Source organism: Diadema setosum, chromosome 4 (assembly GCF_964275005.1).
Source record: "Diadema setosum chromosome 4, eeDiaSeto1, whole genome shotgun sequence".
Lineage (NCBI taxonomy): Eukaryota > Metazoa > Echinodermata > Echinoidea > Diadematoida > Diadematidae > Diadema > Diadema setosum.
This window is the reverse complement of record NC_092688.1, coordinates 45490925-45563013: the sequence shown is the minus strand read 5'-3', so window position 1 is coordinate 45563013 and position 72089 is coordinate 45490925. Positions and strand designations below refer to the sequence as shown.

The window sequence follows — 72089 nt, the reverse complement described above, 5'->3', positions numbered from 1 at the left end:
ACAAATTTAGTCTTGCAGTGTTGACGTGAATAGGCTGATTTTTCATTTCTGCATAATTGTTTTGGATTAATATTGTAGATAAACATGATTTGTCAATGACAATGTCAGTACATTTAAAGTGGAATGTTGATCAAGTAATAAAGTAAAACAATACATCATGCTTCAAAATTAGGTAGCTGAATTTTAGTGTTATTCATAAAATGTTATTACGATTTCTTCCTTTTTATAATAAGTAGATTAACAAAAAGTATTCTAGGAGACACACTGTATAATCGCATTCATACCAAAAAAAAAAGAAGGTCTCAATGCGAGAGAACGAGCAAAATGTAGAATATGATTGTCTATAAGAGCGCTTGTGTCTGGTGTGTGTGTGTGTGTGTGTGTGTGTGTGTGTGCGTGTGTGTGTGTGTGTGGGTCCGTCTGCCTGTCTGTGTCTGTGTATGTGCATGTATATTTGTGTTTACGTTAAAAAAAATCCAGTATGCGAGATGAAATAGAATGGGACTGTATTCGCGGCCCCTTTTGCGTAAATCAAACATGATGTGTTTAGAATGCAATTCCGTAGAGTGAGTTTCTTCCAAAGGACCATGCCGCTATCTGCACCCCAGGATGACCAGGTACCCCCTTATTTTGACCATCATGTCCAGAGGGGCAGAGCAGGGGTCATCATGAGCAGGGGTCGTAGTGATGGAATTTATGCATTCAATTTCTCTAAAATATTAATATGTTGCTGTTTGAAATGGAAAAAATAAATGAATGAGTGAATGAATGAAAGATACCTTGTCCGCGGATATTAAGCCTTGGGGGCAATTCTAAGTAAGCTTATGTTGGATTCCAGAGTGTTATTCACATACAACAGTTCTATCCTTTGCTAACCCCGACATTCAGATTTGTTTTTTCTTCAAAGGAACACTTTAGAGACAAATTAGTCAATTTCGAAGAATGAGGCGCCACATGAAACATGAAAATATTGATAAATGGTTTTCTTTCCGCAGAAATCAGTTCTTCGGTTTTATCAGAATAAAATTCGTCTTTCCCTGATACCGAGACCAGTCATTAGATGAATCTTGGTATAAAAATTGAGAGAGGCCGGTAAAAAGCCCCTAAAATCAAGTGCAGCAAGCTTGCGAGCATCAAAAATTGTCTGTTGACATGGATGACATAAGGGTTAGACACATTGGCGTCACCCCTAGGGCGCCCCCGACGTTCCTATCGTCTGAAGTTTGTGGCGTTTATTGGCCATCTAAACAAAACCGTATGAACGGATATTGTACTTAAAACTTAATGACGCTAGATGCCCCTGGAACCGCCACATACGTCCGTCATTATTTACGATCTGCAAAACGTCTGTCTGTAATATATGCCACGTTTGAATGGGAACGAATTTGTCCGGTTACAACAGGGTGTTGCAAAAAACGCAAATGGAAAGAGGATTATAGTTTTCATTCTGCTCTGTTTCATGCTTTTTCATTGTGCAACCAATAATGATATAAAGTCTGTGTAATGATAGTAGGCCTACTATTATATTGTGTCTGTCACGTCTGATACGATGCAAATAGTTACTGTGACTGTGCTTGATTAAAATTTACTAACACAACTTTTTTCCCTTTTTTTAGCATGCTCGGCGGCCTTGTACATCACAGCGCATGCACGGGGCGCCGATACACACAGACACAAAAACTCACTCATAATTTTACCCATGAATGCATACAACACTGCTGTAGCCACTGAAAACTCTACATAATATCGAGCCAGGACACGCTGTTCTGATACAGCCGTCCACATGGAATTGATAAGAGCAGAAAATAACGATAGAATGACAAACCACACGATACCTGGTCCGGAAATAAAACAAAACAAAGCAACAAACGGCAGACTGAAAAAGGCAAGCTGGAATCATGTTATAATGCATGAATAAAATGTGAGAAACACTACCTTCAAAATGTATGTGTTTCTTAAGAGTGTATTCGTTTGAAGAAGAAGTGCGAAGCTCGTGGTTTGTACCAACGACGAGAGTATTGGTGTGAAAAGAAAAAAGGGTTTCGATATGATTCCCAAGTCCCTTGTGGTTACAAACGACTCCCCGAGCGTCGCCATCAAATTTTACAACTCGTCATCTAAAAACATTTCATAGCCTATCCGCAGGCAATATTAGCATTCATTTGGCGTTTACCGTCCTTCACCAACACTTGTACACAACGTATGGTGGCTTATGAGTATCATTCAATTCTCCACTAATATCTCAATTCACTTTGTAGAGGTACTAATGACTCGTGTATCAGCAGTCACGTGTGGCGGTGGTGAGTGCCATAGGTTTGCGCTTTAGAAAAGACGGTGTGTTGTGTTTACGATCGGATAACCCTGGTAGAATCGAAGACAATTCACTTGAACTCTTAGAATGGCCAAACGATTTCCATATTTCATGGAATGTGGTTTCACCTAACAGCACGATTTATGCTGGTTTAATCGAAGGGGGGGGGGGGGGTGGTGAGCATGATATTTCTTAGACGTTTAGACACTGCAAAATATAACAAAGTTATTTATAAGTGCAACACCCCTGCGACAAACCATTATTTCGAATATTTGTCGTTTTGCTTTAATCATTGTTACCTATAGCAAGATGAAACAAAAGTCATCATTACTACATTCGAGCTTGTCCGTCAATTGTTATTAAAGATGATAATTTTCAATGGATTCAATGTCATGTGAATCTGTGCAAAATGCAAGTCACTTTTTCTCATTCAACATTGTTTGGTGGCATAAAAATACGTGGAATTTATTGAATGATTGATGGCAGAAGTGCATCTAGTATTTCAAATCTGCCGAGTCATAAGAAAATATTAATGTGAGAACAGTTTTGGAAACCACCAGTAAACACACAAACTAAAAGCTGTCCGAATACCTGTTTTCACGTATAGCGAAGTCCTGTGTACTCCGTACGCTTTGGTAAAATGGCCTTCAGCGGCGAATTCTCAACATTTTGCGAACAGCTTTGCTGTCCCAACAATCAAACTATTGATGGATATGACCAAAATCTTACCCATCTACCTGTCTAAACGCCGCTTGTTACCATACCAAAGAATACGTCAATAGATCTGCAGTCAAAATAATTGACAGGCATGGCATCAAGATTCATGAGCCATCTTGCATACCTTTGCTTTTGACTCACTCTGTGATTGGTTCAGAGATTATCTTGACGCCACGAAAACGTGTATGCCCTTTGCATGCATTTCCCCGTCATACACACAACCAGCTCGACTGAAACACACGCACACACACAGGCACAAAGGGTAATTTATAACAACGCACTTTGCGAAGTTACCGAAAATCCATTCATATTTCAGTACGGTACTTGTGCATGTTTCGAGAAAAAGAAAAAAATTCAGACATTTCGTGGCAAATTAAGCCATTCAGACCCCCTGTCACCAGTAATAAACGGACACACTTTACATACAGGAAAAATGCGGGTGAGGAACGCAAAAGCGAGGTTAGAGTGATCGTATGGGGGCGCCATGCACTCTTCGTGTCCCACTGATACTCGAACTTTCGACAACACATACTAGTATTTCTTTTTCTCCCTTTTCATGCCACTTCACAGTAATGGAAAATGGATTGATTTATTGCTTAATCATTCATAATCAAGGAGTGCACGGTTAATTGGCAAGGAATAAAAAAAATAAGGGGGTTGCAAAACGATCCAACGAACGCCTTGCCTATGGTTACCACAGCGTTTGTGGCAAACTGTCGTGTCACGGGGCATTCTGCGTACATGTATTTCCTTCCCGGGACAGTATTTTGCGCTCGGTGGTCAAAAAGACGTCAACCTACCTTCAGTACGAAACGACTACAAATCATATTACGTCGTCCTGCCCTTTTGAGGAGCAGGGAGTAGATTTGACGGATTACAGATAAGGACGATTGGGACTTCCCATGAAGATTAGAATTACTTTAATGTCAAAATGAACAAACATGAACGGTAGGTCGATGACTTCGTACATGGCTTTACCGATCCTATGTTGAAAAAGAAATTGCATAAGTAGTGCATCGTCCCTCTCTCTTAAATCATGTCGTAAAGAAATTGGCATGTGCATGTATCTTTCATCTGAATTATTAAAAGATCGAGAGACGGAAAAAAAAGTTCCTCAAAATTTTCTGTCAAGAGTAATTGGATTTATAATTTGAAAAAAAAAAATACCAAGAAGGCCGGAATGCTTGAAACATGAAACTATAAGTAAAAAGAGTCTGTTTGTGGGTGTGTATTTACTTTTCCATTGAGGGTTTTACATTGACTTTGTCAAATAGCAAACAACCGAAAAATCACCAATGTATGCATTGGTCTGATAGCTTAGACACATAAGTTTTGTTTTGTTTTGTTTTGTTTTTAAACAAAAATGAAGAAAATCGATGGTGTTACAGAACAGAAAAGATATGAAAAACCTCTCCTTGTGCCTAGCATAAATAATCAGATTCACGTTTTCCTTTCAAAACACATCTCTCCTTTTATCACTTAAGTTTCCAGCAGATGCCCTTAAAACGACTTTAATCAGATAACTCTGGAACATTCTTACGATTATCAAATTCATTCTACAGATTAAAATTCTCCGTCGCAACGATCACCATAACCCAGTCTTGGGTGGACATCATGGAAAGACGACTACATCAATGTAAAATCAAATAAATAGATTTCATATTAGATGGAAAATCGAAAGATGTGCACGAACAAGCAAGCAAACAAGTCATACACGAAGATGCACCTAAAGTTTATACATATATCAACACGCGCAATAAGAAAGTGCACAGCCATGTGAATAATAGAGATAATAAAGATTATGTGTGTGTGTGTGTGTGTGCGCGCGCAAGAAATATCGTCTGTACATATTTTATTTTCACATATGAATTTTGTATGCGTATATTTTAGAGACATACAATCGTAAATAATTATATATTAATAAAAAAGATAAAGTACGCAACACAATACAGGAGATGAGGATAAAACAATGAACAAATACTGCATGGTGAGAATAATCAACACCAGAATAGAAAGATTGACAGAAATGAATAGAGATCGACACAATCCGTCCTAAACCAATTGACTGCAAATGTACATGAGAAGAAAACATCTGTAAAGGACAGAACTCCTTCATAAGTTGCTTGGGGAGTGTGAGGGAAGAGAGGAAGCGGGAGAGGGGTGGTTGGATGGGTGGGGAGGGAACACGGACAGAAGGAACTAGTGAGTGTCGAGATGTGAGCGACGGGTTTGAAGCACGACAAAATTAATTGAATTGTGACTGATGTTCTAGAGAGATTTTCCTTCTCCAATTTGTCACTTCAAACAACCACACACTTCTCTTTCTCTTTCCGAGAACTTTCTCTCCCCCTCTCTCCTCTTCCGATATGTTTCCCAATGGATTGCCTAAGAGATGTCATCTTTTGCTCTCCATTTTTTCCCCCTCTGCATCTTTTCGCATATCGTCATTGAAGATGACGATGATGAGACTAAGGGATGATTGATGTTTGGAGGCGGGAGCCCTTCCCGTGAGGAGGAGAGCATAGCCGGCCAGGAAAGAGCGAGTAAGTCACGAACGAACCGGGCCCAAGAGTTCGCCCCGGTGTTTAAAGCTAACCAAATCTCGCCAAGTCTCTACAAACGTAATCATACTAATGGCTTTCCATTGGGTTTTCCACCCCATCTATTTCCCTCTACCCAACTCCCAAGTCTTTATAACCCTCTGTACGCTGTATATGCTGTCTTGCTCAATCCCCCCTCACGCGCGCTATGAGTGAGTGCGTATCTGCGTGTGTGAGGAACGGGCGATGTGTGTGTACACAATGGTGCTTTTAGAGATTTGGTTTTCCCTTTGCTTACACAACTAAATCAATAAGACAAATCTTGACTAAACTCGTTCCGCGCGAGCAGGAATTTTGGGGATGAAGACTCGACTCACAGTCTACATCAGTCGATGGTAGACAGAAGGGGAAGGGGGGATAAAGGGAGGATTTCTCAGAGGGGAAGTCGACAAGAATCTTCATCACCATAACAACCCCTCCCCACCCTCATCCTACCCTTCCATATAGGCACATGCCAAACATGATGTCGCCATTTTGATAGATCGACAAGGAGCCCGTCATACTCGTTACGTCACTCTCCAGGGTGTGTGTGTGTGTGTGTGTTTTAAAGTTAGATTAGACCTCTTGTATTCTTTGTGTAAAGCCAAGATAATCAAGGAAGTACCACGAATCTGCTAACATACCAACTACTCTTCAATAGAAGAATCCTTTGAGACATTATGTCCACAGCATCCAGGCATACAGGAAGAAATACACAGAGCTACAGGTATACACACACGCATACACAAAGAACATGCACACACAGGCACACACATTGAACATGCGCGATACGACCCCTCTCACCTTTCCTCGTATGAAATACATTACAAAAGTTTCCCCACACACTTGTAATCATAATGATCTACTGCAATATCTGACACCCAATCACCTCAATTCACATCTTCAGATGATTCCTACCTTTGCAAACCGTCTTGTCACGACTAAACGGACATTCATTAACTCCGCCACTGTCACTGGCAAATTTACTACACAAATTGTAAATTGGATTCTACCATGAAGATACGCAGAGAGTTAAAAGGGGAGCAAAATCTCTCCCCTCCCTCTACGATTAGTACAAACAAAGTTGGAAATGGCAGTGCTAGTACATTTACTTCTATATTTAAGGCGTAATCCAATATTTTCGACACGAAGCGATTGACTGCAAACGTACATTCTCTAACATTCCACAGAGATTTAATTATAGCGTAGACATACACTAGAAACAAAGCCGCCTAATCATTTAAAGGTCTAAATCAAAGAGTACTGATTCTGTTTCATATACCAGTGGAACCGATGAGTTTATCGTTTGAATCCAATGTGAACTGTAAGGTTTATTGCATTGTCTTATGTGCCTCAGGGGCAGAGAACGCACGCACAAAGATAATCTATCGTCATAGCGTTTGAAGTAAATGTTCCAAATTTCTACCCAATTCTGTCTTCGAAATTATGGAGTTAGAAAATGGTGCTTCAACAGATCACAACTTCAACAAAACTCGCTAAAAGAAAACTACGCTCCGTCGATCTTCACACACGCATCCTGAACCTAAGGCGGAAACAGCTCTACCAGTGAGTTTCATCACTTCTTTGAAATGCAATTGATATTCTATAATGCAGTAAAGTGGTACAACGAGTCAGTTAACATTACATTAAGGTATGTAATATATCAAAGTATATATCATATTAAGGTAACATTAAGGTATAAAGACTGCGTTAACATTACAACTCTGCTGAACATTATCGCACAATTGCACGTGATGCATCTGAGACTAGTGAGTTTCGAGAACACTTCTACTTCCAAAGACTGACTTCGTTTCCGTCAATAATCTGAATCACATACTTGAAGAACGTCATCAAACCTCAGCTACAAATCCTCTTTCGTCAGCTTTGTGACAACAACCCTCGGTTCCTCGTGCTTCCATCACAAATTATATCATTTTTTCCACCTCTCTCTTTCTCCCCATCCCCCTTCTATCTTTATTCGTCATTGCAACTTTCGAGCATCGAGTATGTGAGTGCAGCTGAACTTTTTTTTTGGCGGGATATTAATTGAGGTCAAGCCCTCCACGCATCTTCAGGAACTTTGATTGACAAGAGCCACGTGAAGGGTCCGACAACGAGCTTCGAAGAGTCATATCTCATGGAAGGAAAAAAAAATCAATGCGACGAAACACGAAAACCTGTTTGCCGTGTCAATTTGCACTCAGCCACTAATTCGTGTACACGTCCGATCGGGGCCCCTTCCTCTGGCCGTCGCTTCTTCCCCGGCGCTTGGCCGTTTGTCCTCCCTCGATGTTGTGTGAAGTTTATACACACTGTCTGTTTTCTTATCCATCTCCTGTCGTGTGGACACTCTACTACTTTGATGCCATCGGAGATAAAAAGAAAAAAAAAACACCTCTGAAAACACATTGCGTCGTCATACGTCACAAATCCTTTAACTCCCCCCCCCCCCCCCGACGACTGATAATCAAGAAGATCTGATTGACTCCATGCCTTTGACGAGAAATGATATCAAACAAAGAAGATGAGCAAAATGTAATGTTTTCATCCCACTACGGATGTTATGAGAGCACTATAGTAATATTATATATAATATCGTAATATTTGTGAATCCAAAAGTACTACTGCAATACCTACTTCCGTGATGCGCCCTTCAATGAATATTACTATTTTGGAGCCACCTCTGCCTTTGTAGTTTTAACCAGAAACTCTCAAGGCAAAGTAGTATCTTTATATTCGGAGTGTCATAATCTGATACAAGAGACGTAATACTATACTTTATGGCTCCAAGAGTAGCCATTGACCATGCAATTATGTTTTTATGCAGCGACTCGTTAGACAGCATATCTATTCGCCACGGCCGATTAGCCACAAATCTGGCGTGCATCGCTCTATCAATCTATCACCGGCGTTTGATGTGTGCGTCGGACAAGATAGGGCAACGATTGAAAATTCAATTTGTAATTCATTTTTGTTTTCTCAACTTGAATTCACGACGACTGGATTAAATGATGCATAACCCTATTTCATACAAATTTGAAGAAGACTATGGATAGATAGAGGGTACTGCGTCATAATCAAAACAGCGCTTTGTAACGCATAGCGTCCAAGTATGCCTAATACAGGATTAAACGCTTAACAATCAGCGCAATAAAAGCTATCTGACTGGTAATCTCGATTTTCTTAACGTCGAATGGAAAAAACAACCACAGAGTGTAATACATATACTCTAATCACACTGTCATAAATTCATAACCAATTCTTCTTTGTTCTAATGTTTTACTTCTGCGACTGCCGATAATGAACAAAGATGAATGACTCCCCAGATCTGCGCGGATTTAGATGAATTTGTGAAATAGCATGATGCAAAATGCTTTTCTGGCGGTTTACAGCAGGTTGCACTGAGCTGGTACCTCACGGAAACCCAGGCCACGAATTAAGCGCGGAGGGGGAGGATGGCGCTTAGATGGGGAAAACATGTTGGGATGTATATTGGTATCATTTTTCTAGATGAAGGTTCCCGATCCAGTAACCCAATTTTGAGGGTACTGACTTCTTGTGGTTGAGTCATCGCTCGCGTGTATTTATAGGACAGAAAAAACATTTCATATCTGTGTGTGTGTGTGTGTGTGTGTGTGTGTGTGTGTGTGTGTGTGTGTGTGTGTGTGTGTGTGCCAACCTGAAGCTCCGCGTGTGTTGTGCCTCAGCTTTTCTTCGATGTTATCGAACACGATCCGGCAGGCAACTCAAGAATCACGGAAATGCTGTCGTTTTGTTGTCAGATAGTTACGAGAGATAGAGATATTGTTATGGCGTGATATTATTTTCGGAGCGTGCGTGCGTCCGAGTGTTTTGGTTTCCTATTTGGTCTATTCGAACGTGTATCCGATGTGTTTGTGTGTTTGCTTGTCTGTGTGCGTGTATATTACGTGAGTGAGTGTACACGTGTGTGGGAAGTATATTATGTGGATTTGCATTTACAGTTTATCTAGGAGCTAGTGCCAATAGAGATACACTCTAATTGGGGTAGGAGGAAATTTGGTACAGGATAAAAAATCCAAACATACAATAAGAAAGGCAAGGCATACAGAAAAAAGAATATATATAGGCCCTATATATATTATATATATATATATATATATATATATATATATATATAGAGAGAGAGAGAGAGAGAGAGAGAGAGAGAGAGAGGGAGGGAGAGAGAGAGAGAGAGATACAGATACATATATAAGTTATATGCGTCATTGACGCGATGGTGTCGGAGTTTAAAATGTCTAACCACCTTGCTATCATTGATCTGTGAAGACGGCGCCATCTCGATCCACGCTGTGCCAAAGAGCGCCACGATCGAGAAGGTACACCAACACCGCCATACTCTCTCCTCCTCCTCCGTCTTCTTCTTCTTTTCCTCCTCCTCCTCCTCCTCCTCCTCCTCCAATGCTGGGGAATAAGGTTTACACCATGTTATCCTCAAGTCTCATCGAGAAGATAAACAAGGTCCACCTCAATGGTCTCACATTCGTCGTTTGCCAGAGACGCAAATGTTTTGAGTGAAAAAAAAAAGTACGAAAATAATATGTGGAATACAAGAAAAATGCAATGTGTTTTGAGGAGACACAAACTCAAATGCATGTGTGGTGAATATTAGTAAATCACATCAGTGAGAGTTTGGCGATAATCTGACAATCCGTTCAGAAGATATGCATTTTTAAAAATTTCTGTGCTGCCATTGCCGGATGAGAAGACCACAACAGTTCGTGACGTCACGAATGGAAAACGATGTAAAGAAAATAGAAAGAGAATTCTACAAAATTTATTCCCTCGACTTGTTAATGACATATATTAAGGGTAATATTATTCCCTCTGCTTTCTAAAAGAGGTTAAGTCAAGTGCTCTTTCATTATGCTAGAAAACTGAAAATATGTTGAATTTTCTTTACATATTTGTCTATATTTTTATCGTTTTCCATATACAGGACGTCGAAAAGAGTTGCAGTCTCTTCATGCAGCGATGACTGCATCATCACTTTAAGAGTCGTAATTTTTCCTCAGAAAATTTCAAGGGACTTCCTTTCATCATTGCATGTAATATCATCTTTAGAACGGATGTGGATGGAAGTGTGTGTGTGGACCCAAAAGGAACCATAACCATGAGCTGGTGGAAGACCTGGACTGTGGTCTGGATCTTTAGGAAGCCAAGTTGGTACCACGGAGCAAACTTTGGTATATTGGAGAAGGCTCTGTATGGGCGTGGCTTTGGATACTTAGATTCTGGGTTCGAGTCCAGCTGGGAGCGTACATCCACGGGCAAGAGGTTTCACCACTGTGCCTCTCTTCATCCAGGTGTATGAAATAAAATCTGGTAATGCAGCTGGGGTACTGAATCATGGCTGGGTCCTCCGAACAATCAGTGGTAACAGTGACGAGACTGGTTAGACTGAATTATAATCAATATGAACAATATTGATGATTTATCGATATCATCATCATGTCATTGTCACTATTATCATCATCGTCATTCTTCTCCTTTCTATCGATAGAAACGTATTATTGTCATTAAATATTATCATTATTAATACAATTGTCAATTTGGCTATTCTCGCTATATCTGACGTTATTTTCACCATTGTTAAATCATCTCTATTTTCATCCCACACTCTTATTGCTAGATGAAACATTGACTGAAGGTCGCCTTCCGAAAACGCCTCGTGCGTCTTTTTCGCATAGTACAGTTAAGTTAAGTTTGCAACTCGACTCGTTCAGTCATGTCCCTCTCCCCCCCCCCCCCCCCATCAATTAATCGACGCTCCTTAATACCATACAAGAGACCTCGTCCGTGTAACAGACAGACCAATCTCTCTCCAATATTTGGAGCCATCGATACTGCTGGAGACACAGTATGGGGGTGGGGTTGGTGATGGTATCTGTCCTGAAACACAAAGAAAGCAAGAAAATAGAGGGAGAAAGTTTTGGGGGAAGGGAGGGGGTCGTGAAAGCACGTCACTAATCAGACTAATCGCGAAATGTCAATTTGTCACAGAGAATAACGAAAAGAAATAGGGAGAGGAAAAAAAAAAAGCAAAAATAAACCATAAAGAAGAAAACTAGAGGCAGACATGATTACTCGGGGAGGGCACAGAGAGCGCGCATGTCTGGGATGAGCACGCATGTTTGGCTTAGCGCGTATGTTCGGTAACACACGCAGATCAAGCCGGGTGGCGTCAGTCGGGCGACTGTCGATTTGAGCTCACAGAGATACGGAGAAAGTATGACGGGTACTCGCATTAAAACTCGGCCGCCAAACACTCACCCACTCCGTGTTCTATTCTGGCCACCTAAGAGTGCAGCAAAAAATCGGTCGAGGAAAAAAGAGCGCATTTGAAGGCCGCAATTGTCTTTTCGAGAAAATTTCTAAACCTCCTTCGGTCTTTATTTTATCTCTTATAACATCCAGAAAGAAATCCTGACTCTCTGTCCCCTACAATGCTTGTCGACTTTCAGAGTTCCGTTTTACTCAGCATTTAGAATAAAACACAAATTGCTTTCACCTCTATGAATTAATCATAAAGCTTATTTGCTTATATTGTGTAACCATAACTAGGCTCTGGGAGGGGGGGGGGATAGTAGGCCCCCTCCTCGACATTCCGCGTACGATACCTCGTCATAAAAAACAAAAAACAAAAAACAAAACCACAACAAAATCAAAACTATCATCGCGATGTTTCACGACTTCTTTTCTTTCGAGTCTCCCGCATCTTTTGACACCAAATTTGCGACGCCCGGGCGCGCGGTTTTAATGTTAATCGTGAATATGTATATGCATGTCAGACCAAAAATTGCTAACCCCCCCCCCCCCAAAAAAAAAAACAAACAAAAACAAAAACAAAACAAAACAAAAACAAAACAAAACAAAACAACAACAACAAACACGTGAATTCATGCACAATTTAGATGCAAATTGTGCTTTCAGTCAAATTTCATAAAAGCATGACTATTTTTGTTTTCTCTTGATTAAAATCAATTACCAATATATTACCATACTCAGAAAAGTGTCGCCGACAGATTTCACAAAAAAGTGGAAAAACAAAGATATAAGTAAGAAAAAAAAAATACTTGAGAAATTCTCTTTGATGGCACAATATTTTTTTCACTTACAAATAAGAACACTAGTAGGAATATGTTGGCTAAAACAAAAATATGCCTTTTTTGAGCTCCATTTACTTATTCATAGCAAAAGGTTTGATTTCCCACATACATGACGCAAACTTACCATAAAATTAGCATACGTAACTATTTTTCAAAAGATCAACTCCACTGTTTTATAGATTAGTCAACGTGTGTGATGATATTCGTAATCGTGCGGTCGACGGCCGAGATCTTGGGGGGGGGGGGGGGTGAGGGGGGCTATGAGGCCCCCCTCACCCCCCCCCCCCCCCCCCGCTCTATCATCTACCTACATAGCCCGGCCTAGTGAGGGTCAACACGCTAGAAGCAGCCTTTCTTATTACCCTGTGGATAAAAATTACTATCTATATAAGCCCTGCGCTTTCAGATATTGATGGCTTAAACGTTTGGTGGTATGTAATATTCTGTTTAAATTAGAGAAGGAAAATAGAAGTCGACGTAGGGATGTGTTTAATGTGTCCAAGATGTGTCAAAAGGTCGAAATATGGGAAGTTTTCAAGAGGCAAAACAAACACAATGGAGACAGAATTTGGCAGTGTCAGCTATTTTCCGAAACACATGGGACGAGTGAGGGGCTTACGCAGTGTTATTTTCCTCAATGCCATTTAATTCATTGTTTAAGAGATCGATAATCTCGAAAGAAATTTTCGGCAAACTCCCCCTGTCGCCTTCAGGTCATGTGACCCATCAAGACCCCGCCCTCCTGGCCTCTTCTTGTCCTCCGACATGAAACGAAATAAGTCAAGCATTTCTTTCTTTCTTTTTTCCTGCGCTTGAAAGGTTTAACCTACTTCTCGGCTCTATTTCCTACAGATAAGCAACTCAGAAGCATTAGCCTGCTTCGGAGAGAGAGAGATTGTCTACAAAAATCCGGCAATAAGTAGATTTGTGAATATCTCGAAGTGCATTTTATCATATTTTCTATTTCTTGCTCATTTCTCTCCCCCCCCCCCCCCATCTTTCACTGTCTCTCATTTAACTCCTAAAGTACCACTGTGGGGTGGGGATCATTTCCATGTCAATGATTTTTTTTTTTTAAGAATCATTTGCTCAACACCTTCTGCCCTTGGTGTAAATCTTGCAGGGGTAGTTTTTTTTTTTTCCTTTTGTCACGCAGAATTGGGTCCTTCCATAGATAATACATGTATACCATTCTCATCATACATTCAATGTATTTATATGTCACTTTCTGTATAAATAAACAAATGAATAGATGAATAGATGAATGAATGAATGAATGAATATATGAATATATGGATGGATAAATAAATACATGAATAAACATTTAAATACATATATACTGTGATGTATTGCTGCTGCACACGTGTGTTGTGATATCATATGAGCTTGATGAAATCCAAGTGACTGTGTCAACATGTGCTCTTTCTTCTCTCAACTATTTCTTGTAATTCTCATATTTTTGGTGATACAGTCAAAGTCAAGACATATCATATACGCAAAATATATTCATGTATATTCATACACATAATACGCACACATTACCTCATTATGTATTTACTTATACTTTATGAACAAAGAGAGGCAGACAGATTATGGAGTTGATCTATGAACACGGAAAATCTGTGGAAGAGGAACTCCAAACATGTAAATGAAAACCAAAAACTAAGAAAATGAAGACTTTGTGTATACCATGCTCTGAAGCAGACAACAACAACCCCTTCATAATATCGTCATGATTTTGATAACAATAACATTGTCACAGCATTCATGGTTTAAGGAGGTGTGTGGTGTCATATTGCATTATGTTAAGGCTGCACTGATCCAGCCTATCCGTCGGACCAGAAGGTATCCAGATTTTCCATTCTTTACTGGTCCATTTCTTAAAAAGTTACTGGTCCAACAGTGATATTTACTGGTCCTGGACCGTCGTCGGACCAGTGCCAGTGTGCAGCATTGATTATGTGCAATATTAGTGGGTTTTTGTGCAGTCAAATCACAGCTGGACTAAAAAAGAATTCTTGTTGTTGAATGAATGTGGATGGCTTGGCAACAACAAAGTCATGAAACCATAAAAAAAAAGTGATTCAAGAGTTACAGGTAAATGCCAACAAATTGCTTACTCTCACATAAACAGTGCAATAATCATCACAATTAAACAGGAAGTAGATATTGACATAATCATGTGGGAGTAGCCATTAGGGCAAGGACACGCCCCCGGACACGCCCCCGGACACTCCATTTATTCATTCATTCCATTCATCCACATATTTTGCTGACCCCATTCTCAGTTTCAGCTCATTGACTTCACTGTGTCCACAGTACACTTCAGTGCATCACCCAAAAATATGGTTTGTAATCTGCCAACCACAGGAATACAATCCCCTTTTCAGGCTTTATGCACACCATAATTGGATTGATCTATTTTTTCAGCTCTTATTAGCTCTACCACTTAATTTTCTCCAACTCCACAAAAAAGTGAAAACACCATAAAAATGTGAATAAAACACACTCACAATCACCAACAAATGAGAACAAAATAATGACATCTTAGGTCAAGTTCTAATTACAGTTAAACAACTCTAAGTGTCAGATGAACTGACAAAGTTTTATTCTTGAGATGCCATTGTACAAACTTCAAAATCTAATTGTATTTCAGAAAAAAAGTATATATATACATGTATACATTTTGTTGACAAGGATGCACAAAAATGTGCTTACGATGGGATATACACATTTCAGACTGATATGTAATAACATTTGTACCTGAAAGCTTTTGTGCCAATGCTCTGATTGCTGCATGTGTTCATCAAGAAGATGGTATCATAGAATGTAAAAAGAATTCCACAAAATTGCAATTTCTATGAAAAGTATACATTCCCTCGACTTGTTACTGACACATGTTAGGGGTGATATTGCTTCCCCTGCTTTCTAAATATGAAAATATGTTGAATTCAATCTATATTTTCTTTATATCACTGACCTGCAGTGATGGCACAAACTGTGGTAGTCTTCTCATCCAGCGATGGTGGCACTGAAACTCTACAACTTCTTAACTTTTAGCACTGAAATTCATAACTTTTAAATGGATTGTCCCAATTTTCCTCAAACTTTCACTGATGTGTTCTACCAACATTGCTGCATTCACTCAATCCACACATATATTTGGGAAAACTTATCCTTTAAGAATTGTCATCAAAACCATATAAGAACATTCAATCCTGCGGTAGGCACTTAGTACTCTTTGACATAAATGACTTCCTATGTAACTGCTACCCTTGTTGTTTTCTTTTCCCCCTGCCATTACGGTTTGACAGGGTTCCTGAATGACCCACATTCACCCAGGGTAAACCAAGGCCTAACTCATCTTCTGGTGTTTTGGTGTAGCAAGCAATCAAAGCAAATTAGGGATTATACCAAGTGAAATGACGTCGCTGTCACGTAATCAAGAACTCGTCGAGGCCCTCCAGGGTGCCATGTTTGATGACTCATCTCCCATTCATGTCATCGGAACATGTTTTTTTGAAGAAATTTTCCGCAGAGATGGGGAGCTGCGTTGAATGAACGCAGCATATCAGAGAGGGAGAGAAGCAGGTTGCCGATGATGATGCGCATGAACTCGGACAAATGTCAGGAGAAAGTAATGGCAACAGCCTGTAATTGATCCTCCTAATGTGGTGTGCCTTGGGAACCACCACACCACATACTTTATACAACATTTTGATCTTGTGACTGTGGCTCACAACTCCTTGGTATCTATCTAGAAAAACTGAAATACTTTATAGGCCTACATAAAATTTCACATTTCATTTTCTTTTTTTTGGGGGGGGGGCACAAGATATTTCTTTAGTATACTAATCCTCAAACACTTGAGAGATTAAATACTTTATAAAATGGTCAAGACAAATTATATTTGCTAAAGCACCTCTTTTATGAACTTATCAAATTGGCAATATTGAGATGAACAGACTTCAGTGCAAATGGATTATGTGAACTTCTAGTAATTTGACTTTTTTGCTCAGATGCACAATTTCTGCAAAGGAAGACATTTCACTGATATCATGATCACAGAAAGTTGTAATCTAATGTGACATAGATCTAAATCATCAATTCATAATATAAACTTACTCATTTCCAGATTTTTCTCACACTGGAAAGTCCCACATATGTATATATGTGTGTGTCTGCTCACTACATGGCACTGTTCCAGACGACAGTATTCTGAATTAAAGGACAAGTTCACCTTCATAGACATGTGGGTTGAGTGAATGCAGCAATATTACTAGAACACATCAGTGAGAGTGTGAGGAAAATCAGACAATCCGTTCAAAAGTTATGAATTTTTGAAGTTTCTGCTCAGTCAAGGTTGGATGAAAAGACTACTATAACTTGTGATGTCACATGTGTACAACGATATAAAGAAAAAATAAAGAAAATTCAACATATTTCCATTTTTCTTGCATAACAAAAGAACACTCGACTTCTCTCTTTCAGAAGGCAGGGGGAATAATATTACCCTTAACATACGTCAGTAACAAGTCAAAGAAATGTGGACTTTATTCAAAAAGTAAAGTTTTGTGAAATTCTCTTTTTATTTTCCTTATATTATCGTTGTACGCATGTGACATCATACACTGTAGTAGTCTTTTCATTCAGCAGTGACTGCGCAGATAATTGAAAAATTCATAACTTTTGCATTGATTGTCCGATTTTCCTCAAACTTTCACTGATGTGTTCTACTAATATCGCTGCATTCTCTCAATCCTTATGTATATGAAGGTGGACTTGTCCTTTAAGGAATGAACTATTTTGCATAACATGGTGCATCACCTTCATTTCAATGTATTCTGCATCATTCTGGGAAAGAAAGGAGGAGCATTATTACCAACAAAATCCATCACCTTTTCTCAAGAAAATTGACATGCTCTCTCTACACTGGCCCCTGTAATAATGTTTTCACAATTATAACATGCAACATTACACAATGTACCACTTTGGTATATGAACTGCTGTGAGGCATATACATTAAACTTGCTATTGAATTTGGCTCTAACAAGCAAGCCTATTTGCCGAGGGTTTTTCATACATTTTGTAAGGAAGCCTGCCCTGTATGTAACATTGCTCTTACATTGGAAATGCCACTGAATAAACACAAGCATACTTGTCAACCGCGAACTGTCAAAACAAAGTCCGTTAATGTAGAAGCCCTCTCTTCGCAAATCGTCGCAGAGAGCTGTAATGGAGAGGTTCGTCGGTGGGCTCACTGTGGCTGGGAGGTTAGACTGATTTTATGCTGCACTAAGTGTTACCGGATGTTCTTATGGCCATTTTTGTGACATTTAAAAAGATCACTTAGGACACTTTCACTTTCGGTGCAAGGATACCCTATTGAGCAGGTGCCATTAATCATATCATATCTGTGTAAAACATCCTCTCTTCCAAACTATCAAACAATAGAAAGATCTAGCTCGACTGTGACGCATATTTTTTTTTTTAGTGTCCACTACCTTCTCTAAACTGAAGTTGCTTGGGGACAAGTTGAAAGGCATATCATTACAGTGCTTCCGACTTGAACAAAAGACTCTACTTCATTGAAATGTGTATTAGGCTATACCGTCTGTCAAAAAAAAAAAATACAACAGGAACCTTCGCAATGATTACTTTAAAAATCACCTTACAGAAAACCCCATCCTATTTGCTTCAGTGGTCAAAGAGAAATGAGGAGTTTTGTAGAGGATGTCAGGAATCCCTTCCTTCCAAGTTCTGTCTAATGTGTTCATACACTAATATGCAGCTCCAAGAGCATTCAAGTGCTAAACTTGGAAGAATCAGACTCATGACATGCTTAAAAACGATCCACATTTCTCTGTGACCACCTAACCAAATTGAATGGGGTTTTCTGCAAAATATAGCTAAGATGTTTAATATATTCTAAGACCCTAAGGTAGCATTTAGACAGTTTAATCATAATATTGGAAGTTATCAATGCCAAAATCTGATTGTAATTTTTTGGACATACTGTACAGTAAATGAAACAAGGACATTGAACTAGAAGGTTCAAGAGGTAGTGTAACAGTCTCATTCCCTTTCATCTCATGTTTGCATGATGCCATCACTCAAAAATATTTGAAGTTGCGTGTCAAACTGGATCTGCTGCAGAGACAGGAAGACAACTGATTCATGTATCATTGCGTAATGATGAGCCATGCTCTAAGGGAGATATATCTTTACAATGGTAATTACTTTTCACCTTCCGTACATATAGAATATGTGGATATATCTTCTATTTAGAATATAGAAGATGGGCAGTACATTATGGCAAGGATGCGATGATGTGTGGATAGATATTGTGTAAAGATTGATCAAATAAAAAAAAATCAAAATTACTCAACTGGACATGTCTAGACACTAATCTGACATATCCAATTTATAAATTATAAATTTATACAATTTATACATTTTTAAATCAATCTGACATATACAATTCATAAAAAGAACTAAACTTTAAGATTACACCAAATTATTTTGTTTTAATAGTCAAAAGTAAGTGGAAAAGAAATAAAATCAGCTTTCGAGGAGGGTACAGTTTCCAATACTTTCCCAACATACAGCTCTGATCGACACTTTGCACATAATATTTATTGCTGGATTGACTTTTGTCTTATATGTTTCATCATTAGGTGACATTTCATTTTATTTAATGGATAAACAAGCCAAATATAGCCATTATTATCTTAACCCATTGACGATGGGCTGACTTTGCTACAACATGCATTTTCCATAGACCCTTGCCCGGGTATACTCGGGACTCGTCATCACAGGGTTAAAGTTCAAAATGAATACTTAAATTACTCAGAAATATGGCAGCATCAAACCCAATCTTCAAAGGCACAAATGCACCCGTGGAATTTATTCTATGCACCTTGAGAAAACTAGACAGCTGTTTGAATGATTATTAGAGCCAGTCGGGATGCTAGCAAAACCTCCTTGCTTGAACACTATGCTCAAACTGTTTCAACATCTGAAATGAGCTTCTACCTCCTCAATGCATTGCCTGTGGTGTGAATTAACAAATATCGGAAGACGCGATTCGTTCCTGTGACACAATTGTGTACTCTAAATGATGATGTAAATCTAAATAAACCACTGAATTGCAAGCCAAACTGCTTGAGTGCTAGACAAATTGGGGACAGTCCAGCTGTTTTCATGGGTTATTCATTCTCTTCTTCACACATTTCGCAGCCTTGACAAGATCTCTTGTCAATAAATTTCCCAACCCAGTTCATTGCAAGCCACAAATGAATATCATGCCTCATTTGGATGCATACTTATTAAATCTTTGGTTGGCAGTCGGAGCCTTTACCCCGAAGAAGTAAAACAAATGCTGACCAAAACTCAACTGACCAAGCTAACTACATGGTGAGTCAAGAACTGAATCACACAACTGATATCAGAAATTTTAATATTGTGTATGTATCTTTATTTTTGTGTCCTTAGGGTAAACATATCATGAGTTTAAAGTCTCCAAATGTAGTCTTCAGTCAGCTTTCACACTGAACACTAGCATCATTGTAAAATGATGACCCATTAATAGTAATAAGGGGCTGCAACCATTGTCTTTTTTTGGCCACATGAGAAATTGGGTAAGTGGATAGCATAAGATGGTGGCTCATATTAGTTTTGACGTTACTAGCCCGAACAACACAACAAATACAGTACATCTCATACAAATTCAAATTCATGTCCTTTTGGTTTAATATTGATCTGAAGAATATCATTTAGTTTTGTTTGTTTGTTTGTTTTTTACTTTCTTTCGTACACAGTGAATCAAAAATCAAGTAATGGTTGCCTGCATGGCTGATAGTAAACTTTGGTTGCACCTTGGGAAGTGGGACCACAGGTATGCAGCACTCTGGGTTATGTGCACCATCTCCATCCATCATACAGCTTTCTACACCACATCTCATTCTCATTCAAAGTATTCATCCTCACCAAGCATCACATACACCAACATCTCTGCCTATTAAATACACCTGCTCCAGCATATAGCTCTTACGAGACACACACAGCATATACATCACCAAGGAAATCATATACTCTACATGCATTACTGTCTGGTGGTGCTTGCAAACCTCAAGTGACCTTCTCCCATTCTGCACAATACTTACTCCATTTGTATTAAACACTGAATATGTATCATCATGGAGAATACTGCAGCTGCAAGAATTCATAAAGCAATTCAGATCTTGCCTTTAAACATCTTTTCCCTTATAGAAATGCATGATTTTTCTCGAGTCATTTTGGTTGGTATCTTTATAATCTCTCTTTCTGCCAAGAAATACCCCAACCTTGATGTGGGAAGTTGAGCTCTGTTTTTGGATGCAATGCAAGATAATAAATCTCCATCACATTACCATGGAAACCACAATTATGGAAGATGAATGCATGAATATGACCACCAGAGCCTCCTTTTCCCTTTTGTCACTTTTTTTTCTTTCTTACATTTTCCGCAAGACCAATCTCGCAGTGGGACACGATGATCCACGTCTGTGAGGTGCTTACACCACACCTTAAAGGTAAAATTGCAGTTAGTAACCAAGAGCCATTAACTCTGACTTAATGGCATTAATGAATGTATCATCCATCATAACCGTCTACCAAGATTTAGCAAGATGGATTATATCAAGGATTTTCGATATTTTTGCAGGTAGGGTCAATGAACTTGGGAGTTCAAGCTGTGCATTTTTTTTTTTAAAGTTTTCATATGCGAGGGTGTTCTGCAAAGGTTCTGCTAGGGTGAGGCGTGCCAGGCAGCTGGAAGTTGATGATGTAACAAAAGGCTTCTATATTGGGAAATAGGGCGACTTTCAGCATGCATACGTATGGGTGGAAATCAGTGATCTCTATGGAAGAGCAGGATCATCATTGGAAAGTAGCTGCTTGGCAGAGGTCTGTGCCCTCAGAGTGCTTCTCTAGTTATTATTATTATCATTATTATTATTATTATTATTATTATTATTATTATTATTATTATTATTATTATTATTATTATTACAATTATCACTATTACTATCATTAGAAGTAGTAGTAGTAGTAGTGGTAGTATCATCATTATCATTATCAATATCATCATCGTCATTTCCTCATTATCACTTCTCTTTTGCTTCTTCAGATCAACCCAAAGTGAAATTCAAAATACAGCGTTGTCCTCTCTGCAGTCTCTTGGGGAGAGTGTTCCGGGTAATCTTTCACTTAAATGAATTTAGCAGAGAATTACTATTACTTGATATCTTCGGTTCCAGAATACTCAACTTGAAGACCTGTCAGATTTCATTCGAGGAACGACCCATCATCTTTGCAGAGAGAAATTCTCATATTTAGGCCAGTGTCTTGTTTTAAAATGAAGTGTTAACGATTGAAGTGTCTTCAGGTTAGAATTACAGGCCATGTGGTAAACATATTGCAGTGATCTATTCTCGGCGCTCATTGTACATTTACTCAATGCATCATACCATTTCATCTTCAAGCCACTTGAAGATGCTTTATGCTTTAAAGGTAGAACTTGTTGTAGTGTCGGTGTGTCTGCTAAAATTGAAGATTTTTTGCTCTAAAACGGGCACATATGCATAAGAAATGTGTGAAATTACGCTCTGGTAACATGATTCCAGTTGTGTAATGACGAAAATGTGAAACATTAGTTAAAAAGGTACAAATGGGTCAATAGTATTGCACTCTCAGAGCATATGCAATCACGGTTGCTTGGTGATTCTTTTTTTTTTTTAATTGATTACAAATCGGGCCATAGCAGCATCAATTGATGTTCCATATGGTATATGCAGAAGGTATTTCAATTCACAAAATTTTGTACGATTTGTATAAATTTCCATGTCACATTCCTCCTAACATCTTCACTGGCAACCATCTTTTAGGTCAATTGCTAATCAACTGCAAATCAATTGCAAATTTGCACGGACCCCTAAATCAATCACTAAGTTGCGATTGATTTGCAATCAGTTGCGAGACTTGCAATTGATTCTGGGGGATTTGGAATTGATTGCATCTTCCTTGCAACAGAATTGATCATAACTTGCGATTGATTTGAATACAAATTTGCAATCAAAGATTTGGGGATTTGTAATTGATTACAACTCTCTTGCCATGTCCCCCAAGTGTTTTAGAGAGAGCCTTCCCACATGCTTATGATATTCACTGTTCTATTTCACAATGTACTAAAATATTCCCTGTTTGATTTGTCAGCTTTTTCAGCAAGTGTTCATAATCAGCTAGTTAATCTGTGCATATGAACAAAACAAAAGTTCTTTGCATACCTTCATACAAAGGAGACAGTTTAGTTTACAGTGTCTATGTTTGATTGATTAATTATTGCATAGATTCAAAACAAGATACTGCTATGTTTGTTGGCACAGAAACAAAGTAGATTCACTCATGATTAATAACAACCTATTATGTAATAAAATACAATTATTGTATTAGTACTGACAGGATTGTAATTTTTCAAATTGATTAAATGTATGTATTATGTAGGGCAAGTTGTCAATCAGAATAGTAATTTGATGTAATGTCAGTAAACATTTTAAGTTCAGGCAGTCACACAAATGCTGAATAATGACAAGTGAACATATTTTATTTCATCATAGTAAGGTTTTAATCAAGGTGGCAAGGACTCACTGTAATATTGTAATACCAGAACTAATGGCTTTCCATACTTTGATTTTTAATTTGATTTTATTTCTGCCTTTTCCAAATCACACATAACAAAAGAATACACATATTTAGAAATTAACATTACACAACACACAAGCAAGCACACTGTCTTACAAATTAATTCAAAGTACATATACACACACACTATGAACATGACAGTATTTGATGTATAAGACATGTAGCATATCATTCACAAACTAGAAATGTCGCTACGGCGACTGATGCCTCCGCCATAATGCATGATTCTCCCAATAGGTGTATAGTACAATGTCTTGACAATGTGTGATGACAGTTTCACATAACTGGCAAAATATCGAAATAACAGGTTTGTCAGAAATATCTTGAATGTTCACTTTCCACGAACTGGGTTTGCTATAATTGTCTATTAAAGAGTGCAGGTACACATATTTGGGGAATTGAAAATTTTTACTTGACTTCTGACCGACCTTATTATAAGTTTATGCATTGAGTATAATTTTCAAGGTATGAAGAAAGAGTGTAATTACAGTACAAAATATTTTTTTTTTCATTTAAACCTGACCTTTGACCCTTAACCTTTGACCTTCTGGCTGGACATTTCCAAGAGAATCTCCATCAAGTAATACATGTACATATATCAAACACTTTTAAAACTAATAATGCAATCATTGCATATACTAGTATACATGTATGAGGAAAATACAGCAGTAACATTTTGAGGAGTTGACCTTGACCTTTGAACCCCTGACTATTGACCCATGACCCCTAAATTCCCTAGATAATCCCTGCCAGTCAGTACATGCATATGTACCATATTCCATGAAGATACATTGAACCATTTGCGAGAAAAGTGATATTGAAACATTTTCACCTAACCTTTTGACCTTTGACCTTATGACATGAAACTCTCTCTGGAGAATCCTTACGCAGTAGTACATGTCTACACTAAGTTTCAAGAAAATAACTGCGGGCATTGCATAGATATGGGGGAAATAGCAACATTTTTAGCATTTGACCTTGACCTTTTGACCTTTGACCTCTTGTCAATGTCACTAGAATCTACTCAACTAATTTTCCCATCATACATCATCCCTGGACCAAGTTTGGTGAAAGCTGCTTCATCCAGTTTTGGGTTATCACATAAACAGATAAATTTTAGGATTTGACCTTGATCTTTGACCTTTGACCTCTGTCCGATTTCACTGAAAAACTAATCAAGTAATTGTCCCATCATACATCATCCTCCAACAAAGTTTGGTGAAATTTGCTCCATACAGTCTTGAGTTATCGCGTAAACGGATACAATTTCATGATTTGACCTTGACCTTTGACCTTTAACCGATTTCACCCAAAATCTTATCAAATCGTTGCCCCATCATACTTCATACTTGGACCAAGTTTGGTAAAATTCCAGTAAATATTACTCAAGTTATCGCGTAAACGAAAGCGGACGGACGTACGGACGTACGTACGGACGTACGTACGGACGGACGGACAACCCGAAAACATAATGCCTCCGGCACCACTTCGTGGCGGAGGCATAAAAATATTCAGAGGCGAATCGTTGAATCAACAGTTGTAGATTATGTAAATAATAATTGATTATTCATTCAGAGTATATCATGTCGTTCCAATAAACGAATTTCAGATAAAAAATATAACAGAGGGGGATTTGAATAAACTGATTTTTAAAATTAAACATTTTTGGTTATATTAATAACAGAAAAGCAGGAGACCGCGATCATAAGCAGCAGCTTGACATGGATCGAGGCCTCGGGGTAAAATTCGAGACTTAAAATCGCTTTACATATCTGTATGACGGACGTGTCTACAAAATAGAATCAGTAGTCAAATCCAAATATCGTAATTTATTAAGTCAAAAATAAAAGGAAAATTCAAAATAGTTATCATTTATTTGTTATTAATAGGCATTCTTTAGTATAATACTGTGCTACCAGCTTGCTACATATGCCATCATGCACAGGTAACATTATGATGAGATGTATGAAAGGCAATACACAAGAAAAATTCACCATGAGTACCATTTAAGAGAACAAGTGTCAAGTTATTGTTTGGTTACCGAATCAAAACAGTGGGTCAAAACACCACATCCTCAAGCAAAAGAAGTCTAATGATGAGAATAAAAAGGAAGTCATGCAATCCACATCCAACACACTGACACTCTCATCTCATGCAGATCATAGCACAGAAGGCACTGACACAGATGTTAAAGTTGTTGTGGATGAGTTTCTCAAATATTGCTCATCATGGTACAAACTGAAGCGCAGTGTGTACGGATTAAGGAGTATCTGCCCAACAAGGTTGACAAGTTGCCACGTGATTTAAGAATGAAGCTTAATGATACAGGTGAGACATGCAGAATGCATAACAAGCAGTACCAACATATACGTTCCGCAACGGGCTCTCTCGAAGAGTAATGCCAAAGGTTCAAATGAGATCCTCGTAAGCTGCTGAGATGAAGAATGAGCAATTACGCTCCTAGTCTTTAAAAAGGAAAACAAACAAATACACAAACACACACAAATAGAAACCCATATTAAGGAAGATCTGCGAATTCTGGATGTGTTCTCGCATTCAAACCACAACTCCTTGATACTGGAATGATTAATTTCACCCTGGGAGTGTGAGCGGGAAAAAGCTGGCGTTTACCGCACGTTTCTGCTGATGGCACAGTTGGGCACTGAACAACTTGGACTCATGATCTCTCCTAGTTTGATTTCACTTATTTGACTTGGTGTCCCCTTCCTCTCCCCCCCCCCCCACCTCCCCCTAAACCCCCCCCCCCCCAACTTACAGGTGGATTGCCATTCACTAAAATGCTCCACAAACACTTCTCACGCAACCAAATGCCTTAAAAGGTGCATTCATACAAACATCTTTTACAAACTGTAACACCAAAAAACAACAAATGTGCCAACAAGTGCCATATTACAAATCTTATCATAATGTGGTCACAATTTGACATTTTACAAGATAACACATTATCCTCTTTAAACCACTGGACATATATTGCTAACAGAAATAGCCTCATGCTGTGCAAAGCTTTATGTAACTGACATATGTTTACATTACAACATATAATACACTTTAAATACATAGCCTGCTGACATACATTGTACATCTCATCATGAGCGACATTGGGTGATCATCAAAATCAAAAGATTATTTCAGAAATACTCCACTGCATTGATGAGAAATTCATATGAAACTCCTTATGAAATTTATAGCATGCTTTCTTTTTCATTTCTGATGAATAAATGTCTTCCTTGAACAAACTGGATAGAAATTGTGAGACCATAACCTTTAAAGTCACGAGAAATGCATTGAATGTTGACTTGATGAAGGAGGAAATGAAGGGAAAATGTTATTTCTCACTGGAACTTTTGGGAGGGACATTGATCTTTCCTTACACATACATCACTCTACACTGATTATCATCCAAGAGAAAGATTAAACGAGAACTTACCGTTTGAAGTTTGATCGTTATTTTATGAGTAATTGGAGACGAGAGAATTCTCGAAGCGAGAATTATGAAATAAGATATGACATTTCAAACACAAAAGAAGGGTTTTGCTTGAGAAGGGTAAATACTTGTCATCTTTTATTGTCAGCCTGAGAAAGGTAGTGGGGAAAAACAACAACAAACCAGTCTGAATGACAAGACTATCAAACTCTGTTTGTTATGTAATGAACAGCCGACACCCCCTGTCCTATCGACTCAGTGATTCGGCACTGTGCCGAGATCAAAGCCAACGCCGGCGTCGCAGCCCAGAGCATTAAAATGCTATTCGCAGGTTCCACAACACGCCACATTTAGCTAAATAGCACTGTGTTCCGCTCCTGCCTTTACCCTCTTCCGATGATTGAATATACGAACCCTGTAATAAAATTCTGGCGTGCGAACAATGAGAAAAAATCCCCCCACCTCACTAAATTCCTTTTGCAAATGAAGAGGAGGGGACACTTACTGTCTCATGTATAATTGATCCCTTCATTTTTGCGTTGCAACGAAAAGGAATCTCCGAAGAGCTCTCACCGCCCTGAATGATTCAGGGCGCACCTCGTTAGCGGCACAGCCTTGATGTCAAGAGTAAGTGATGCTACCAGTCCCGTTCTCCAACATCTTCGTCATCGAGCTCTGCCCGGTGGAACACAGCGGCGGGGTACAGGAGGGCCATGATGGCAATCTGTGCGAGGCGTAGCACGCCGATGGTCCTCAGGGCCCCGTCAGCCAGCGCCTCATCCAGACGGGCCGGGAGAAGGGCGCGGTAGGGGGTGCGCCCTCCGGAGAACGCCATGGTGCGGGTGACGAGTTGAGTGTAGACGAAGATTAGACCCAATTTGGTGGGTAAAGACACCCCATCTTGGGTCCCCAGGCACGCTGGGCACCAGGCATCGTTGATCTCAACCTCCGCCAGGTCATCCTCTTCCTCGATGAGGTCCTCCGCATCATCATCCACAAACAACATCCTCTGGAAGTGAGAAAACACGTCAATGATTCAGGACTGTGGTGTGAAGTCGGGCCGGTTAGTGACTTTGGTAATCTCTTTGTGATGAGCGATAGACAAGACCTCGGAGGATCGGCCGCTTCACGGCTCAAAGCCAAAGAGCCGAGATTTATTTTCCCCCGCCACCTCCTCCATCAAACCCACTGGCGATTCCAGCTTGATGCATGTATTCATGGAGGAAAGGTTGCACCTTATGCTTAAACAAACTTAATGAAATAATCATATATATTAAATTCTTAAGTGCTTTCTATGCAACAGTTGAAATCCGGGGATATGGGGCAGTTCACTGACAAAGAAAAAGTGTTAAAGTGTGAGGCGGGGGGGGGGGGGGGGGGGGGAGGAGGAAGAGAAAGAAAGAGAGAGAGAAAGAGAGAGCACATGATTTCAGGAGATCAAAAGCTCACATATCTATCAGCAAACATCAATCTACAATATTCTATGATAATGTTTCTGAGACTACTAAAAAAATTAGAAGACAGACATGCCTTCATGATGATCACAAGATGATGGCCTAAAACGACTTTCACATACTTGTAAAATATCCAGATGAATTAGAAATGTCTAACTGCAAGAGTGATTGCACTTGTCAGGATGACTATCACCAATTTTCTGCTAATAGAATTTAGAATGACATCCTTCTTCAATTTGAGATAACACTGACTTGCTGAGTTAACCAGAAATGGTAGATTAAAGGGGATGGCTAGTAACTGAAGAGTTGGAATCAGTGGGAATGCTGGGGGATGATTGTTCCAATTCTTGTGGGATTCATTTAAGAGTACATTACATATCTATTGTTGTGTGAAAATTATTTGCTTCAGAACGGTCTCATATTCAGGTAATGTGCAGTTTAATGCCCCGTCACTGTACAGGCATGCTAACCTGGAAACATTAAACTGCACATTACTTGAATATGAGATCATTCTGAAGCAAATAATTTTCACACAATAGATATATAATGTACTCTTAAATGAATCCCACAAGGATTGGAACAATCATTCCCCAGCATTCAAACTGATTCCCACTGATCAGTTACTAGCCATCCCCTTTAATTTGACAACATGAAAGGAAATATCATCTGATAATGATTCTATCCTTTAGCATGAACTTTGTCTCAGTTTCCCAAAGAGCGACAGCGATGCCATGTCCAAATAATACATCTTTTGGTTTAACAGGCAAAAAGTGCAATTGTGCATCACATTCTGATTGGCTTTAACCCTTTGGCCTGAATTCATGAAGGTGGTACAAATGAAACCATGGTTTAAAGGTAGGGAATCCCATTTGCATGCCTTAAATGAAGAGTTGTATAAATACAGTGGTATGTTGAAGAGTGTATCATTTTAGAAACTCCCATAAAGTATTGAAAGTGGAAGGTAACATTTAGTACATTTTTATTGACCGTTAGATTTTGAATTGAATTTTTTTCGGGGCTCACCGTAAATTCCAGTACATTACTAGGCTACCTTTGCAGACCCATGCACTGCATGTGTGTCCATCATGTATATTTTGTGAAGAAAGTTCATCAAAACTTACAAACATTTCTATATACATTCTTGCCACACACTCTATATGTTATTACATCAGCTCTTATACTTTTAGATCTGTGTTTATAGATAAAAGATACAGAAGACTGCAACAAAAAGGCTTAAGTGTGGCTGAAACACAGAACTACTGAGTAGTTGAGTTTTGTGCATTATTCAAATTGTAGATAACTGTTGACTTCCAAATTTCTCAGCAGTGGCCTAAACAAGTCCCCTGAGGTTCATATTTAGTGTTTTGCTGCATTTTGGGAGGTCTGTAAAAGGTATCCCCTACCTTTAAACCGCGGACAAAAACCATGGAGCGCCAAGTGTCGCATGGAATATTTCGTTACGAAATCAGTCATTTCGTTGATGAAATGATTATTTTGTAATGAAGTGACAACATTTTGTAACTAAATCAACATTTCGTTAACGAAACGGTCACTTTGTCCACGAAATGACCAATTTCTTCACAAAATATTCGTGCCATACTTGGCCCTCCATGGTTTTTGTCCATGGTTTAAACCATGGTTTCATTTGTACCACCTTTGTGAATTCGGGCCTTTGTCTGCTATGAGTACTGATTGACACAGAAAACCTGATGGCATTGTACACACCATTCAAAGTCTCTGGCAGAGAAAAGGTTAATAGACAAGAGCAAAATCAAAGAAACAAGAATGGCTCAAGTTTCATCAAACTTGGACCTAAAAATGAAGGTAAAGAAGTTGTAAGATTGAACATACTGTCATCAAACAATGACATTTGAGGCATTTGAATTGGAAAAACAAACAAACAAAAAACAAACAAAAAAACAAACCTAAGCTTTGCATGAAGTTCTTGAACAGTCAATATTAATATACAAATGAAAGAGCTGATGATGTCATCCCCATACAACTAGCCATATAATTTAATATATACACAAAATCTTGAAATTTCTAGCTTTTTGCTCAAATGCAATTATGCCCCAGCCTCAAATCCTAATATCTCTGCCTGATCATTACTTTTAAGTTACACAGCCAGGAATAACGATGTTTCCACTTTTATAGCAAAGAAAGATGGAAATTTTACCGCTTTTTTTTTTTTTTTTGGTGTGTACATGATCAATGGAAAAGGATAGGGTGATGTTATCATCAGGTCACTCATTTGCACTTTCATATCACTTGTTTGAGAACTGTTTCAAAAAAAAAATAGCTAATCATATCATACTTTCCTTATTCTTTGATAAAGTTTTCATTGTTGTGAGTGTAAATTATTTCTTTCTTTTGAAATCAAATTGATTCTTGTCCAGAATTGTCCTTTAACTCTGGAAAGAATAATGATTCCTTTGAATTGTGGAGTCATCAACAGGATGTAGCGGTGGAACATAAACCTTTTGGGTGAGTCGCATTTCGTGACAGTTGGGAATGATGGCATAGCAAACAATTTTAATAGCTCTTTCTGTCTGAAAAGGGCCTTCACAGCAGAGGAAATAAACAATCATAATGGGCTACATATTGAACAATGGGGTAAGATTTTAATGACATCAAGCTACCCACACTCTGTTCAAAAAGGGATCGTTCAGGTGTAGCGGCTATTGACCAGGAAAAGAGGGGAAGTCCTTCCCCCTGCTTGAGATATCACACGCAAACATTGGAGGCTTTGGAATACATCATCCAGCATTCACTCCAGTGAGTCAGCTGGGGTTCTCTTTGAAGCCCACCCCCAGGTCCCAGGCAATCGCTAAAAACCATTTTAGCCACCTCCTCGGCCACCCAAACCACCCTGATAGAAAGCATTCTGTTACTTAGTAAGTTTACACAATTAGTCACAAATGATAGGCACAAGGAAACAACAGATACAGCTAGCCTGCCATCTATGGGCCTTTCTATCTATCTATCTATCTATCTATCTATCTATCTACTTATTCATTCATTCATTCATTGGTTCACCTAGCCCTCCATCAATCTCTTTATCCATCCATCCATTTATCAAGCCCATCGAAACCCCACCCTGTCCTTCCTTACTTCCATCCATTTTCTATCCATGAATAGATTAATCCACCCATACATTCATTTATCAGTCCATCTAGCTATCTACCAATCCATTTATCCATTCATGAAGTCATCAATTTATTCATTCATCCATCCATTTTAGCTAATCCAGCAGCCATCCATCGGTCTGTTTATCCAACCAATGTAATCCCATCTGTCAATCATCTTTATAACTTTCCATCATTTTTCTATCTATCCAGTCATCCATTCATCAATTCAACTGCCGATTCATTCTTCCATGATCTGTAAATCTATCAATTCAATTTCAATTCAATAGTTTATTTATTTCCATCATCACAAAGAAAGAAAAGAAAAAGTTGACATAATCCAAAGTGATACAATTTTTTTTTTCATTTCTCTTACACTCGTCCGATAAAGGATTTTTTTTTTTCAATACAATATAAAGTATATTATACACGAATGGTGTCGTAAAAAGAAACAATGCACTTTGTCATGGCAACAAAAATAGTAAATAATCACAATGATGGAAAACAGTGTTCCACTAAAAAAGCCACGCTTGTAAAACGTGGAACACTGGAACAAAACAACAACAGCACCAATTTGTTATACCAAATAGACATATTCATTTCAATTCTTCTATATACTATTGTACATTTTACTAATTGATATAATGATGTTGATACTATGAACAATACTTACTAGGATTTTAGGATGCAATCGTATAAACTATATAACATATCACATTTGTGGCACAGACACTATGGGGCCAGGTGTGCCAGGAAAATTGAATGGAAAAAGATATGCAATCGGCCACACAAAACATAACGACGACAACAACAATAACACAATACACAGAAATAACAAAATTTGAGGAAATGCACTCAGACAGATACTGGACAACGAAGAACGAGGAAAAAGTAGCACGGAAGAATAGAGAAGGAAAAGGAGAGGGATGGAAAAGGTCTGAGGACACACTACAAAATCTCAAGGAAAAGTGAAACATGACGGGTTTTTCCATTAAACAGAATTAACTGGTATATTTAGAAAACAAATATTTTTTGAGTTTATACTTAAATGTAATTAACTTCACAGATTCTTTTAGATCATTATCTAAGCTATTCCAAAATCTGGGTCCGGTATAAAGAAATGTATTTTGAGTGTGTACAGTTCTAACTAAGGGAAGATGAAATTCTTTAGATTGTTTAGTGGGATAATTATGTACGTGGCTGTTACGGTGAAATAAAGAATAAAATATTTTGGGTAGATGATTGCAGTTGTAATTAAACATAAATTGACCAAGTTGTAACAAATACAACTCATTTATTTTCAGAATTTTGTGCTCAAGGAAAAGCTTGTCAGTATGTGCTCGGATATGAAGGTTAAAAACGATTCTGAGCGCCATCTTTTGCAGAAGAAATAGTTTATCTAACAATGTCGAATATGTATTCCCCCAAGCAAGAATTCCGTAATTCAAGTACGGCAATACCAAACTTGAATAAAGCGTAATCAAAGCCGAAGAAGGAAGATAATATTTCAATCTATTCATTATGCCTACGTTACGTGCAATTACTTTACAAATATTGTTTATGTGACACTTCCATGATAACTTATTATCAACACAAACACCTAGGAATTTAATAGACGAAACCTCTTCTAGAGGAGTAGTGTCAAATATAACATTACCTGGTAATCTATCTAAAGAATTACTGAAAAACATATACTTTGTCTTCTCAATATTCAGTGACAATTTATTTGCATATATCCATTGTGAGACATTCTTCAATTCATCATTCACTGTACTAATCAAAGTATTAGGGTCAGGGTGGGAATAAAAAAGATTGGAATCATCCGCGAATAATATGAAAGAGAGTTTATCTGAAGATCTATAAAAATCATTAATGTAAACTATAAATAACAGTGGGCCTAACAAACTTCCTTGCGGAACACCACATTCTATTTTCTTCATAGAAGAATCAAAACTGTTGACATGTACATATTGAAATCTGTCAGATAAATAACTCGTAAACCATTGCAAGGCTTTTCCGCGAATACCATAATGGGATAACTTAGAAAGAAGTATACCGTGATTAATCGTATCAAAAGCCTTTGAAAAGTCCAGGAAGATGCCTATTGTATGTGAAAATGTATCAAGTGCATGTGTAATCTTTTCCACAAAGGTAAGTAAAGCGTGGGTGGTGTTGTGATTTTCTCTGAATCCAAATTGAAAATTCATAAATATATTACTCATATTGAAAAATTTTACAGTTCGGATATATACTATTCTTTCCAAAATTTTAGAAATTGAGGTTAATAACGATATTGGTCTGTAATTATTGACATCATTTTTCTCCCCTTTCTTATATATAGGTATAACTTTGGCAGTCTTCATTTGACTTGGTACAAGCCCAGTACTAAGTGATAAATTAATAATATATACTAAAGGATCTATTATTTGAAGAATTATATTTTTCAACAAATAATTATCGATTCCATCACAACCTGGGCTTTTCCCTTCTTTCAAATTATGAATAATATCAATAACTTCTTCATTATACGTAGGGTCCAAAAATATAGTTTTAGGATTAGGTATATCTAAAAAATCATAAAACACTTTATTAGATGAAGGGATACTTTGTGATAAATTTTTCCCAATCGATGCAAAAAAATCATTAAAAATTTCGGCCATACCAGCAGGTACATTGCTTGAGGTATTACCCCATCGTACTTCTGAAATACTAGATACATCATTAGATGTATTCATAACCTCTTTTATTGTTTTCCAAGTATTCTTAATATCATTTTTATATTTCATTATCTGGTTGACATAAAATTTTCTCTTTTGTAAACGCAATAAATTAGTAAGCGTGTTTTTATAAGTCACATATTTTTGTCTGTTTTTATCCGTAGGGTTACTCCTGTATTTATAAAACAAATTATTTTTTCTATTAATCGATCTTAAAGTGATTGGGTTATCCACGGGAGTCTTGGAGTTCTTTTATAAGAACTCCAAGATCAGTCCATCTAGTCAGTAGATCAGTCCATCTAGTCACTAACAAGACCCTCCATCCAGATATTCATGCATTCACCCATAAATTCCTGACATGTATTTAATACAAGTATACCATTCAAACATAAAAATTCAATGTACCTAATATATCATGATATTCTAAATTGTTGATAGATATTACGTTATCAATTTTTCTGAGTATGTTTTACGACGTAATGCATTAAATATAGCCTTTAGGCTATTATTTTCCATGTTTTTTTCAGTAAATTATCAATCATTCAATCTATCCATTCATCCATCCATTCATCCACCCTTCTCTTCATCTCTTTATCCATCCTTCCTTTTATCTCTTCATTCATCCTGTCATCCATCCACCCTTTTCTTTATCCATCCATCCTTTCTCCTTGTTGTCTATCCAGGGAACTTTCTTTGACTGGCTGAAGGCACGCATCTCTCAGTTTAAAACACAACACATTGACATTCTCTCTCTAAAAATAAAAACTAACTACATCAAACACATCACAACATTCAGTTCAACATCAAAATGTACCAACAGCTGGAGAAAATTTATCCTCTTATGCACAAGATAACTGAATGATAGCCTGCAGGATGTAGTTCTCCATAGCAACCATTCCAACATCCATCAAAGTTTGCTCAAGCCTAAACCTCAATATCAAAATAAAATGTTGCACGATTTAGCTCATGAATACGCCAAAGGGCTTGTCAAATAGGAGCATTTTTTTTCTTTCTTCTTTTTAAAGTTTTTTGGTTTTTACATATCCTTTTAATGTTTGAATGTTACAGGCATCTTTACTACTTCTCAGGATGAAGGAGGAATAATTTATGGACATGAAAATTGCATCGTCATCATGAATAAGCTGATACATCATGGACTGCCTGTAGGGCTTGTCACTTTGAGGTCAATATGTTCTTTTCAGCCGATGACCCCCCTTCCTCTGGTTTGGCTACGACAGTTAGTACCTTAAAGGCAAGCACATCTTCCTTGCAACATCGAGTGCTAAGAAAGACTGTGTGTGAATCTTCATCACCTGATTGGTGGAAATAACATCCCCTCCCCCAACAACAGCCCATTACTTATAGTCTTCCTTCCAGACTCTATTCATATCAATTGAACATCATCTCTGACCAAAGTGTGAGTAATGCAGACAGTACTAATCAGAGACACTAGCATTAAAAAAACAAAAACAACAACTAATAATCTAGCAACACAAGTTTCAGCATATCAGTCTGAGGAGAGTCTCCACAGTCGTGTTTGAACCACTAACACATTCTGTAGCAGGTATGAATATGATGAATGACTAATACTGCTCAGTTTCACAGTCTTCCATGTAGCACAGAACAAGTCTCAAATGGAAACTCCAAGGCCCGAATTCACGAAGGTGGTACAAATGAAACCATGGTCTAAACCACGGACAAAAACCATGGAGCGCCAAGTGTCACACGGAATATTTCGTTACAAAATTGGTCATTTCGTCGACAAAATGACTGTTTCGTTAACGCAATTATCATTTTGTGGATAAAATGTTCATTTAGTTAAATGTTGTCATTTCTTTAAAAAAAATAATCATTTCATCGATGAAATTATTGATTTCGTAGCGAAATATCCCATGCGACACTTGGCATTCCATGGTTTTTGTCCATGGTTTAAACCATGGTTTCATTTGTACCACCTTCGTGAATTCGGGCCCAAGAGTCTGAAGTTGGAAATAATTTGTAAGGTGTCTCTTTCAAAACTAATGACTAGTTAGCCTTTAACTTCTTCCTCTTTCTGTATCCATCAAAAAATATCAAACAGAAGTCATCAGGTTTGCCTTGATTTTCATCAATTTCTTCAGCAGTCTTCCTGCTTCTCAGATAGAGGGAGTTGATGGAAAATGAGAGTTTGCGCTGAAACAAATGCTGTGCCTAGATCAACATCCTGAATGTTTGCTGCTGCACAGTATCTATTCTTCAAAGCCACTATTGCAATGCCTGGCAAATATTGGCTTGTACCTTTTTAGACTCGTCAAAAAGACACTGGGGGCAAATATGAAACATGGCTCTCATTATTTGGAAATATGCACGAAGTTGATTCTACCCATGTATATCTTTTAGGGAGGAGGGTTGCAGTATCCATAGCAATCCTTGACATATCGGTTTTATATCATAGTTTTCCAGTGAAATATATACAAGATGAAGGATACCCTTCAGCCGAGAGTTGAATCTGGCTGGGTTAATGGAGTGACATCTAGGCGACTACTATAAACACAATATATATTTTGCAAGTATGATATTTGCAAATCATTACTCGTATAAGACAATTTTGCCTGTGGTTTTATTCACAAGTTCTCAAACCCCAGAGTCAAAATTTGTATTTTCCCCTTTACAAAAAGACAAGTTCATGATTTTGCAGAGTGAAGAAAGTACTAAATGTCACTTTTGATACAGGAGGCAGTAGTTTGACTTAATGCTGACTTGCAATCATTGGTTATCTTCTGAAATGTGACCACCCCCCCCAAAAAAAAAAAACAAAAAAAAAAACACCCAAATATACTGCTGCTAAATATATGGCATATACATACAATATATCTCTCACAATTTGTCTGTGGTACTGTCACGTTACAAACTTTTAATGTTTCCTTGAAAAGGACAGGCGGAGGGTTGCCAGTGATGCGGCGAAGGGGCAAAGGTCAAACTAATTCATTTCTGGCTTGTCTGCAAAATTGACACTCCAGCACGGTATTTATGAAGGAACTGTCAATCTTTGCTGCAACCAAGGCTAGTGGTGATTGGTCATCATGGACATAGCGCAGGGAAGCTTGACCAATGATAAAAGGAGGGGCATGCTGACCAACAAGGATGCAAATTTAATGTCAGTATTTACCAGACAGCAGGTAAATAGGCCGTAAATTCCCAACAGCCTGAGTCATGAGGTGCTTTTGTTAGCAAACTGGCCAAAGACTCCTTTTGTCAACAATATAACCAGCCAAAGGAGGGGTGGTGTGGTGGGGGGGGGGGGGGCAGGGAGGGAAAGAAGATAAGTAACCGACACAGGTTTGCATGATACAATCTTAAGGTCACTAAATTTGAAATTGAAAACTCTGCAAACAAGTTTGTGAAATAACACGAAAAACTACATACATCTCTTGAGTTAAGGGGTAATCACACAGTATTCTAGACAGACTATCAGGCGGAATATGCATGTGTTTGATTGATTGTGTGTGTGTGTCTGTGTGTGTGTGTGTGCATGTGTGTGTGTATGTCTGTGTGTGTTTATGGACTAGGGGAATAGTGAGGGGGCTTTATATGATAACTCCTAGGATATTGCAATTTGATAATCATCTGAGTGTGAAAACTAACTTTGAAAACCTTCAAACAAACAAAAAACAGAGTAGAGTGACAGACACTAAATAGTAATCTGAATGATTCACAGTCTTCATTGTAAATGACTATGTGACAACATTTAGCATGCAAAATGACAAAGCTACAGTAATTTTTGACTACCTGCTAAAACAACCTTACTAATGAAGCAACAAGAACCAAGTGGTCATTTGAAATTAATGTGAAATGCATTAATCCTCCAGGGAAGCATATTTTGGAGGCATTCAGTTAAAACATTCAAGCAATGCCACTTTCTTTTCACAGTAGATTTCTTTTACAGTTGTGGACACCCCAAAGTGATGTAGCTGAGTCTTACATCCAGGACCTTTCACACCTTACACCTCTGCTCTAACCACATATCCGTTGCAACACTACCTCCATCCAAGCTGGTAACATCATACTGCGTGTCAACTTTCAATGACTGGTTTCCTATTAAACCGGCACTTTAGTATGAGAACAAAGTACATAGATACAAGCATTAGCCTTTTACTCCATCTGTTCACTACTTTCAAAATGCCATTACCTCCCCCACCTACTCCAGAAGGATAAAAAAGAGTGTCAAAAATAAACCTTGAAGTACAACAGTTTTGGACCATTCTTAATCAGTAGCAACCAGTGAATGTAATTTCATTTACTTGCAGTGATGCTAGGCAGTAGAAATGAATTCATGATGCTGTAGTTTCAAAAGTCCATTAGTAAACTACCTCTCTGTTTTACAAAGTAGGTTTCCACAGGGACTGGTTGAGGTTAATGACTGTGTACACTGAGAAAAAAATAAATAAATGTGTAATAGAAAGAGGGCTCACACAGTAGGCCTATGTGCCTGGCATGCCTTCAATGATACCTAGGTATACATACTTGAATAAACACAGAAAAGAAAAAGAACTCCACAGAAATACCAATGGATTAATGAGAGGTGGTAGATGAGTTTATAGACACGCAAGACGAAACATTCTCATATCAACATCTTTTGCACGCTGGAAAAAGAAAGCATAGATACCATCTTAACCCATTGAGGACGGGCTGATTTTGCTACAACATGCATTTCCCATAGTCGCTTGCCCGTGTATACTCAGGACTCATCCTTGACAGCTTAAAAGAAGTCACAATTTCTAGTACATGAATTTTGCACTGGCTATCTTTGTTTTCTGATTAATAAAAATGTCCATGCACTCTGCAGGATTATATGTTTTCTGGAAAAAAAAAGAGAATTCTGTATAGTAGCGCAGTTTTGAAATAAAACAACAACAGCACCACTAATCAGGCAATGAGATAAAAAGAAAGATAGTTACATAAATTTGTCAAGGTTGGTCTGTAAACACAAGGAGGAAATTAAACAGAAATGGTTCCATTGGATGAGGAAATGACACAATAAGATTGTTAAATATGTTTGTCTTTGTTGGGACTGCGGCCGTCACGGTCTCTTTACTACAATTCTAAAAAAAAAGGGTGACGCAAAACTTGCCTCCACAACACCAATTCCTCCGTCATTTCACAACCCATTTGCTGGCTGTATGTCCCTCCCATACTAACACGTATCCTTTTACAAAAATATTCACAAGTTAGTCATGAGTACCTTGTTGATGTTTCTCCTTTTTTCAGGGTTGGGTGGGGATGAGGAGGGTGTGTATCTAACTTTTGGTGTTCTTTTTTTTTGGGGGGGGGGGCATCAGTAGGCAACAATGTACTGACTTTCCATCACAAAGGCACTGAGGAGGACTTTGCACTCATCGTGGATTTTGTTTTCTTTTCCCTGATTCTTGTTTAGTTCGGTATTGTTTCGTTGCTTTGTTTCGCTTCACGCCTGGCATGTTGCCCCTTGAGATTTCTCACACCCAGACAACGAACCCGGGGATGATCGGTACCGTGCAAACTTATGTTGTTGTAGTTGTTTCTATTTTTTCATCCTGTCCTTAGGATGGGACCGGTAGGGTGAGTGAGCAATATCTCAACGACCACGCCCTAGCCATCACCCTTTGTACCCTTCTCTACCAAGAAGTGGCTTGGAACTGGCTTTGGGTAACGAAAAGATGCGCTTCGAAGCAAAACTGTCATCAAAATGAGAGAAATGCACACCCAAGTGTGTTGTGTAACGACTAAATTCAAACTTTAAAGGCTTTTGGTTCTTTTAATGTCCACACTTCCTCTTTGCAGAGTCTGTTTCTGTTGATGTACCATATCTGCACAGTTAAAACTGGGAGAATGATGATTCTTGATAAGAATTAATATGGTGCTTTAAAAGATATAATTTTTGGTGGAGGTATCTTGACAAAAAATAAAACATAATGGCATTAAATACATTAACATACAAAAATCATCAATCATCACTTGATATGAAAATTAAGCCAGAGAGAACCACGATAAAGAATAGCAGCAAATGCAATTATGTGATGTTTTCAACAACAAAAAAGAAAGAGAGGAAATTTTGACTACATTTCCAATGGCATATTTAATAAAAATGACCAGTATGGAGGCTAAGTACTAATGGTCATCATATTTATACCCGGTACACCAATGGCAGCCAGAAAAATGCTGACAAAAGTAAAAGGAGCTTGCTACAGGTCATTTATTCTGGTATATTCTATGGAGACAAATGGTCAGCTAGTACTAGCCTAATAACACTGATGACAATGCGTGGCTCTTTGCATAACGCCATGCTTTTGTGCCAGCTAAAATTAGCGGGGTAAAATCCAGTTTCACTCTCATTTTGCAACAGTTTGATACGTGGCACCAAGTGATGTTTGTTGAAGCGCAGGTTTAAGATTAGTATTTGTGGGTGTTACTTTTGATAAACAAACCACTGAACTAATGTTTGTTCTTAAATATGAAGGCGAGGAGACCGTACCCCACATACTAATATCCCTGTAGGTATTTTTTTCCTTCTTTTTTTCTTTGGTGGATGTATGTTGTTTGAGGGCCATGGGTATCACAATCAGTGGGCTGCTCAGAATTCCATCAAGTAGCCTTAACTTAGACAAACAAATGGAGTGTACATGCACGTGTGTGTATGTGTGTGTGTTTTTCTAAGCAAATTGTTAGAGAATTATATGCATACTAGAGGAGGGGAGGGAAGCTGTGGTTTTTATAAAATACTTCATTCAAATATGTTTGGTGTAGGCCTTGACAGACGATATCATGTTCTGTTTATTTTATTTTTGCATATCATATCTGAATATTTCTACATTTTGTGCATTTGAACAATCAAGCAGAATGTTCACGTGTACCATACTCCTTGACATGAGATATCATGTTTTGTATATATATTTCTTTTGGATATTTGAATATTTGAACATTCAAGTGGAAAGTATTGTAGCACTGGGTGAAACTGAGATATTGTATAAGCTGTTATTTTTCCAAGGGTTTAATTTTCGATTGAGATACTGTATAAGCTGTTATATTTGCGAGGGCTTAATTTCTGTGAATTTTGCAAATTACTGTTGGACCGCAAATTTAACAACACATAAAATGTTGCCATATGTAGGAAAATAAAGCACTTATGACAGCCTCAGTGTCAAATCGCTAAAACAGCATCTCACGAAAATGTCTGTGACCTACTCATTCGCGAAAATATCTATACGCAAAAATAACAGCTTATATAACAAAACAAAAATAATGGGGGAGGGTGTCCGTGTGAGGGTGCATGTGTGTCTGTGTGTTTATGTTATGTCAATGTGCCTCTTACAAAAGGTATAATGTTTTTCCTGTATTACCACTGTCCTAACCGTATGGAAGGACTGTATAGCTTTGTGGCAACACAAATTCTGAACGTTGCAAGGTGATGAAGGCTATTGTCCCATCTCATAGAATTCAAGCTGTATTTGTGTCTCTATTTTCTGTTCTCTTTCCCTGACAAGTCCCTTTCTTTTGAATTTCACACTTCCGATTTCTTCATCGTATCCACGCAACAACACTGCCAAAAAGAATTTGAAAGTCAGTAACACAGGCGTCTGCTCTAGTTCTGGGTACCACGCAAATAGGAACCACAGCAAATGGGCCACAGTTCTGCCCACGACAAAAAACAACAACAACAACAACAAACAAGAGACCCGCGGGTCTAGCGCTCACCTGAGTATCGCAAGTTCACCTTTCACGCAGTCACTAATCTAAATTATTCACAGCTCTACTAAAATTTGACCAGGCATTCTCAAGTAGAAGATGAAAATGTGTTGTACCTTGTACAATAAGGGCCCAAATTTTTTAAGATTCCTTAATTTGGGGGGATTGGGGCCTCCTGGGGCCCAATGGGTGGGGCATGGTGCCCACTTTGATAAATTGAGATCCTGACCCCCTAGGGATGCTACCTGCCAAGTTTGACGAAAATCCATCATGAGGTCATTAATGTACTCACTCATAGTATTATCTTAGCTCTATAACTTCTGATTCTAGAGAAGATTTTTAAAGATTCCTTCATTTTGGGGGGTTTGGGCCCCCCTGGGGCCCCCTGGGTGGGGCATGGTGCCCATTTTAACAAAATGAGATCCTAACCCCCTAGGGATGCTACCTGCTAAGTTTGGTGAAAATGGGTCATGGGGTTCACAAGAACAAGATGAAAATGTACAATTTAGGCCCTATTAGGACCCCTCCCCACCCCCCTCCCCTGGGTCGCAAGGGGGGCACCCCTGATTCTGCCATGAACAAACTTGAAACTACAGTCATCAATGTACTAACTCATAGTATTAACTTAGCTCTATCACTTCTGGTTCTAGAGAAGAAGATTTTTACAGATTCCTTAATTTGGGGGGGTTTGGGGCCCCCTGGGGCCCCCTGGGTGGGGCATGGTGCCCATTTTAACAAATTGAGTTCCTAACCCCCTAGGGATGCTACCTGCCAAGTTTGATGAAAATTGGTCTTGGGGTTTTCAAGAAGAAGATGAAAATGTAAAAAGTTAATGCACGACGGACGACGCACGGCGCACGACGGACGCAGGACGAAGGGCGATCGCAATAGCTCACTTGAGCCTCAGGTGAGCTAAAAAGACCCACAGCAAATCCTGTCCAGTTGAGAAAAATGTTGTGATTTTGATTCATCAGCCATGCAAGAATTTCATGTTGTAATGTGATTAACTAGTAAAGTGAATTTTAAACAGTTTCATTGGAAATACAGTATGCAACACCAAAATTCTACCATGTGCTACAATGGCAATAGCCCCTACAGGAAAAAGGATAATAAAAAAAAAGAGAAAAAGGTTATCATTTGCATAATCAGATGGTTTGATTGAAATAATATAGACCAGTTCGTAATTCCACTTTGCGCATGAGCAGAAAAAGGTCATTTGTACCAACAGGCATTATGGTTTATTAATTCACTGAGATAAGCATCTGCAATGTGATGATTATTCATGTGATCCTTATCTAAATAGTGCTTGCTAGCACATCCACCTGATAGCAAGCCTGGTATTTGGCAATATCAAAAGAAAAAGGTTGTTATTGCATTCAATACGAAATAATGAATTAGATGCCTGCTAAAGTGTCAACTGACGGACTATTCTGGTCACCTGGTCTAAACACAAGTTCATACTTTGTTTGAACACGAATTCCATAAATTGTTATGTTGGGCAGCTTATGCATTATACTGCTTTGAAAACGAGTGATGTGCCTAACCAACTGAGAAAAAATAAAGGTCATTTGTACCAAGGTGTACGTGAGCTAATTACGAACTGGCTTATTGTCGATAGCTGGGCACAGCCGACGAAAAAATGCAAAATGGCTTCAGACCTCACATTTGCCCCTTTAAATTATAAAAATAAACCCCCCAAAACTACTTCGTACAGAACTATTTGGAAAGGTGGAATTCAATTCCCACTCAGCGTACACGTCGTGTGGACAAAATTGTCAGTCAACTGAGGCGTGTTTGCAGAGGGCAAATATTATTCAGAAGGTATGAGGCAAGGCTGGGTGAACTCTGACCCACAAATTTATGAAACAGCACTCACAGTTTTCATCTATTCCACAGAGCTCTACACAGACAGATGATACAATAAATTTTTTTATGGTGATAACAGTATAGTTAGAAATTGATAATAATAATGTTAATAAATAATGATAATCATAATGAAAGTAATGGTGATAATGACAATGATTAAAATAATAGCAACAATAATCATAATCATGGCAATAACAGACATACTACTAGTGACTACTATCGATGATACAAATTTTGTGTTTTGTAAAAGTAGATATACTCGCACAAGTAATTCTTTTTTGTGCTTGGTTGGGTAAGATGACTTTTGCATGTTTCTAATTAGACATTCATTACTGGAATATATGGCAAGCAAAAATATTCGCGTGCTTTTATTTTCCCATTAGTTTCTGGCTGTGCGAAATATGCAAAATTTCAACTACAAGAAATTCTCCACTTTAAAGTATTTCTTTACATGGAGCTGTTTCACAAATTTGTACCACAATGCTTTACAAAGAAAATGGTAGGAAAATGAATGACTAAAAAAGCTTTGATTCAATACAAAATAATACACACTCTTATAAAGCATTACGTGCAATGGTTGTCTTATAGTATTTAAATCATGTGCATGTAAATCAGTAAGAGAGAGAGAAAAAAAAAGCATACCAAATGTTTTAAATGAGCATCTTATGATTAAAAAGTTAGCTCTGTGTTGCAATATAACATGGCATTTCTTTCATTTTTCTCTTCATCAAGTCCTGTCTTAACCTGTTGAGGACGAGTCCCGAGAATACTCGGGCAGGTGTCTATGGGAAATGCATGTTATAACAAAATCAGTCCATCCTAAACGGGTTGAGATAAAACACAACACAATGCGATGCCATACATTACAATACCATAAAATATATTCCATGTACTAGCTCTTACAGCATGCCAGAACAACAGTGCAATGATCGTTTAAAAATGCATATCCATCAACACAAGAAAAAGACAAGTGTATTCCATGCTCTTGAATGGGCATTTCATGACTGAAATTTCAAATATTTTATTGGAGGAAAATGTGTCATTTTTCTTCATTTTCCTGCATGTCATGGAACATCTACCAATTCACCGTTCCCAATCAACAAATATTTCCAAGTGGCCTGTGCCTAACATGGACCCTAGCTGGCGCTCTTCAACTCTAATTCCTTGCAGATCTCATAGCTATAATTCTCAAGTTGTTATACTTTTTTTTTCGGGGGGGGGGGGGGGAAGTGATAATGAATTTGCCTGTAATATCTTGAGGGTCTTTAATAACTGAAAACATTTTGAAATGCTGCCAATTCTGAATGATCACCTCCAAGCACACTTCTCGGACAGTTTTCACACAAATGTTTTGGACTTCAAAGAATACATTTGGTTATCTATCTTGTGCCCAAGGCAAGAAGTGTGACTTTGTTTGATTTTGAATTTGTTTATTTGTTTGTTTGTTTGTTTTCTATTTTATTTTGAAGCTATGTAAAATATTTGGATTGAAATTTGTCTCTCAAAACTTTGGTCTTTCTCTTCACTCTTTTGGTATTTTTCTTCTCTAAACATCACTGGTATATATTTTTTGAGTGATTGTGCAAGAACATTAAGATATTAACATATCTATTGAGATTTCTCAAAAACATACATTAACAACAAATATTCCTAAATACAGTTGAACCTCTCGTATCTGGACAAGTCGGGACCGGGGCTCATCCGGATAAGGGATTTGGCCGGATACGGGAGACTCAATGCTTTATACATGTACATATACATACACATGTACTGATGTAGCCCATTGTAGTACCACATGTAGTAATGTGTATACTGCAACCTTTTCATTGTTACATTTGGGGATGTTCGGGGATGTTAAAATGTCTGAGGGTAAGCATGATATGGAAGGAAATTTGATGTAATGTATGTTGATCATGTTGGAAGTAATATGTAATTCATGTGTGTTTGTGTAGGAGTTCTCAAGGAGTTGGGAATCCCCCTTTCCTCCCGTAATTATAAAAAAAAAAAAAAAAAAAAAATCACGGCGAGATTGCGTCCGTATAATAGAGAGATCCGGATAAAGGGAGGCCGGATAATAGAGGTTCAACTGTATATGATTTTATGTGATGGGGTTGAAAGGCGCACACTTATTCAAAGTACACTTCTTCTCACCAACCAGCTTGACAATATCACCAGCCTAACGTATCTCATGTAATCTCCTGTTGAAATGGAGCTGAAATGTAATCTCGGATCTGTATTGCCAATTTGAGGATTCTGTCTAAATATTTACAGATATTCGCACTCCCTTATCATTTGCAGATACTGCTCAAGTAGATAAAGATACTTTCCTTTCATTGCCTCGGAGCAAAATAACTTGATACTTGCTGGCAATCGCAAGAAGTTCAATGTCTACAAATTAATAGTGCTGATTTTCCAGGATTTCTGGTAGATTTTCCGTAGCTTGACAAGACAACATGAGGCAGATACTCCACTGTTTCATACTATCCTAAGCCTGATAACACTTGAAAGGACAACTGAGGGAGAGAGATGGAGAACAGACTCAGGAGCCGTCGACTCATCTGTTTCTCTTACGGGAAGATCCGCATTTCCAGCGATCAGTTTCATTTTAATCTACGAGAGGCGCTTCAACTTGAAGTGCACTTCTCTTTCTAATACAGGTTGGCTTGAGTTCCTGACTCAGACTGATGGATGTGTAGATGATTAGGACATTATGTTAGTTTTGTCACCGTCACTTGAACAGATACATGTCTGAGGGAGGTGTGGGCACATGGGTCGCTGGCAATTAATGCAGTCATGGCAATCAAAAACAATGCATGCATTGGTTACATTTTATGTATGTTTGTTTTGTAAATAATATGCTTTTTCTGTTTTTGTTTTTGTTTTTTTGAATGCCCAAATTAGCAAAAGGTAGCTACAAAAGTTGTAATTTGTTACGGGTAACCTGACTTAACAATTTTCTACAGCTCACCACTGCTTCACTCACTAATTTCTAATTTTTCCCTCTAATCATCAATTAACAAAACTTCTTTGGCTGCTTATGGCATAAATATATGATGTCAAAATCTAGCCTATTTTGTATTTTTTCATCACCTGTAATATCCCATCTCCCCCTTAAACAATCTGCCATCACAAAATTAAGCTCATACTTCATACACATCATGATGGCTTTCTGAATTACAGCTTGTCAACGATGACAGCAAAAGTGTGGTCTCAGCAAGAGTCATGTTCGCACTGAGCTTAAAGGGAGAGGAACATGATAGAGGAAACTGCTCTGAATTGAGGTGGTGGTATCGTGGGACTGTTAAATGACAGTTTAGAAAAGGACAAAGAAATTATGGTTTCAGGCGGGTGATGATAGGTAGAGTACCTGTAAATCTTCTTTTATGGCAGTCTGTACAATCTTGGAAACCTTTTCATAGTCATATCTCTGTGATGTAGATTCTCAAGGATGCATTAAATACATTTTACTTAAATTGTTACCCTGATAAAATGAAGAAATTAAAACCAGAAAAAAAAAAATTAAATTGGTGACTGGGTTGCAAATCCCTGATTTGATTTTTTTATTTGAAAATTAAGCATTTGATGTCTTAACTACTTCCTGACTAGTTTTTAAAGAGTCTTTTAAATTGATGGTCTTTTTTTTCTTTTTGAATGAAGCGTGTTCTATATAGTTTTATTTTAAGTTAACTTTTTGTTTTTAAATGCCCATGCACGCTTGTATCAAAACTTTAAAGAAATTTGAAGAGAATAATGGCCTCTGGCGACATTCTTAAAATTTTTATCATGGGTTTCCAGATATAAAATCAATATATGTCACTGGCAATATGAAGTCTGAAGCATGTTAGAAATACCCCAATAAAAATGAAAGCTGGATTTAGTAACTTTATCAGGATCATGTGGTGATGCATTGCACTTACCTTTGAAAAAAAAGAAAAAAAACTTGGACAAGATGGATCAATTTTTTTTTTTTTTTTTGAGGGCATAACTTTCTCTGAGATTCTACATATGACATGTAGAGGGACATTATGTTCCTACGCATCCTCTGACGCAGAATGTCTATAAAAAACTTGCACACACACACACACACACACACACACATGCAAAATAAAAAGGTTCAGAGTGTGGATAACATTAGGAACACCAAACCTGCAAACTCCTCCATGTATCAATGTTGATGGAGCACACGTCAACACCAAGCAGGTTGCTTCCATTAAACATAAATGCTCTGGTCTCGGTGGTAGTTTATCATTTGCATTAGCTGTCTCAAAGCTACGGTACATCATTTTTACCTTCCAATTTTGAAAACCAGATACCAAAATGCACTCATGAGCTGCAAAGCTTTCTTTTGTATGTATGTGTTTATGTGTGTGCATTTGTGTGTGCACGCAGGTGTGTTCAACCCTATGACATACAAAAATGTAAGAGATAACTTTAATCTTCAACTTTTTCTTTCTTTTGAACGTTACACTCCTAACCATCAAGAACCCAATTAGCACGATTGATTCACCTAAAGAATTCACCAGTATGTATAAGAATTAAATATAACTCAAATTTCTGGTCTAATTCTCTGGGGGGGGGGGGGTGTGTCTGTGAGTGTGTAGATGTATGTGTGTACAATATGTATGTGTATGTGCCATTCAAATGTCTAAACAAAGCAGCACAATAGGAACATTTTAATTTTTCTGAAATATTTGGGTACCAACAGGATTTATCCACACGCAAACACATATTACTCTTATCATGTACCACGTACCGTACAGGTCTGAAGAAAATTTTTCTCACAAGAAAAATGAAAATCAGTGAATTTTAGTATACAAACCAAATGGAAAACTGCTTACATGTAACTCTTAGATTGCACAGAGTTGCTAATTTGTCTTACTCTTGAAACTTTTACAGTTCATACCCTTTCACAGTTCATACATTTTTATGTGTGTCTGATTCTCTTCCCAAAATTTTCACTGCTCTGCTTCTCTGTATTTTTTTTGTTTTGTTTTCTCACAAAGCAAAATGATATCAGGATGGAATTTCCCTTTAAGCTCCTCACTCCAGGCAGCATGCCATAAAACATTAAGCCACATTCAATATCTTAAAACTGTGTCAATACTTAAAGGGGATTACGCAGGTTTGCGATCCAAATGAATGAGGCAGGGTTCACACTCAGCGGGTCTACAACCTCTACTAAAATATCAAGGATTGGGGGCTGATGCTTAGGTAGCATTACACCCAAGCAGCGGATAGCTCCACAGTTATGGGCCCTAATGAAAAAAAAAAAAAGTGTGTGTGTATGCCTGTTGATTGTGAATTTGTAACACATACGTTTTTTGTAGGTTCCTGACTCTGGATCTTTACTGCTTTAAGACTTAGGTAGAAAACTACTTACATTTAAGTCTTTAAGCATACTGTTTTATTTATTTGAAATGGTTTGATTTATTAATCTATTTATATTCATTTATCTTGTTTTTACTGCTGAGGATTAAGTGGAGAATTAGGAGTTGTTCTACAGCAGTGTGTAAATTAAGGAGTGTGTGTGTCTGTGTCTGTGTACGGGTGTGTTTAACCCATTCAGGACGGACTGATTTTGCTACAACACACATTTCCAATAGACACCTACCCAAGTATACTCGGGACTTGTCCTCAACGGGTTAAGATCCCTCACTGGGTGATGATTGTTACTTCAGAATGTTAGCCCTTGGGTAATATGTGTCTCACCTTTTCTGAAGACACATACTCTGCCTTTGAAATTGTAAATTAGGGAAGCTTGAAGAAAAAAAAAAAAAACCCAACCACCATCACTAAACCTGTCACGCCGCTGTCATTGTGGATTAATGAGATAGCCGCTCATATCGTTACGAGTGGCCGGCCGCAATTAATGGCGACAAATATGGAATTCGCGTGACGGCGGGAAAGGGCGCCGGACTGAAAGCGAGATTGGGGAACAGAAACCGACGCTGACAGGCTCAACGGCTTTCACTATGGATGGGGCTAATAAACCACCGTGCGATCATGGGTTAACAAAGCACTCCAAATTAATAGCCGTGTACTTTAGTCTTCTGAAAGTGGACAGGGGAGCTCACATCAAGATGGATGCCTTTTTATGATAGTAATGAGGTGCCAGACCATAACTGCCACATCTTTGCGGCGTTTCTATGCAAAGTTTTGTCTGCTAGGCACATTTCAAAAAAAAAAAAAAAAATTAAAATCCAACAAAGAAATTGTGAAAGGTCAAATTATTCTCAATGCACAGGTATTGGCAAGGATGCAGATGTCTTACGGACTATCAAATTGTCACATTTTGAGGATTTGGTGAAAATCTAATTTCCTAATTCATAAATGTCACTGAAAATGACCACTTTGGTCCTATGTTGTTAAGCCTATAATGTTAAGCACATCACATATTTTGCGTCTTTAATACACCAACCGTTTGCGTGCTGTGAGTGCCAATTGGGACAGAAAAACCTCATGGCATTGTACACACTGTCCAAAGTCCCTGGCCCAGAAAGGGTTAAGCCCAAAGATCCACCCCCTTTTCAAAGTGACTTTAATAAAATGAAAAGTACAAAAATCAGATAAGAGGGGGAAAGAGGGAGTACAAAATGACCACAGAATATTGGAGGATACACCATGCGGTCAATAGGAATCATTTATCCATAATAGATGAGATGAATCTCTTGTCACATTACTCTTGAAATGTGGAGGATTCTTGTCAATATTTTTTCTTTCACCATCATTACAAGACATGTGTGGAAGAGAAGAATATGAGATGGGATTCAAAGTTTCCACAAGCTGGAAAGAGACAAAAAAAAAAAAAAAAACCCACCCACCCAACAACAATGGAGGGGAGGGAACAAAAACAGAAGAGAGAAAACTGGGAAGGTTATCAATGACAGGAGATGGAGAATATATATCTAAAGAGAGGAAAAGCTAAAGAACAATTGAGAGTTAAAGGGATAGTACAGTGTTGGTGGAGATGAGAATTAGGCTTTTAACTTTTTGCGAGATACCAAGAAAACACTTATGATATAGTACAGAGCATACCATTTAAAGTGGAATTCAAAGTTTATTTGATGAAAATCGGGTTTGGAATGACTGAAGCATCCAAAAACAAAGTAAAACACAGCAATTGTAATAAAGTGTGGGTCCCACACTTACTAGAATCGCTCTGTTTTGGATATCTCTGCCATTTTAAAACCAATTTTCATCAAATAAACGTTGAATTCCTCGTGGAATTACATGCTCTTTCATATTTCATAAGAGGTTTCTCATTATCTCACCAAAAAAATGTTAGAAACCTGAAATTAGATCTCAACCAAAACTATACAATCCCTTTAAAAGAAAAGTGGCTTGTTTGTTGTTGTATTAAAAGGAATATTAAGTGGTCATACACAGACAAATTCCTGGAAAAATGAGGGAAAAAGAATTAAGTGATTAGACTGAAGAGATAAAAGTGAGAATACTTTCAAAACAGGGAAAAATTGAAAAGATGGAATGCTAAGATTATGTGGATAAAAAAAGATCTAGGGGATTTTGGATGAGGCTACTGAAGTACCACAGACCATGCGACAAACACTTCCTCACAGAAATAAGAATGAATATCAGAATGCAGGTCAAAAAGATTACTGACATCAGTTGGTCACATGAGGGCAGCAGTCTACATCTGTTTACAGGACTGGACTTATAGGATAGTTCTCTCGGCATCAGTTTATGAGGAATTGTCTAGCCAATCACTCAGCATTGATGACGACGCTTGGGTAAAGAAATTTCTTTCTTAATTAAAACATGCATAAAGATGCGATAAATATCTATCAAGTGAGTACAAAAATGATGAGTCATCATGCTCAACAAAAAATACAATAAAACAAACAACCTGACATAGTGACAGTTACAAGAACGTAATCCCACAATTTTGTTAAAGACCTAATAAAATGGTTTAGGCATTTTTTTCTCAATGATGTAATAATATTAAATGTTAAATTCTAAGTAATTCTATGGTTGTGCGGGTTTTTTTACTGTTCTGAATTTTGTTCTATATTTGTTAACATAATGGATGCAATTTCCTCGGTTTTGGAAAACTTGCTATACTTTCACCGCATGCGGCGCACTATCACTTCTAAATTGTGATGACGTCTAAGAACGGAGTCGTTCACGACCAGTCTAGCCGTAGCCAGCGAGCACGGCTGGCAAGGCTATGCTAGCGCAGCGCAGCGCGCGACAGCCGGCGCGCGGCCGGCGGCGGCTGCACTGGCTAGCGCTGGCGGGGGAGCGAGCTAGCGAGCGCATAGCAGGTGCTGCGCTGCACTATTGTCATTGGCTAAGCCTTTAGACAAAAGAATATTTAATGAACTGTATCGGATTTAATACTGCCAATAATACAGATTACAACTGTGGTACGCTTGGATATCCATTATTTTCGGCAAACTCGTGAAATAGGCCCCACCACTGCGTGCCTGTACTAATAGTAATACGGCGACTCGCCTGTTTCAGCCCCACCGTGTGGCGTTCATCTCGGTAGGTAAGCACGGCGGTGGGGCTGCCTTCCACAGTGAATACTCGTGAATGCGGCGAAAATGACTTCATAATATGGCCCTCGGCTCGACTAATTTAACGGCCAATTTAACCATAAATACAACCCTACCTAACCCTAAACCCTAGGAGGACCTACCCTTGTTTGCTATAAAACGCACGGGTACGGTGCACGCGTGACTGCGGTGGGGCCTATTTCACGATAGCCCCACCACCACTGCGTGTCTGTACTAATACTACGGCGACTTGCCGGCCTAGACCTACTCGTGAATCCAGCCCCACCGTGGCATTCATCGGTCACGGCGTTTGGGCTTCCTTCCACAGTATGATTTTTAGCATAAAACAAAAACTACTCGACCGAAATTGACGATCATTCTTGGTATCGTTTTTCTTAGATTAAATTACTGATCATATTGCAGAAACCGACTATGGGAAACTGGTTAACGTGTTAGGCTTTTTTTTTTAATTTTTTTTTTTAGCCACGACCCACCCTGGTAACAACATATCCCCCTAACCGTTAATCGTTAAGCCTCTGTACTACGTATTACTACCAAAAATTCTGCTAATTACTAGTCTACTAGACCTAGTGCCGTAGTGGTAATAGTACACTACTAGTAGTAGTACTAGTACACTACTAGTAGTAGTACTAGTAGACTACTACTAGTAGACTATTATAACTACTAGTAGACTGCTACTAGATCTACTACTAGACTACTACTGGTAGTTTAACTTGTAAGCGCCGGCCGACGGGCCAGGCCACGGCCGGGACGCTCCCGCTTGCTTGCTGCCGCGGCCGGAGTAGCCGCTCACTTTGTGAGCGAGCTGGGCCTGTTCTTCTAATCTACTTACTAGACAGTTACAACTTACAATGTCAGTCATGTAGAATACAGTGTATCCTTTCTAACGTTAAACTACATGGGGGCATACCAGACATACCACTCTGTATTTCCCAGGCGATCGTTTCCGTGAGGTCTATTCTCGGGCTTGGTGCCATGTTCATACGCTCTTGCACTGGCAGCGGGGGAGATGCAGCTGGTTCATATCGGTATAAGGTGCAGCCCCACGATAACGTTCTGGTTCATCGGCTGCCTCTCCCTCCCCATCTTCCCCTTCAACTTCATGTGCCTCCTCTTCCTCTCCGCTGTCGTCAGAGCTGCAGTCTTCATCATCATCATCAATGTCGAAGTTTACCCATATAGGGGAAGACATTATGCTCGAGGTACCAGGTATCTGTGCAAGCTAACTTAGTGATAATGTACGTGGTAATGCGTACATGTCGACAGTCAGTGTGTCGACCGGGAGCGCACATCCCGCGGGGCCTGGGCCTGGCCGGGCTAGCTATCGTGTACGCGCGTGTACCAAGCTAGTAATCTGAGTGCTTGTGCTGAGCGGCGTCTGCTAACTGAGCACAACTCCGTGCTTATACGTCATCAATCGGTTCAGGGGTGTTGGTCACGTGACTATCTTTTTCGCAAAAGCTGCAACGGGGTCCTCCAAAAATGTGATATTTGGGGGAGTTTCTAGAAGCGATGAAAACCGGAACGACACTGACAACATATTTACATTGATAATCATGACATATATTTTACATTTCTTTTGCATATTAAAAAATTTTGCAAGCATTTTATTAGGTCTTTAAAACCAAGTGAAAGGAAAGCACAAACTTGTAAGATTTTATAAAAAACATGCCATCTTAACCCTACCATTCATTTCATTTTATAATCATCATCATTATGTTTTGTGGTTGTTGTTGCCATAAATGATTGTGGCCCAAATTTGGAAGGGTTTGTTAACAATATTACAAGTCTACATATTGATGGATGCACTGGAGTTTGCTTCACTATTTGAGAAATATGCTATTTTGATAATTGCATCCAAATGTCTACATTACCAAAAAGTGTCAAAGGTGATTGGGTTCTTTGTAATGCTAAAATTTACCAACACTTTTTAACCGAAGGCGACATTTGATACCAATATAGGATGTATTTAACTGAATTATTTTCCTGTTAACTTCATGCACCCTCCTTAAGGTTTAGAATCAAGTGATGACTACCTTTCAAGAAAAGTTAGACTTAGCCACATATGAAATTACAAGAGATATCAATCATTTGTGTTGTAATTTGTCTATTCATTTTGAAGAACAAAGAGTGATGCTATTGCTATACAAGCTAAAATATGAATATTTATATTATATATTATATTATATTTATTTTGTGTATTGCAGATTCGTCATAGAACAATGATGATTTCGATGTAAAGCAATCAGCATCTGGATGATGTAACCAAGATGAAGCAGGGTGTGTCCTTCTATCTAAATATTTGAGAGAATACACATGTGTCTGATAATATGGTATGAGGCAAATGTGATGCGTCATTTCTTGACGTAGCCTCTGACTGCTGTGCTAAACATTTCAGGCAGATTTCACATAATTCACACTCTTGAAATAGAAATCTAACAGGGTGATATTTGACATGACTTAAGTCTCGTCCGGAGCCACTGTAAGAACAATAATCACATTTCTGTCTATTCTCTCTAATAAGTTTGGTGATGAAACCCCTACACCTAAACTCTGGCTGACCTGATGAAATCTCCTTGGTAGAGAATATAGCTTAGTGTTCTCCCTCGTTCACTTTCCTGCAGTTAAAATTCAGCGTGCCCAGACTGAAGTGGAAAGGTAAATATCAAGGGTTTGCCGTATTCATCACAGATCACGCGGAGTCCGTGACCTTCTTGACATCAACTTCAACAAACATTATCTCAAACAACCGAGCCAGAAAAAAACCAATAGTTCAATCATCAGTCTAGACTCCATGATCAGACCCTTTTCATCCCCAATAACAATAGTTGACTGAAACAAAATCTTGTTGATTGCATCGGCAGGGGAAAAAAGCCCCCCCCCCTCCTTTCCCTTTGTTATCTTATTAATGCCTCTTACCTATGATAATGACCTTCACTTCCATCATTTCTAAATTCCTCATCGATATCATCATTAAATGCATTAAATTCATTCATTCATTCATTCATCGCAACCACTACCAACAGCATAGTGCATCACCATCATCCAACAGTTTCATCACAAATTTCCCTGCAACACCTTAATCATGATTAATCCTCTATCACCACACTGAAGAGGGAATGTGAATACATACATATACAAACATACACACACACATTATACACCATACATACATACATACATGCAAAATACATATATACATAATACTTACATACATACATACATTCATACCTGTTACATCAACACATAATATATTTACTGTAAAACATGATATATTCGCGGCATGAATTTTTCGCGAATTGGAGCCGACGGCCTTTTTTGCGGCATAAAATTTTCGCGAACTGCCACTGGCATTCAATGCATATAGTGTAGACAAGAACTTTCGCATGCATTCTAATTTCGCGAATCTTTGCGCTCGCGAAATTCGCGAAATTAAAATGCACGTGAACATTCCTCGTTTTACAGTATACAGAGAATGAGGGAAAAGAGAGATGGATAGGGAGAGAGTGGTTATTTCTACAGCTACAGAGTATGTAGAATGAGCTTCAGACTCACCTCTTTCAGTATGGAGTACATCCAGTAAACACACTGCTGCATACTGATCGCTCTGATCACTATCATGGTGATGAGGGCGGGGCTTATCAGCTTTGCTAGGAAACGAGTTGCCTTGGTAACATGACCTGAAGGCACATATAAATGAAAGGACCGATTTGCTTTAGCAATACTCTTATGTAGTTCTTTATCAATAATCACGAAATGTCATGAAAATAAATCTTTTATTCAATGTAAATTCTTCAGTAACGTAGCATCAATATGCTGATACTGGAAACGAAATATGATGTACATTTCATTGCAAAAAAAAAAAAAGAGAAAATCTCTGCCAGGGTGTTTCATCGACATTCAGTTACCGGTAATTGTCCCCAAATTAGACATAGCACAAGTACAATAACATATTCATTATGATAACACCACAGTCCCACATGACAGCAGTTATGGTGCAAACTAGGGTTAAGATTATCCAATCACTGATCAGATATCTAGTCAGTTTTTGGACTCGCATCTATACCAACTAGTGAAGAAAGCTAGCCAGCAATGTACCAATTGGTCAATGGCCAGTACGGGTCAACAGAGAGTCAGAATCACAGGAAGTTTGGAGATAAATATGATGCTGTGCCCTTGTTGACCAATTCCCTGAAACTTACCCCCCCCCCCCCCCCCCCCCCCCCCCCTCACTGAGTGATGTCCAGCTGGGTTTGCTAAGGCCGCTGAACACTTCAACACTATCAAAATCCTCCATTTAAGTTCTGATCCTCTGTTACTCTGGCAGGGAAGGAGTACTGCTACACAAGCAATCACAACACTAACAGGATCCTCTACGACTCAAACAAGGAGCTGCTTCTGGTAAATTTTATGCCCTATAAGCAGACAAACAAGCAAATAAACAAATAGCATACTTCACTAATTTGTGGAAGGGCTCAAGCTGTAGGATTTTATATTCTAAACTGAAGAATTTTTAAATGGGAATGATACCCAAATATATGTGGATTGAGTGAATGCAGAAATAATAGTAGAACATATCAATTAAATTTGAGGAAAATCAGACAATCCATTCAAAAGCTGTATTTTTTAAAGTTTCGGTACAGCAATTGCTGAATAAAATGAAAACAATATGTGATATCACAGCAGGGTGATATCAAATAAAATTCTTAAAAATTTCGTATTTTATGAAAAGTACACATTCCTTTCACTTGATACTGCCTTATGTTAAGGGTAATATTATTCCTCCTGGCTTCTCAAAGAGAGGCAAGCAAAGCATTCTTTCATTATGCTAGAAAAATGAAAATATGTTGAATTCTCTTGATATATTATTTACATCATTGTCCAAGTGTGACATCATTAATTGTTGCTGTCTACTTCTCCAGCAATGGCTGTATAACTATTGAAAGGATTGGCCAAATTCAGTGATGTGTTCTACTAATATTTCAGCATTCACTCAGTTCACATATAATATAATTAAGTTTCATTCTCCTTTTAAATAAAGAACAGTGACAAACTCTGGCTTACTGAGACTTGATGTTCCTAGCGAGAGAACCATTTGTGTCAATGACTTCTGGTCAGTTGCAGCACTGGAGAAAAAATGAAAAAAAAATGTTTGCAAAGAATGACATGAAATATATAGTTCTGATTATCATACAGTACATAACATTTTCTCATATTTTGTTGGCATGTGAGTGCTATAGCTCTCTTACATGAGAATGACAATTAAATGAAACCCTGAGTGAACAGGACCAAATGAAGGTGCCACCCTTGAACCATTCAATCTGTGGGGGCAAAATAAGATGCTGCTTTTTATGCATATCTCTGATCTAAATGCCAATTGAAGTAATACCTTATGTTGTGTTATGTAAAATGTTATCAAAGTCAGATTGAAAATAATGAAGTCATGAAATTGTAAAACCTCAACAATGTTTGCAAAACAGTTCTTGAAAAGTTGATATGAATATGCAAATGAGTGAGCTGATGATGTCATCACCTCACAATTCTTCAATTGTGTACAAAAAATTACAAAAATTCAGTTCTTCTGCTGCAACAGTGTAAATGATAAATTCCTGACTGAATACCTTCAAAATAATGATTAGTCAGGAAAATTTGACACTAGGGCATAATTGCCATTCGAGAAAAAAAATGGACATTTCAAAAATGTTATTAACAAACTTTATGGTAAGTTGTAAGGTGATGACATGATCAACTTCACTATTTGTATCCTGGATATTCATATTGAATTTTCAAAACTGCTACGTGAAAATTAGCAAAACTTCACAATTTCATAACTTCCCTAACTTTTATCTGATTTTTATTGAATTATCATTGTTGGCTCTGAAAAAATTAATCCTTTTCTTCCAGGCTAACTTTTAACTGGTCTGGAATTCTCCTTTAAATCTCTGAAATAGCAAGAAGAAGACACTAACTTGTACCACTCCATTGGTTCAGCCAGAGGATTGCCAATCAAGTTGGCTTCGTAGAATCCCACACAAAGAGCCCCCGTGGTACACAGTGTAACGACAGCACAGTCTGATATGATGCCTAGAAGTAAAACGAAACAGTAAAGTATGTGAGAAAGTAAGACTACAATTGTAAATATTCTAGGACTTTAAATATGTGGTAAGATACATGAAACTGCCTAAGATTCTACGCATCTTTTACAGTCTTTTGCACCTTATTCACACAATATTGGACTTGGACTTCTACTACTTTTACTTGTAATAAATAATTCACATTCAATAATGCTTATTAAATGTCACATCTCTAATATTGACTGAGTAAAATTCACAAATCACAGTGGTCATAATACTGATGTTTTATGACTTTTAGTTTAGAATACTTAACTTTGAAAGCTGCAGTCATCTCCAATAAAGAATGAACATTCTTTGTTCAAAGTGCTATATTTGTGGACCAATACAGAGACACTTTATTTGACCAAGGGCCAGTACAATCCACACTTCTTGCCACAAACTTTCCTACAAACATGTTGTGTCAGTCTCATAGGAACTTTGAATGAAAAATGAAAATGTCCCATAAATAGCAAAATATTCACTCCATCATTCTTTCCATCTGTGTATTCTACATGCAACATTTATTGACATTCCTGAGACTTCCAACTTATGTTGTTTAATGATAAAAATAATGCAATATTTGGAGGTTTTCTTAAAAAGAAGAGAAATATTGACTTATGGAAGAGAGATAAATCTTCAAAAAAAAAAAGTTTTTAGAGCAAATATATAGTACTTTGCCAGACATGATTCTAACAAATGTAGTATTTTTACTCTCTTTTTTCTTCTTTCTTTCTCCATTATGGAGTCATTCACAAGATAAAAATCAAGATTTTTTTTACTTCTCCTACCATTGTCCATTTTGATGGTAAGAATAAGATGGATCACTGCTACCAAGACAACCAGCACCAGCAACCTGAGAGGGAGAAATGAGAAATCAATGTAATCTTTAAGCAATAATTCATCGGTAATTATGCAAATGAGGGACGCATTGTGGATGGTACAATTCTGCAAAGTAACAAGTCAAAAAACTAGGGTATTCAAATTAATGAATATATCCCTTTTTGACCTAGAGTGGGATCATTCAATGCATATATATCGTATTAGTACTTGGATTTCACTTTTCAGGTACAGTGGTTTCTGCATAATCAGGTGCTGCTTATCTCCTCCGCCAAGGGAGGAGGTTATGTTTTCATTACCGTTGGTTTGTTGTTTGGTTTGTTTGTTTGTTTGTCCGTGTGCAAAATAACTCAAAAAGTAGTTAATGGATTTGGATGAAACTTACAGGAAAGGTTGAGAATGACACAAGTAACAAATGATTAAATTTTGGTAGTGATCTGAGAATTTTTGGGGGAATTTATGAAGAATTTTTGATATTTTGACAGGTAGGGTCAATGAACTTGGGCTCAAGCTCAAGCTGCGCATTTTTGAGGTTTTCAAACGTGCACTAAAGTGCGTGCTCTAGTTCCTGCTAGGGTGAGGCGCGCTGCGCAGCTGAGGGTTTATGACGTAACAAAGGCTTCTATATTGGGAAATCAGGCAATTTTTCAGAATGTATACCTATGGGTGGAAATCACTGATCTCTATGGAAGAGCCCAAAGAGCTTTTCCCCAGTGGTGGAGAGGAGAAAAATCTCTTTGGGAAGAACAAGATCATCGGTAGAAAGTAGCTGCTTGCCAGAAGTCTGCGCTCTCAGAGTGCTTTTCTAGTTCGGTTAGGAAATGCTCTGCATGACACTACTTGATTAAGTGGAGACTACTGTATAAGTAAACTGCCATGCTGGGCGAGCTATGAGAAAGATACTCTGGCTGTCAGAAACAATCTTTGCTAAACAAAGCGTGCATAAGATTTAAAGGGAAGATAAACCCCAAGAGCAATGTGGATTGAGTGAAAGCAGCAACATTAGTAGAACACATCAGTGAAAGTTTGAAGAAAATCGTACAATCGATGCAAAAGTTATGAATTTTTTAAGTTTTGGTGTTTTAACCGCTGGATGAGGAGACTACTAGAGGTTATGACGTATGAGTGGACAACAATACCAAGAAAATATAAAGAAAATTCTACAAAAATCCATTTTTCATGAAAATTACAAATTCCGTCAACTTGATATTGACATACGTTTAGGGTAGCAATTATTCTCCCTGCTTTCTGAAAGAGGTTGGTCCATTGCTCTTTCATAATTCTAGAAAAGTGAATTTTTGTTGAATTTCCTTTATATTTTCTTTGTATCGTTGTCCACTCATACGTCATATCCTCTAGTAGTCTCCTCATCCAGCGGTTCCAACACCAAACTCTAAAAATTCATAACTTTTGCATCGATTGTCCGATTTTCCTCAAACTTTCACTGATGTGTTCTATTAATGTTGCTGCTTTCACTCAATCCACATTGCTCTTGGGGTTTATCTTCCCTTTAACTGCATTAGCAAATCAGTCTATTTCCCATTGAAATGGGATTTCGACTGTAGGACATTTGCTAAGACATTTCTGTTTTTCTTTTCACACAAAGAAGAATGTAAAATGCAAACATTGCACAAATTTACCTCATATTGTTTGTGATTATCCATAATCCCGTATCAGATGAATAAAGAGAAAATTTTGATTTTTACATAACTATTTTTCTAATATCTAGAAGAACCTTACCCTCTGGCAAAAGTTGATCCACTCAAGTACGCATACACAGCAAGAACTGCAGAGCCAAGGTATGCTACGCCAGCTGCTCCAAGAATTAGACCCTGAGCAGGAAAGAACCCCAAAGCAGTCAATTTTAAAATACTGAATAATGAAGACCAACTTAAAATGGCTTCCACAGTGAAGCTCTAAAAATACATTCTGGTTAGGGATCAGGATGCAATTCAGTAGAAAAGAAGAGTCTTCATGCAACAAAGTTATAAATCTCATCAGTTCAAATCCATAATCTATTCACAATAAATTTGCCGTGAAATTATTCATATACAATTAGACTCATAACATTAGAATGTCCTGCTAATTATCTTGTTATCATATTTTTGGGTACGATCACCTGCAGAAAACGACTTACTGGTTAAACAAGTTTAAGTACTGGTACAACAAGTTTGCACTGTTTCCTAATATTACAGATTGGCCACTACCTTTATCTTTTTCAGCATGCTGCCTGAAAAGTCAAAAACAATGTGCTTATATTAACAAAATCTGATGGTAGATTTGACTGTAAACCTGTCTAATGAATATGAAAAAATGCAGAGATAAAATGACATGCATCTCCACTGCTTTGAAGAAGAAAAAAAAGAATATAGGCATATAGTATAAAAAAATGAAACTGGACAATAAAACCAAAGTGTACTGGTAAAATATTCAAATGGAGTGTATTGACAGAGCTGAATGATCCATGATGTGTACTGCTGGTCATACCTTAGCCATGAAAGGGTTTTCTTTGATCTGTCTGACCACCACCCGGCTGAGCTTCATGGTGATTCGGATGATGCCAACCGCCTCGACGAGGAGGACGAGGGGCTCTGCTATCCAGACCAGCTGACCATACATCCAGACCAAGGGGTACGGGATTACACTGACCGGAAGACTCATGATTACAGCAAAAAAGGCAGCATCAAAAATGGGCCGAAGAAATCTCTGTAAAGTATGAACCAAAATTGCAATGTTTTTAACCAAAATAGGCACTTGCTTAACACCAAGTCATGATAATAGTTTTGCTCTTCAGTCATTATGTAGGAACAAAATGGGCATGATTTTACTTTGTATGGAGTTGAAATATAATCATGGAACTTTGTCACATTTAACAATTATGATTGAAAAGTATGTCATCCTCTGAATAAATATATTTGTATCAATATCTTACATTCAAAGATATTCTTCAGACACTACTGTCACTTATCCCTAGAGAAAATATTGATCATGCATTGTCTCAGAGCCCTCACCCCATAAAGTAATGATTTACATTATGTATATGACAGAGCTATACCATGGCAACATTTATGGCATAGTGCTCTATAATTCATACTATGGATAGCATAATGCATCAATAGCATAATATGTAGAAAAGTGCTATCAGTATCGACCTCTGTAGATCACTCGTGCCCACCTCGGTACACTGATATGACTAGGATTGGACTTTGTTTAAAACATTTTTATATTTCATCATTAAATTTAAAGATTTGAACATGTTTGTTATTGGAGGGTAAAAAAATATATAAATTTATACATCATGTGATAAGAACCAGCAATTGTTCTACAGCCAATATAGTGAAAATATGGATGCCTACCAACAACGCAACTTGTGTCTGCCCTTGGCCTTGTGTCTTTAGAATCTATAAATTCAACTACACAAACTATTAAACATGTTAGTCTTCAATTTAGCATATTCCACATCATGGTATAATTTTGTTTACCGTGCTCAGCAGAAGAAAATTAACAAAACAGAATTTAGAAATTTGAATAAGTTTTCACCAACAAATCTAACTTATTTTCTCTCTAAACTGTTGTCACTGTGACTGTGTTGATGGACATGATGGAAGATAAAGTTGCAACTTGCAAGCTCACCAGTAACATAATAACGACAGATTAAATTGGCAGTAATTTCATCACTTTTTCCACGTTGGGTTTTTTGTTTTTGTTCTTGTTTCTACTCACGACAAATCTTTGTACACACGACCCCATGGCTGTGTACAGCATCATGAGGAGCGAGAGGCGTAGTACCGTGTCGGGCCCGTCGAACGCCCCGACAACCGGCATGGCGATGACCCACACGAGTGGCAGCAAGCTGCAGATCATGGAACACGGAAAACACATGATTGCTTTTTGAGGTTGCTTAAACACGAATGAAATCCCAGTGGAGAAGGCTCTCTATTTCTCTGAAGATTTGAAACAAAAGTGTCATGCTAACACTGGAGCTTTGCACTGGTTAGCATTTATCAGCAATAGCATGCAAACCACTGAACGAACCACGCAAAATTTGTGGTGACAATTCTTGTTTTCGAGTTCGGCGCACAAAGTCACATGACTTCGCTTCTTGTCAGGTGACAGATGTTGCATGGGATCGAGGTCGTTGGTCAATGTTGGTGAACACTTTAGAATCATCAACCACATGTTCTTCTAACGTTATTTCATTTCTACACAAATACCGGCCAAAATGAACCCTTCGAAATGGACATCTGTTAATTCACAAGATGTAGAAGTCGACACACTTTCGATGTGGAAAGCAATTGATATCTGGTGGTCGAAACCTCATGTCGTGAATCGCCGTTTATCGGCTGCTGTGGAGGAGCACCGAATGCTGCTTTGCCGTGAACGGGGCAACTCTGGCGTCGAAAGTGACAGTTCACCGCTTCAATCCTGCTGCGGCGTGATCTCGCCAGAAGATCGCGTTACCAAAGACAAGACGCCGAATGCATGGCTTGCTGCTCTGATAGAAAACTTGAAATCGATATGCGTGACCGAAGGAACACTCACAGCACCAACCGTCAGCCTAACCATTGCTGAATACGTCACAAAACAATGCCATCAAGGCCAAGGGCAAGGGATAGATGCCAAAATAGATCAACACGATCAAAGAGACTCTCAAGAATCTGTGAGCTGCTCTGCGCATGAACTTCAAAGCCATGCTCCGAGAGAAGAAACCAAAGATGGAGAGATGACGTGTGATCCTCAGGAAAGCGACAAGACTGACATAGATGAAGTTGGGAAGCACAGAGTTGTTGCTATTAAGGAACACAACAAGCCACATATGTCAAATATCTCGCATTGCTCTGTTGGCATAAGAAAGTTGCTGCCTAAATCAGCTGTGGCTGCGGTGATTCATGAAATAGGAATATTTGGTAAGTTGGAATAGAATCTTGGGCGTGGTAGTCAAGAAGCCTGTGGTTTACTTGTGTTCCAGTGTGCGGTGTGAAAGAAGTCAATTATTCATAGAGTTTGAGTGAAGGCTCTTTTTCATCATCCATCAACAGTTAAAGACTACAGAGTAATATTTTGATAGGGATATTGAGGTTTATTCTTAAAGAGTTGCAGCATTGGGGTTGTAGAACTTTTTATCCATTATGTTAGTCTAATTATATTTTCTCTCTTTTCAGATCACAGCAGCAGCGAGGCAACATTCATTCTCTTGGCTCCTTGCATCAGGACTGGACTTGAAAGGGGAGAAAGTGTGGAAGATATTGGGTTTCCCTCATACAGATTCACTCTAAAATCCAACAGGTATAAGATTCAGATATATGTTTAATCGATTCAGATATTCTTTTCTTCAAACAATGTTGAGAAAAGTACATAAGAATGTCCAGAATGCATATCTAGTCATTGTGCAAGTATAAATATGCAATGGATAAAACAAGAGAATATAAAAAGAATAAGACCTGCAAAATTAACTTGTTATATCAGGTATCTCACCATATCTTTCATTTGTTTATCAAGGTTCCTCTGCAGAAGGAGATTGGGTGTGCAGAATGCTTGTGCAATTATCTTTTTTGTCATATTAAATTTGCCTTTGCAGAATTGCTCTTTCTGTGTGTGAGGACTACACACTGGCTGTTTCCAAGTCAGTCAAAGGTCATCCATTGACCATCCCATCCAAGGAATGGCTGGAGAATATCCTCCTGCCTAAGTTAGCCAAGTGGGCGGGGGAGAGCAAGACACCGAGCCAGCCGCATCCGCAGGGGACTCCCCTGATACCGATGGACCGGTACACCCAGCTCTACCAAGAGATGAAGACCAAGTATGGGGCAAAGTTTGTGGAGGTAAACTGGTTTGGAAAGAAGTCAAATCTTCCAGCTTCCAATGAATTCCATTTAGAAAATGACATCTGGTATAATAACCATTCATTATGTCCATAGAGTTTTCAGTCAGTGGCAAGGTGCCAATCTTCCCACCATGAGATACAAGTCATCTTGGAAGTAATTATTCCATTATTGTAATTTTTTAAAATCAAATCCATAATTTGTAAATAAACACTTCAAAGTCTGATATGTGTTTAAAGCTAGTTCGCTGAATCTGAACTTTCAGTATCCGGTATGAATTCCATGTCTTCGTTTCATCTTTCCATTGACAAGAATTGGCCAGAGAACACTGACCCGAAGAAGTTTGTGTACGAAGATGTTGCCATAGCAACCTATCTCCTGCTGCTGTTTGAAGGGGAGAGGAGAGAGATGGGTGTGGATGATAGCAAAAAGCAGTCATTCATCGATCTTGGATGCGGAAATGGTCTCCTTGTACACATTCTCAACAGTGAGGGGGTAAGTACCATGTCAAATAATGTTATATAGCCATACTAGACAGGAGATGTCCACGTGTTTCAAACTATTTCTTTTTCTTCTTTGCAGCATGCATTCTTCATGGACACTGGCTTGAGCATATTTGAAACTAACCTTGGACTAGATAGAGGTCTTAATTATTTCTTTCTTTACGTTGTAGGTTAATTCTTACTACTGACATTCCTCTAACAAATTTCATGAGGTTTTCTTTGAAGTAGACTCTTGTAACTGAATCTGAGCTTGACTCATCTGACTGAGTTAACAATACAGTTGAACCTCTATTATCCAGCCTCCCTTTATCCGGATCTCTCTATTATCCGGACGCAATCTCGCCGTGATTTTTTTAAAATAATTACGGGAAGAAAGGGGGATTCCCAACTCCTTGAGAACTCCTACCCAAACACACATGAATTACGTATTACTTCCAATATGATTAACATACATTGCATCAAATTTCCTTCCAAATTGCTTACCTTCAGACATTTCAACATCCCGAAACATCCCAAAATGTAATAATGAAAAGGTTGCAGTATACACATTACTACATGTGGTACTACAATGGGCTACATCAGTACATGTGTATGTATATGTACATGTATAAAGCATTGAGTCTCCCGTATCCGGCCAAATCCCTTATCCGGATGAGCCCCGGTCCCGACTTGTCCGGATACGAGAGGTTCAACTGTACTCCATTTCTTTAGTTTAAAGGTTTAACTAGAAAGTGTGTCTGATGCAATCATTGTTTGTTTGGTCTTTACAAGTGACCTTCCAATTTCATATCGTGCTTGGCAGTATTCTGGCAAAGGCATAGACCTGAGGCGCAGAAAAATCTGGGACCTCTATGGCTCTGAGACGTGTCTCGAAGAGGGCGCTGTTATTGCTTCCATGGAAACGTCATTTGGAGATACAGATTGGTTGATTGGGAATCATTCAGATGAACTCACCCCCTGGATTCCTGTCATGGCATCAAGGTCAGAGTTCAAGGTCATAAATCAAATCATAAAATGGACTTTAGAATCTCAGCAATCTGATTGGTCAATTGTCATGCATTGATTTTTACTGATCCACACTGAGCCTTGCATCCGGTAAAATCCAAACGCATGGCTCAAGTCTTGTATATATAGTGTATTAGATGTAGGCCTACCATACACATGATGGGGAAAATGGTTGTATTTCATGAATTTACGGGCCACACACACCACAATACACATCAGCAATCACAAAGCATATAAGTAATATTTTTGTGCACTTATAATCATGATGAATGCAACTAAGGACCTGTGTCATAATGTGTAGTTTAATTAGTTTTGACCTTATACAGTGTATGTGCAAGATGCTTATTTTATGTCATAGTAGCCAAGTTTACATATTTAGGTACTTCAATTGTTCTCAGAAGTTATTATTTTTTTAGAACATTGTAACCCATTTGTTGTACCAGTATCACGATGATATTCCTTTATTACTCCTCTGTATTGCAGATCATCATCTAGCACCCGCTACTTCGTCTTGCCCTGCTGCTTCCACGATTTTGATCGCAAGTTTGCTCAGAGGGTTGCTGGCGAGAGTCAGTACAGGTCATACCTGAACTTTGTGAGAGAGGTCGGTGAGGTCTGTGGATTTGTGGTTCAAGAGGACAAGATGAGGATACCATCCACAAAGAGGGTGAGCTTTTCATCCTCATCAACATCATCATCATCATCAATCCCACATCATCATCATTGTCATCATCATTGTCATTATCAACATCACGCAAGTTCATCAATATCATACCTGTTCCAGTATAACTTTTGTGATGATCATCATCACCCTTATGACCATCTGCACCCCCTCTTCATCATCATTTTCATCACCTCATGATCACCATCATCTGGGTCACAAATATCAAAGGAATTGTGCTTTTGGACCATTTTATGCATCAGTAGTTAACTTGCAATTCTTCTCTTTGCCAGCAGACAATGTTAAGTTATTTTCTCCATACATATTCCTTTCTCTTAAAAATTTAGCCTTTATATCCTAAGACAATTGTCTCTAAGTTTTAACCTTTCCCTTCTCCCAGTAACCTCTCAATACACAGCATTTTCACTTTATTAATGAAGGAAATGTTTAATCATCACTCCAAAGTTATTATCTATGCTGACATTACATCTTCAAATCTTGATGACATGGGATGTGAACATTGTTTTAAGACTGTGACTATTAGTGTTGAATGTTGTTTTGTACGATAAACTTTTTTTAGAATCTCTGAATATGTAAAAGACTGATCATTTATTTTCCATTTACAGATTTGTCATGTTGGTAAACGTAAGACACAGAGCGTAAATCAGCATCAGCAAGTCCTGCAGAGAATCACTGAATATGTGAGTGGTCGCTGTACGAGCTCATCGGCTGCCTCAAACAGACCAAACACACCAAGTGGCATAACAAGTGTCCATTCTATTCTTTTGGACAAGAGTGCTACAACCTCCAAGGATTTTAGTTCACAGAAAACACAGATTGATGACAGTGAGGAGGGCTTTTGCATTGTTGATGCAGCTGAAAATTCTGTGGTTTTGACCACACCCACTGGAGATGGTAAGACTATGCAAGATGACACCATCACTGACTCTTCCGGAGGAGCACAACCCCAGAATCTCGCCCCAAACTTCAGACCACGGGACAGAGAAGAGAAGGTGCAGAACTGCAGCCGGGTGGAGAGATCGCTGAAGGAACGCATCACCCTGGAAGTGGCATGGGCCATTCTGGGGGCGGGCGGGGTCAAGAGACCAGCCAAGGGAAATGATGATGGTCTGGAGATTGGGAATCAAGAACAGGAGGATGTGAAGAGAGGGCAGAAGTCAGCAAAGCTATGGAGGAAAGGAGGTATGCACCTTAACAATAATTTACTCTGCAGTAATTGAGATGTTGTCAACTTCTTTGTGACATTGACAAAAAAAAAACATACAGGATGATGATAGTCATTCCCAAGTGTTTTCCCTCTCTTTTTTTTTTTAATCTGAGGAAGACCTCTTGACAACCATTTTTATGCCTCCACCCGAAGGGTGCCGGAGGCATTATGTTTTCAGGTTGTCTGTCCGTCCATCCATCCGTACGTACGCCCATCCCCATTTGTTTACGCGATAACTTGAGTAATATTGAGTGGGAATTATACCAAACTTGGTCCAAGTATAAAGTAGGATGGGGCAATTACTTGATTAGATTTTTTTTTTTTAATTCCTGTCATATCAAATATCCTGTTTTTATTTAAAAGTACTGTCAATTTTGGAATCAGTACTAATGTAGCTATATACAGCTTTCAGATGATGCATGGTTTAATCTCTGAAGAATGTTTTGTTGTTGTTGATGTGCTGTATGTTTGTATGTCTTTTCTGGAAAGGTTCTGTAACTCTGAGGGATGCTGCCCAGTTGTTTGATGGACCGTCTCTCAAGAAGCTGAAGAGTGAGTGTGGAGGACTCAAGACACTCCTCAAGACCTCCAACCAAGTCTTCCAGAGTAAGATGATATTGAATCATGTGATCCTGTTGTACTAGCAATTTATTTATACTCAGAGATGTAAAACCTCAGCACTGGAAGGAAACATGTTTTGATATTCAGCAATTTAAAACACAGTGAGCTTCATAGAGTTAAAGGTAGGGAATCCCATTTGCATGCCTTAAATGAAGAGTTGTATAAATACAGTGGTATGTTGAAGAGAGTATCATTTTAGAAACTCCCATAAAGTAGTGAAAGTGGAAGGTAACATTTAGTACATTTTTATTGACCGTTAGATTTTGAATTGAATTTTTTTCGGGGCTCACCGTAAATTCCAGTACATTACTAGGCTACCTTTGCAGACCCATGCACTGCATGTGTGTCCATCATGTATATTTTGTGAAGAAAGTTCATCAAAACTTACAAACATTTCTGTATACATTCTTGCCACACACTCTATATGTTATTACATCAGCTCTTATACTTTTAGATTTGTGTTTATAGGTTAAAAAAAAAAAAAAAAAAAAGTGTGGCTGACACACAAAACTACTGAGTAGTTGAGTTTTGCATTATTCAAATTGTAGATAACTGTTGACTTCCAAATTTCTCAGCAGTGGCCTAAACAAGTCCCCTGAGGTTCATATTTAATGTTTTGCTGCATTTTGGGAGGTCTGTAAAAGGTATCCCCTACCTTTTAGCTAAAGAAAATAGAAGATGTATTTCATAAGAAATTGCCTTGTGTTGAAAATGTATTTTGAGTAAAGTTAGTTCATGAATCAATTTGAATGCAAGTTAATAGCTGTAGTGAGCTACTTGTTTCTGTTTTATATTACTTCTTTATTTCGTTATTTTTTATGTTTGCTAGTACAGGATTTTTGTCGTCCTTTTAGATGTAGAGTAACAGTTCGTTTTATTCAAAATCAAAAAGAAGAAGAAGAAGAAGAAGAAGAAAAGGGCATGAGCAGGACAGCCTGGTGTTTAATGCATAGGAGCATTCTGATGTGAACCTCAAATTTCCACCAGATGATTATGCTTTGATAATTGGAGCCAATCCCAACCAAATCTACATTCATCAAAGAAAATCAGAATCGGATGTTTGTCTAAGAAACTTGTTTGTTATTTTCCTAAGGTATATATTATTCTAGGCTTTCCTTATCAGCATCAGTTTATTAGCATTATCTTCATACCATATTCTGTTTGATATTAAATGATCTGGCAGTGTATAACTTGTTGGCAAAAATCATAATATGACAAGTTTTCTAGATCTGTTAATTGTAGATTTTGCCTGTGATTTCCAACAGTTACTGGCAACCAAGTGATGCTGAGAGACTGGTCATCAGATGCCACCGGAGGAGGTGACAGAGATGAACCTCAAGGTGGGAGGAAGAGATCTGAGAGCCAGGCCCGGAAGGAGGAGAAGAGGGAGGGGGACAGACTGAAACTCTTCAAGACCAAGCTCTGCTGGTTCCACGCCCACCATCCGGACGGCTGCCCCAGACCGGCAGATGCTTGCCCCTTCGCTCATGGAGATGAGGAGCTGAGGAGCAGACCGGTGTTTGGAAAATGATTGCTGATGATTGGATGGAGAGTGGGAGCTTAGAAGCAGACTGGTCTTTGGAAAGTGATGCCTGATAACAGAACGGGGATGGGGAGCTGAGGAGCAGACCAGTTTTGGGGAAGAAATGCTTGATGACTGGATAGAGATGGGAGCTGCAGATCAACCGGTCTCTGGAAAGTGATGCCCGGTAACGAGATGGATACGGGGAGCTTAGGAGCAGACTGGAGATGTGGAGTTGAGGAGCAGACTGATCCGTGGAAAGTGATGCCTGATAATGAAATAGAGATGGGGAGCTTAGTAGCAGACTGGTCTCTGGAAAGTGATACCTCAAAAAGGGATGGTGATGGGGAGCTGAGGAGCAAACTGGTCTTGGAAAGTGATAGCTGATGATGGGATGGAGATGGGGAGCCAAGAAGCAGACCCGTCTTTAGAAAATGATGCCTCCTAATGGGATTACCACCAGAGGAAACCTAGAAACTGGGTATGTGTCTTGCCAACCATACTGACAGTTGCACAGGGCCAATTGAGTGCTTGTGCCACACTTGTTATTCCGATGATGGCCCCAGACCAGTAGACTTGCCTCTTTCTAGCAAGAATTCTGGACCACTCACCCATCTGTCGTTTTAATCATATGCAGGATGTGGTTTAGAGTCTACCTGTTTGTGGAGCCATTGTTCGTGACCCGATCCACCTGTGATAGGAGCTTCTCTGTTTGCTCTGTTCTTAATCCAATATCCTTGTTTCCAGTGTGCTGTTGGGACATTGGTGCTGTGTGTGCCCAAAAACATGACTATGGAGTAAACTTGTCACATTCAGTTGAATTCTCATCTCATAAATGCGTCAAGCCTTACACTCATTGTTGCTGCAGCTGGCTGTAGATGTGGGATTGTTGTTTCCTTGATTGGTGCCAATGTGGTTTCAAATCCATTAATGTCAAATGTGCATGAGATGGTGGACCTGACACAGTGAACAACTCTCTCTGCAACTGCCAATATATTATGTTGATGTGATATTCTAATGGTATTTGGTGAAAAAAAATAAATGAAATTGTCAAATACAAGCATTTTCAAGTGACTATATTTTGGAGGTGTTGACATCTATGTTGCCAAAAACAATGAATTATAACTTGCAATTAAACAGGCATTAAAGATTATGTCAGTAAAATAATTACAATGTATACAAGAACAACAAAGAGCTCAAGGAGAATTTTTTTTTTTTTTTTTACTCCACCTTATTTAGCACTAACAACAAATAGTTCAAGTTAAAGATGTAACATCAGAACTATTTATTGTTGGTGCTACGTAAGGTGGAGTATTGTTTCATTGACATAGTGTTCGATGCCTGTTAATTGCTGAAGTTATAGTTCATTCTTTGATTGGCGACATATCCTTTAAGAGAGACTCTGGACTTAGATTTGGGAATGGTGTTGTTGTAAGG

At 38.3% G+C, this 72089-nt stretch overlaps 2 protein-coding genes across 3 annotated transcripts; one reads left to right on the top strand and one right to left on the bottom strand.

The window, feature by feature from the left end:
• Positions 1 to 26468: 26468 nt before the first annotated feature.
• LOC140227343 (uncharacterized) lies at positions 26469 to 59294 on the bottom strand. Of its 2 annotated transcripts, none has more exons than XM_072307757.1 (5): positions 59242 to 59294; positions 58310 to 58424; positions 57405 to 57466; positions 55896 to 56020; positions 26469 to 27949 (listed from the first exon to the last, which is right to left on the bottom strand). In XM_072307757.1, exons 1-5 carry the CDS (start codon positions 59249 to 59251, stop codon positions 27578 to 27580), a joined length of 684 nt encoding a protein of 227 aa, XP_072163858.1. In that variant the 5' UTR covers positions 59252 to 59294; the 3' UTR covers positions 26469 to 27577. The 2 variants fall into 2 exon arrangements, with proteins under 2 accessions (XP_072163858.1, XP_072163859.1); XM_072307758.1 differs by having other exon boundaries at positions 58316 to 58424.
• A 4138-nt stretch (positions 59295 to 63432) lies between these two features.
• LOC140227342 (probable tRNA (uracil-O(2)-)-methyltransferase) lies at positions 63433 to 71685 on the top strand. The gene is made up of 9 exons (XM_072307756.1): positions 63433 to 64197; positions 64453 to 64576; positions 64869 to 65112; positions 65425 to 65607; positions 66418 to 66596; positions 67104 to 67287; positions 67908 to 68484; positions 68999 to 69115; positions 70396 to 71685. Exons 1-9 carry the CDS (start codon positions 63513 to 63515, stop codon positions 70659 to 70661), a joined length of 2559 nt encoding a protein of 852 aa, XP_072163857.1. The 5' UTR covers positions 63433 to 63512; the 3' UTR covers positions 70662 to 71685.
• The last annotated feature ends 404 nt before the right edge of the window (positions 71686 to 72089 follow it).

Bases quoted from the DNA above. Each gene is read 5' to 3' on its own strand.
- LOC140227343 (XM_072307757.1), bottom strand. The intron at 57,467-58,309 runs GTTAGTGTCTTC...TTTTTTCTCCAG, and splicing joins GAACCAATGGAGTGGTACAA to TGCTGCAACTGACCAGAAGT. The intron at 27,950-55,895 runs GTGAGTCTGAAG...TCTCACTTCCAG, and splicing joins TGTACTCCATACTGAAAGAG to AGGATGTTGTTTGTGGATGA.
- LOC140227342 (XM_072307756.1), top strand. From the start codon at position 63,513: ATGAACCCTTCGAAATGGACATCTGTTAATTCACAAGATGTAGAAGTC. The intron at 67,288-67,907 runs GTGAGCTTTTCA...TTCCATTTACAG, and splicing joins GGATACCATCCACAAAGAGG to ATTTGTCATGTTGGTAAACG. The intron at 68,485-68,998 runs GTATGCACCTTA...TTTTCTGGAAAG, and splicing joins AAAGCTATGGAGGAAAGGAG to GTTCTGTAACTCTGAGGGAT.